The 51,433-nt window shown below is 40.0% G+C and overlaps 1 protein-coding gene and 1 pseudogene across 3 annotated transcripts; both read right to left on the bottom strand.

The window, feature by feature from the left end:
• Window positions 1–459: 459 nt before the first annotated feature.
• LOC101177667 lies at window positions 460–37,996 on the bottom strand (annotated as a pseudogene).
• ZNF334 (zinc finger protein 334) lies at window positions 37,157–51,046 on the bottom strand. Of its 3 annotated transcripts, none has more exons than XM_030825763.1 (7): window positions 50,971–51,013; window positions 50,014–50,040; window positions 49,556–49,614; window positions 46,758–46,954; window positions 41,807–41,933; window positions 41,404–41,549; window positions 37,157–40,286 (listed from the first exon to the last, which is right to left on the bottom strand). In XM_030825763.1, the coding sequence occupies exons 4-7, from the start codon at window positions 46,816–46,818 to the stop codon at window positions 38,485–38,487; spliced, it is 2,136 nt and encodes a 711-aa protein (XP_030681623.1). In that variant the 5' UTR covers window positions 46,819–46,954; window positions 49,556–49,614; window positions 50,014–50,040; window positions 50,971–51,013; the 3' UTR covers window positions 37,157–38,484. The 3 variants fall into 3 exon arrangements, with proteins under 3 accessions (XP_030681623.1, XP_030681624.1, XP_030681626.1); XM_030825764.1 differs by having other exon boundaries at window positions 41,404–41,496; XM_030825766.1 differs by lacking the exon at window positions 46,758–46,954 and having other exon boundaries at window positions 41,404–41,496; window positions 50,014–51,046.
• Between the last annotated feature and the right edge of the window lie 387 nt (window positions 51,047–51,433).

Genomic DNA, 51,433 nt, shown 5'->3' with positions numbered 1-51,433 from the left:
AGAATACTGCATCTATGCAGGGATGAGAGGCTTATCACATACTCACACTCACACACACCAAGCTCTTGGGAGTCAACTTGCAATTCTGCATTGATTTTATGCCCCTCTATCTTTTATTTGCATTCTTTCTCAATTTTCCTATCATTCAAAACATGGTAAGGCCGGGCATGGTGGCTCACGCTTGTAATCCCAGCACTCTGGGAGGTCGAGGTGGGAGGATCAGCTGAGGTCAGGAGTTCAAGACCAGCCTGGCCAACATGGCAAAACCCTGTCTCTACCAAAAATACAAAAATTAGCCAGGCATGGTGATGCATGCCTGTAGTCCTAGCTACTCGGGAGGCTGAGGCAGGAGAATTGCTTGAACCTAGGAGGGGGAGGTTGCAGTGAGCCGAGATCGTGTGACTGTACTCCAGCCTGGGAGCCTGGGTGGCAGAGTGAGACTCCATCTAAAACAAACAAACAACAAACAAAACACACAGTAGAAATCTCAACACATTCACACCTGGTTCTGATTACCCAGGAGTATTACTTGTGTACAATTAAGCAAGAGACCAAAACCACAGAGCAGGTGGACAGGGTGGGAATTACAGGGAAGGGAACAGATATAAAAACACAGATGTGCAGATTTCAGCAGAAACCTCAAGGATCCACATCCTGTGTTGGAGCAGAAGGCTCTTTAGAAGCGCACATCCCTTCACCCATCACTCCTCTCCTTGGACCCCAAAGCAGCACCACAGCTTTTACGTTCGAACCTAGGCTCCTCAAAATGAGCGTGCGAAGTCCATAAACACAGTCTGGTTGCAAACAGATGACACGACACACCTATATGAACTGTCTGTTAAATTCATGTTACAAAACACTAACTTCAGGATTTATTTTTGAAACTTTTTTCCACAGAGAAAATAATACACTCCTTGGGGAAAGGTCACAGATTGAGAAGACAGGTCCTGGGTAAAAATTATTAAGACAGCACCTGGAGTTGATAGGCCTGCCCAGGAGAGAAACACGGGCACTGTCACACCACCACAGGGGACTGCTGCTGTCTGAGGTCAGCAGGCCAGTTCACATGCCATGCAAGGTGGCTATTGAGCCAAGTCATAAAAATCTTCCAGATCACCATGGAACAAGTCCCACTCATTTTCAAAGTCTGTCATGGTACCCAACTGCCAAAAGCATAAGCAACATCTCACCCAGCTCAAAGGTGACAACCTCTTCTTCATTGTTGTTAAAGGGGTCATTTTTCTCTTTCCTCAATGAACTCCCAGATGTGGTTCCTTCACTGCGCCCAGTATCTGTTTGCCTGTCTCTGTGTATCCTTTCTATGGCCATCAGGGAATACCTGCTTGTAAAAACACATCCCCCAAGATGGGCAGCTCTCCTGTCCTTCATCAAAATCCCTGCACGCCTGGCTGCTCATCGCCTCCTTGACTTTCTGGATGAGTTTCTGCTTCTCTTCTTTCTCCCACTTGGTACTCACTGGGAATGACAAAGTTAGATGTGATCCGGCATTCTGGGTAGGACACTATGATCTTGCTCTCAAATAGCTTAGTGCCCTTCCACTTGTGAATACACTTGAGACAGTAGGCGTGGCTGCAGCTGGAGAGGATCCCAAAGCCACGCTCACTGGGGCTGGCTTTCTCACAGACCACCTCCCTGCAGATCCCACACACCGTATCCTTGCTGCACTGCACAGCAAGTGAGAGCTCCATTTCCTTCTCATGGGCCTCAGGGCAAGATTTTTATATGCTGTGGTCTCTGGGCAGCATCCATTGGAGGTAGGACCTGCGGCTTACATGATCACATGACTCTCTGTGGAGATACACATAGTTCTACCCATTTCCATCTCTCCCACTGCAGCCTAGGGGCAAAGCGGCTTCTTTGTTATCACAGCTGTTTGCTCTTTCTCTGATTCTCCCTTGGTCACTGCAGAAAGGGGAAGTACAGCTGCAGCAGAGTCGCCCAGGAACAAACTCAACAGCATCTACCTAGTCCTCTGAACCCACTCCTACAGTTGCAAAGTTTGAATCTGACTCAGCTTCGCCTGTATTCATTTCCACAAGCGGTCCAACTACGAATGAGAGACTTGAGGAAGCAGCAAGGGATGATTTTGTAGTTAGATCTGTAGCGGTTGCTTCTTCCCGTTTCAGTGGCTTGCTGTGTTCACATCTGCAGCGGCCTCCATAAACACAGTACCGTCGCTGAAAATACTTGCCCACTATGCCATGTGGACTGTCAGAGAGGGAATGCAAGTAGCGACAGTTATCTCCTTCCTTACAAATCCCATGCACAAAATACCAGCAGGTGACCTGTTTAGTTCAGCTGTTGCTGCAGCTACTGCCACTCCTTCTTCCCACCCCCAGGGATGGGGGTGGTGACTGTGGGATAGGGGTGGGATAGCTGCCGCTGCAGGTCCTGCTCCTGATATTGTGGCTGTTGTTCTGGGAGCTGCAGCCTCCACTGTTACTGTTTATCCCACACACCCACTTTTGGTAAAATTAACTTTGATCCCATGGTTAAGATGATATGTAGGCCAATATACTTTTATATCAATTGTTTCTTTTCTGCCAATGATGATATGATAATAATAACTTTAAAACAGTAAGCTCCAGCCAGGCATGGTGGCTCAGGCCTGTAATCCCAGTGCTTTGGGAAGCCAAGGCAGCAGGGTCACTTGAGACCAGGAGTTTGAGACCATCCTGGGCAACATAGTATAACCCCATCTCTAAAAAAAACAAAACAAAAAACACTAGAAAAAATTAGCTGGGCATGGTGGTGAACACCTGTAGTCCCATCTACTTGGGAAGCTGAGGTAGGAGGATCACGTGAGTCTGAGTGGTCAAGGCTGTAGTGAGCTATGATTGTGCCACTGCACTCCAGCCTGTCCCAGCACTTTGGGAGGCCAAGGTGGGTGGATCATGAGGTCAGGAGATTGAGACCATCCTGGCTAACACGGTGAAACCCCGTCTCTACTAAAATACAAAAAAAATTAGCTGGGCATGGTGGTGGGCACCTGTAGTCCCAGCTACTCAGGAGCCTGAGGCAGGAGAACAGCTTGAACCTGGGAGGTGGAGCTTGCAGTGAGCCAAGATCTTGCCACTGCACTTCTCTCTGAGCGACAGAGCGAGACTCTGTCTGAAAAAAAAAAAAAAAAAAAAAAAAGCCGGGCGCGGTGGCTCACACCTGTAATCCCAGCACTTTGGGAGGCCGAGGCAGGCGGATCATCTGAGGTCAGGAGTTCGAGACCAGCCTGACCAACATGGAGAAACCCCATCTCTACTAAAAATACAAAATTAGCCGGGCATGGTGGTGCATGCCTGTAATCCCAGCTACTCAGGAAGGCTGAGGCAGGAGAATTGCTTGAACCCAGGAGGTGCAGGTTGTGGTGAGCTGAGATTGCACCATTGCACTCCAGCCTGGGCAACAGGAGGAAAACTCCATCTCAAAAAAAAAAAAAAATTTAGAATATGAAAAAGATGCAATTTCTGGGGAAGAGGAGGAAATCATGTTAGGAAACTAGAGGTGTTGGTGGGAGAGAGGAAGATTATCTGTCTAGCACATACACCCTATAACACATAAATTTCATGCAGACTTTTGGCTCAACATTTTTAACAGTAAACCAGCAGGAATCTAGAGAAAATATAAAAAAATTTTCTTATCTAATCTCTAGGTAAGAATACTAAGCCATCAAAGGCAGTGGCCACAAAAGAAATGACTGCCAAATTTTACTCTAGACAAATGTAAAATCTTGCTTTTAGATAAAAACAAGTAAAAGCACACTTAGAAAATACATTTGTTAAGTATATGAAACGGTTTGTTGACTTCATTTAATTATCTCTTACACATTTGTAAGAAGATTACACTACCATAAAAATGATCTATGAATATGAAGGGTAAGTAATAAAAGGGAAATGCAAATGAAGAATAAATATGTGAAAACAGCCCATAAACTACAAATTAAAAATGCAAATGTTTATTTATTTATTTATTTATTTATTTATTTATTTATTTATTTTTTGAGACAGAGTCTCGCTCCGTCGCCCAGGCTTGAGTGCAGTGGCTCCATCTAAGCTCATTATAACCTCTGCCTCCTGGGTTCATGCAATTCTCCTGCCTCAGCCTCCCGAGTAGCTGAGATTACAGGTGCACGCCATCACACCTGGCTAATTTTTGTATTTTTAGTAGAAACAGGGTTTTGCCATTTTGCCCAAGCTGGTCTTGAACTCCTGACTTCAGGTGATCTGTCCACCTCAGCCTCCCAAAGTGCTGGGATTACAGGCGTGAGCCACCACACCTGGCCAAAAACGCAAATGTTTAAATACATTTTTTGGCCTTTATAGTTGGCAGATTATAAAGAAAAATGATATCTAGGATGCGTATCAGTTTGGGAAAATGTTAATTCTCATAATTTTTTGGAATATAATTTCTAAAACAAATTATATTTGTTAGAGGCCACTCCACACCAAGTTGGAGACCACTCCACACCAAGATTTAAAACGAGCATGCACTTTAATAGAGCAATTCTATTTCTATTAATGTGACCTAAGGAAATAGTTGTCCAAAATATGTGTGTAGGTATATTTCTCACAGTTCATGTTAACAGCAATACACTGTAAAAAATCTAAATGTGAAAAAAGGATAAAATAACTTTTAGGAATCTATAGGGTGAGATGCTAGGTACCCATTAAAAATTACAATGCAGGTGTCTTCCTGCTGGCAAGAATATAAAAGAAAAAATATATAATGTAGGGATATTCTAAGTGATATCGCTGGAGTTTACAATATTTTTAAATAAAATGTACTTTACACACAAAAATAAGGCTTTTTTTTGGAAAAATAACACATATTTCCTAAGGGTTTAAAATATATGTAAATACCAAATACAGGGAAAAAATTGAACCAAAAGAAAAATCAAAAATCGGATTCACCCTCACACATAACAATAGTGCAGTCTATGCCAGGATTGTGTTTACAAAAGGCCTAGGAAAATTCAAAACCTGCATCATTCAACACTAATATCCCCCTAGGAGTAGACATGGAATAGAGAGGAGGCATTCTCAGGGGCATAGATTTACATCCTTTGTGGAATATATGTACGCTAATGCTGCCTTTTTAATTTTCTCAGCTTTAGCTCTGATGTTGTATTGAGTGTTCTCCACTAAATTAACTGCACAGTGCATTGTGGTGTTTGTTTAAGCGTTTTTGTAGTATCTTATAACATCTAATTTCCACTTCAAAGTAATTGATCTTCATGAAGTTTTTTAAAACCCTCTAAAAGCTCTACTATTTAATGAATATTTGGATGAGACTGGTGTAGTAATTAAAATACTTAACATTTTAATAACAGCAAATGTGAACTATCCACGTTACAAAATCATTTAGAATATTCTAAAGCATTAGTAACAGTGTGTTCATCACAGGACACTAGCAGTCATGGATTTGATTGTTAAATGGGTCTATTTTAGTTTTTATGCTAAAGTGATATGGCCAAGTGTCACCGACATAACCAAAGTTCACAATTAGTGTTCTTTAATGCTTACAAGTGACATGACTCCTTACAAATTTTGGAAACTTTGGGAGATCTGTATGATATTGAAATTTGTACCTAATATCGATGTAGGGCAGGCAAGCCCCCAGATTAGGGCTTAGCCCGGGACGGTTTTTGGTGACCTGGTGGTGTTGGACAGCAACTTTTACTGAGGCGGTGGTGCGCAACAGCAGCAGAAATACTGCTTGTGGAGTGGGGCTCCCCGATAGCTGCTGCTCAGGGGCACTTCCACAGTCGTGTTTATACCCACATTTTTTTTTTTTTCGAGACGGAGTCTCGTTCTGTCGCCCAGGCTGGAGTGCAATGATGCAATCTCGGCTCACTGCAACCTCTGCCTCCCAGGTTCAAGTGATTCTCCCACTTCAGCCTCCCAAGTAGCTGAGATTACAGGCACTCGCCATCATGCCTGGCTAATTTTTTTTGTTTGTTTTGTATTTTTGTGGAGACGGGGTTTCACCATGTTGACCAGGCTGGTCTTGAACTCCTGACCTCAGGTGATTCACCCACCTCAGCCTCCCAAAGTGTTGGGATTACGGGCGTGAGCCACAGCCCCGGGCCTATACCCACTTTTAATTATATGCAAATTAACGGGCAGATTATGCAGAGATTTTTAGAAAAAGGGTGGTAATCTCCAGGTTGTCAGGCCGTTGCCATGGAAAGAGGCTGTAACTTCCAGTGTTGCCATGGCAACGGTAAACTGACATGGCACTCACGGGTGGGCATGTCTTATGGAGAGGGGCTTTTGCTTCTTCCCTGTTTTAGCTAGTCTTTAACCTGGTCTGCAGTCTGAGCCTGACTCTGGAGTCGAATCCCACCTCCTACCTCCATATGAGACATAATTATTAATATGATCATTCTTTGGTCTCATTTCAAATTTGTATAATTGAAATTCCTGTACTATAGGTGGCACTGTACTAGGTATTTTCTATAGTTTCATTTGAAATGTATAGATGTAAATACTTGGAAAGAAAGTCAAGAACAATACATGCTGCCCTGATGACAGTACTGATTTCTCTAGAGATGATCAACTTAAATGGGACTTATTGCTAATATTTTACTTTTTTAATCAACAAAAACATGTACTCATTTTATTTGATATATAATTAAAAACTGACCATGTGAAAATAATGGTATCAGTAGACAACACTATACCTGTAATGAGAAAAACCCAGAATTATAATTGAAAACTATCTCCCAAACTGGGAGGGAGCCAAGAGACCAAAAAATGAGTTAGAAAAGTCAAGTTTGGCAAGTAGATGAGTTTATTAGGACTTACATATGAGGCACTCCCGGATGGTAGCAGGACAGCGTTAGAGATCCACCCCACCTCCCAGCCCTAAGCTACTTTTTTTTTTTTTTTTTTTTTTGAGATGGAGTCTCCCTCTGTTGCCCAGGCTGGAGTGCAGTGGCGCGATCTTGGCTCACTGCAAGCTCCACCTCCCGGGTTCACGCCATTCTCCTGCCTCAGCCTCCCGAGTAGCTGAGACTACAGGTGCCCGCCACCACATCGGGCTAATTTTTTCGTATTTTTTAGTAGAGACAGGGTTTCACCATGTTAGCCAGGATGGTCTCGATCTCCTGACCTCGTGATCCGCCCACCTCGGCCTCCCAAAGTGCTGGGATTACAGATGTGAGCCACTGCGCCCCGCCCCTAAGCTACTTTATAGCAAATTTTCTGGCTCTTTGCTGACCGTGTGTGCAATGAGACTGTTTTCTTGTAGATTATCTTAGATACTCTCTGGGATGCTTGGGTTCACAGTGACACCTGCTTCTTGGCTGGGCACCATGACCTTGGCTCACTGGCTGGCCTTCAGGGTTCAGGCAGCAGACATACACTCTTAAGCAAACTGATTGTGGACCCATCACACTACAGTACCACACTTGCTTAGCCATATTATGAATGGGTTGGAGAATTCTAAGCTGTCTTTTCCCTTGGCTAGTGACTTCTCATATCTCATCCTCATAATCGCTACCCTTAAAATAGGGACAAGATTCACCCCACTCAGGCTTTTGTATTTAAAATAGTAGAGCTCCCAGAGCTCCTAGGACAATACCCATCTAATATAAAATAGGTGCTCCATAAAAGACAGTTAATTTCAACTTCTCTCATTTTACAGAGAAAGAAACTAGGGCCAAAGAGGGACAGTGAGTTTTTCAAGGCCCTACAATAATTTTTATGAGCTGAGGCTGAAGCCTAGGTCTCCTGGCTGGCTGCCAATTCCCTCCCACTAGGAGATCTCCCACCACCCCTTATTGGCTCCATCTTTCCTCCTCCTCCTTGCCTTCCACCCAAATGGCCCTTCAAGTGAAGCAAGCACTGATTCCAGTCTTGGTTGTCTCCTTCCTTTGTGTGCTCCATTGAGGTGACCAAACTGCATTAGTGATTTCAGCTGGAGGAAACTACCCTGCGATGTGAGGCTTTCTGTGGGAGGGGCAGGAGGGATGCCTTATGGCCAATGGAGCCTAGAACACGATCTCAAGGTATACTGCAGGTGGGAATCACTGTAGCCATTTTACCAGAGAGGAACCCGAGGACAGAGTGGGTTGAGACAGGTCCAAAGATAAACATTATCTTTTTATGCTAATTATATTCTACCTCTTCTTTACACTTTAACCACCCAAGCATGCATTCATAAACACTCTATTTTAGCTTTGCCTGTTACTTGAAGTCCAGATAAATGGAAAAACACTTTACATGTTCCCTTGTGTCTATGTTTGTGACATCTGTTCATGCTATCACGTTTTAGCATGTTATTTTTATTACTGTACAATATTTCAGTATATGAGTATACTGCCATGTAGTTATCCATTCTACTTCTAATGCATGTTTGAATGTTTCCAGGTTATAGACATTATAGTGCTGCTATGAACATTCTTGTACACAAATTCTGGTGAACAAAAGCATGAATTTCCGTAAGATATTACCTAGGACTGTAATTGCTAAGTTATAGGGTACAGATATCTTCAATTTTAGTAGATAATGCTAAAATGTTTTCTTTTTGGAAACTGTAAAAATACACTCTTCACCAACAATGTGTGTGATTCCAGTTGTTCCACATTCTTGCCAAAACTTGGTATTGTCAATCATTTTAGTTTTAGCCAATCCTTTTAATTTTAGGTGGTTGTGTGGTACTATGTCATTTTGGGATTAATTAGATTTCTCACAATTACTGATGAGGTTGATCACCTTTTCTATATCTATTGTCCATTTTGATATTGGGTGTGTGTGACATGCCTGTTCAAGTATTTTGCCCATTTTAAAAATTGGGTTGTCTGCTATCAATTCAAAAAGGTTTTGTGTATATACAGTACAAGAATACTGCATCAGGTATATTTATTGCCAATACCTTCTTCCATTCTTTGGCTTGCCTCTTTCACTCTTTTAATGGTGTCTTTTGAGGAACAGGAGTTCTTAATTTTAATGTAGTCAAATTTATCAATCTTTTCCTTTTTGGTTAATGTGGTTTTGTCCTATTTAAGACACCCTTTCCTACTTCAAATTCATGAAAATATTGTCCTATTATATCACCTAATGCTTTGTTTTACTTTTCACAATTAGACATAAATTCACATGGGATTTATTTAAGTATATGGTGAAAGGTAGATTTATTTTTTTCTCATATAATTTCCCACATGACTCAACACCATCTATTGAAAAGACCACTCCTTCCCCACTGCTCTGCAGTATGGCTTTTTTCATAAGCTATATAGGTTTATTTCTGGGTTCTATATTTTGTTTCTTTCCTTTAATTATCTGTTCTTATGCCAATACCATACTTAATTACTCTAATTTTAAAATAAGTCTTAATATCTGGTAGTATAAGCCTCTTAACTTTGTTCTTCAAGATTGGCTGGGCTATTCTTGGCCATTTGCATTTCTAGGTACATTGTAATGTTGGCTTATCAATTTCCACAAAAAACCTTGCTAGGATTTTGACAGGGATTGCAATGAATTTATCAATTAACTTGTCAAATCTTGACATCTTTACAATATTTAGTTTTCCAATTCATGGAAATAGTGATCGCTACATTTATTTAGGTCTACAGTTTTCCTAAGCCCTCCAAGTGTCCACTCATGTCTTTCTGGCATAATAGCCAAAGTCCTCACTTTGACTTACGAAGCCCTAAATGATCTGTTTCCTGTTAACTCTTTTGACCTTCTCCCCTGCTACTCCACCCCTTGCTGAATATAGTCCAGCTATGGTGGCCTCCTTGCTGTTCTAGACCCTGAGGAGACAGCAGTGAACATATGCAAAAAGCTCTCCCCTTATGAAGTTCCCCATTCTAATGAGGAAACAGATAATAAACCATATCAATAAATAAAATACATAGTAAGTTAAATGGTGATGTGTAGTAGAGAAAAACATATACAGTGGGGAGAAGAAATATGAAATGGCAGGAGGTTAACATTTTAGACTGAGTGGCCAAGGAAGGCCTGAGAAGATGGCTTTTAAGTCGGTATTTTAAGAAAGCGAGAAAAATAGCCATGTGGATTCCAGGAGGAAGGGTCTCCCAGGCAGAGAAATCACAAAGTGTAAAAACTCTAGGACAGCCTAAATAGCTTCTTGTGTTCAAGGATTGGTAAGAAGGCTACTGAATCTGAAAAAGAAGAGGGCTAAAGGGTTAACAGGAGAATAGGTCAAGTAGGTAGGGTCTCATAAGGAAGAGTGAAGATTTAGGCTTTTAATCTGGGTCATGTGGGGGCCACCAGAATGCTTAGAGCAGTGAGTGATTCTGTCTGAACTCTGTTTTAAAGGGATTGCCCTGACTGCATGGGGGCAAGGGTAGAAGCAGTAATCCAGATGAGAGACAATGGTGGCTTGGACCAGAGTTGTGTCAGTGAAATCATGGGAAAAGTTCAAATTCTTAATATATTTGGCAGGTAATCTGACAGGACTTGTTGATTACTAGATGTGGATATATTAGAAACAGAGAAGTCGGGGTTGACACCTCAGCCTAAGCAACTGATTTAATTCTTTTGGTAGTTGTAGACCTATTCATATTTTCTATTTCTTTCTGGATCAGTTAGTCAATTTTAGTAACTTTTATTTTCTAAAAGTTTATCTATTTGGTCCACTTTTATTGGCATAAATTGTTCATCCCTCTCTTTTATGATATTTTAAATGTATGCATCATTTGTAAATAAATCTTATTTTTATTTGAAAAGATTCATTTCTTCTGTTTATTAGGCTACCCTCGTATTCCACTATTCATCATTTGTACCTTTTCTGTTCTAAGTAAGTTTCACTAGTGTTAATTTTATTAGTCTTTTTAATAACTGAATTTTGACTTTGTTGCTTCCTTGCATTGTATGGTTTCTATTTCAGATTGCTATTTGGTATTTCTTTGTTTATACTTTGGTTTGCTGTTCCAACATCTTGAGATAAGTGCTTCATTATTAATTTTATCTTGTATTCTTTTCAGTTGCATGCATGTAAGATGATAAATTTCTCCCTAAGAACTGCTCTAACTATACCTTGATAGACAGTTCTTTCTTATGATTCAGTTCAAACTATCCTTTTATTTCCTTCAGTTTGATAACAATCCCATTCAAGATCATTTATTCTTCATCCCCTCCTTTCCTCACTTTCCCAGATTTTAATCATGCATTTAAAAATGGATGATTAAAAATATTATCTAAATACAGGCTCCTAGCTGCTAAGGATTCATTCGTCAATGAACAAGATAGACAAATCCTGCTCCCTCATGGAGTGTACATTCTAGTGAGGAAGACAAACCAATTACAAATGTATATGGTGGCTATAAAGTTGGGAAACACGAGTAAATATTTATTTTATGTAAGCATGTTTTATAATCAATTAATACCTGCACTTGACAGGGTAGGGGAAGGTCACCCAAAGTGAGATTGTATGTGATTGTATATTGGGATTGTATGTGACCCCATTATGCCAGAATGCAGAGGGACTGGTTTGATGATTAATTTTCAAAGATGGATTGGGTGATATGGCCACATGGAATTGGCTGTGCATTCTCCAGATCTTAAGCTCATCAATTACTTCTTCTGAGGGATGCTAAATGCACTGGTGAGTCTTGTGAAAATCAGAGTCAAGGCCTGGCACTGTGGCTCAAGCCTGTAATCCCAGCACTTTGGGAGGCTGAGGTGGATGGATCACAAGGTCAGGAATTCGAGACCAGCCTGGCCGACATGGTGAAACCCCGTCTCTACTAAAAATACAAAAATTAGCTGAGTGTGGTAGCATATGCCTGTAATCCCAGCTACTCGGGAGGCTGAGGCAGGAGAATCACTTGAACCCGGGAGGTGGGAGGTGGAGGTTGCAGTGAGCCAAGACCATGCCACTGCACTCCAGCCGGGGCAACAGAGTGAGACCCTATCTCAAAAAAAAAAAAAAAAAAAACGGAAATCAGAGTCAAAGAACACTGAACCACACATTGCTAACTAGGGAGAAGAATTTGAATATATTGTAACATCAGTAAACAATTATATATATATGTATATACTCACCTATATCTAGAATTTATGGCCACCATGTAGATTGATGAGGAGTCAATAGCCAGAATAATTAGATCATGCTGATCCAAATCCACATCTGTAGGAGTTTAAAGTCTTATATAGAGGCCTACCACCTCTGCAAGATGCCTTGAAGTCTTTTTGCTCAAATTCTCCCTTTGCATGTTGGGGCTAAAGCAAATCTAGAACAAAGAATTATTGTTAAGACTAAGTGTAAAGTATGTGAAGTATAAAGAGTAAAATGCTAAACAGACAAAGTCTTCAATAGATACAATGATTGCATAATGTATTGCTCTAACCAGGGCACCTTTGGGGGCAAATCAAGGTGCAAATAATTTCACCAATTGGCATAAGCTTCTATCACCTTGGTTAAATTAGGAGCTATGGTAACCCCCATCAATAAATGGTAGTTTAGTGAGAGAGACAGAGAGAAGAGAAGAGGGGGTGAAGGGACAGGAAGGAACAGAAACAGAGGCATAGATAGATTACCAAAGTTGACGGGAGCTTCCAGTATCATCCAGTACTTATTCTCACCCTGTGATTTACATGCCCTGAGGAAACTGTGGGTCTTTCCAACAAGTAAAGGAAACCACAGGATTTACTTGGCATACCTCCTTGGAGGATAAATTGTACTTAATGTCACATAATAGAAGCCATTACTATTCTATGAAAAATATAAATATGGAGTAAATCACAAAATCATTCATTTTAAAAATAAAAACTAACCTTTTCAACAAATGGTGCTGGAGCAATTGGACATCCATAGACATAAAAAACCAAACCTTGACTTAAACCTCAAATTTTATACAAAAATGAACTCAAAATGAATCATGGACATAAATGTAAAACTATAAAACTTTTAGGAAAAAATAAAAATCTTTAGACTGGAAACAAAAACATGATCCATAAAAGAAGATATTTATAAATTAGACCTGATCAAAATTAAAAACTTTTGCTCTGTGAAAGACAAGTGAAGAGAATGAAATGACAAACTACAAAGTGAGAGAACATATTTGCAAACTACACATTTGACGAAGGGTTGGTATCTAATATATACAAAGACCTCTCGAAACTCAACAGCAAAAAAAAAAAAAATACAATTAGAAAGTGGGAAAAAGACATGAAAGGACATTTCAATGACAAGGATATACAGATGGAAAATAAGCACATGAAAAATGTTCAACATCATTAGCCAGTAAGGAAATGCAAATTAAAACCACAGTGTGATATCACTACATGCCTATCAAAACGGCTAAAATAAAAAACAGTAACACCACTAAGTGCTGGCAAGGATGTGGTGAGACTGGATCACTCACACATTGCTGGTGGGAATGCAAAATGGTACAACCACTCTGGAAAATAGTTTGGCAGTTTCTTATGTGCAATTACTCTACAACCTGACAATTTTACTATTGGGCATTTATCCCAGAAAATGAAAACATATGTTAGCACAAGAACCTATACACTAATTTTCATAGTAGCTTCATTTGTAATAGCCCCAAACAGGAAGCAGCTCAGATGTCTTTCAAGGGTAAATCATTAAACAAATGGCATACATCCATACCACAGAATACTTCTCAGCAATAACAAGAAGCAAATTATCAATACATATAGTGACTTGGATGAATCTCCAGGGAATTATGCTGATGATAAAAACCAATCCCAGAAGTTATATACTGCATGATAATATTTATATAACATTCTTGAAACGATAATATTTTAGAAATGGAGAAGAGATTAGTAGTTACCTGGGACAGGAGGGAGGGTGGGGGGCAGTGGGTGTGGTTATTGAAGAAGTAAATGTGGGTAACACCAGAGATCCTGGAGGTGATGAAAGTGTTCTGTAACATGACAGTGGTGGTAAATCCTAGAACCTACACGTGATAAAATTGTATAGAATTAACACACACATAAAAATGAAGTAAAGCTAAGGAAATCTGAATAAGATTGGAGAATTTTATCAACCTCAATATCCTGGTTTTGATATTGTACTATAATTTTGCAAGATGTTACCATCAGGAAAAACTGTGTAAAGGGTATATGAGGTCTCTATTTTTTTCTTGCAACTGCATGTCAATCTACAATTATCTCAATACAAATGTCAATTATACAAAATAGAAGTTAGACTTAATGTCTTTCTTTTTTATATGTGCAGTCTCAGGTTATACCTGCAGAACCTCAGATATACTTGTATTATGCGGCTGACAAAAAAGTGTGAAAGAACCCAATGCCTTCATTTTAAAGATGAGTCACATAAAGGTTAGGTGACTATCCAAGCTGATAAAGCTTGCTTATATTAAGCATTTATCACGGTTTCTGCCTTTCTGTAGTTATAATGATGGAGAATTTTATGGCAATGTTAAGATGTCCAGTCCTGGGTTCAGACAACTTTGGGATATATCCTATCAGGACTCAAACGGTCTCACCATGTGATCTTAGAAAAATAATCTGTTTGTGTTTTCTACTCATTGAAATGAGATAATAAAATAATCCCATACATCGATGGGATTTCAAGATACTGAAATAAAATAATTCATGCTGGTACAGTGGATGGGTGATAGGAGACTCTCAAAATAATGCCTGTTTTCTGGCATATTAAGTGCCGGACACTAGAGCTAAAGGCTTTGAATACAAAGAGATAAAAGGTACAGTTTCTGCTTCCATAAACAGAGTCTAGGAGAGAGAATAAAATAATATAAAGGTAACTGCACAGAATAAAATGTGAAAAATAGGAGAGTACAGGGAATTGGTGGTTGATGAGGCTGGATAGGTAAATGCGGCAGGTGGGAAAGGCACCTTTTTAGGAATCCTCACTTTGGCTAGATTTATGTCATCAAAGAGTCTAACAGCCTGTTTTTTTGTTTTTTCTTCACGCGACAGGATCTTGCTCTGTTGCCCAGGCTGGAGTGCAGTGATGTGATCATAGCTCACTGCTGCCTTAAATGCTGGGGCTCAAGTGATCTTCTCACCTCAGCCTCCCAAGTAGCTTGGACTATAGGCACATGCCACCATAACTGGAATTTTAAAATTGTTTGTAGAGACAAGGTCTTGCTATGTTGCCCAGGATGGTCTCAGACTTCTGGCCTCAGGAAATCTTCCTGCCTCAACCCTGTAAAGTGCTAGGATTACAGGTATGAGCCACCACGGCTGGCCTAGAGCCTGGTCTTTTAGACTCAGATGGATTTGAGGATGGAGCTCAGTGCTGTCCCTCACCAGCTGTGTTACTGTGGGCAAAATTGCTTATTTTTCTAATCCTCCCTTTTCTCAACTCCAAAATAAGATTGCAATAGAATAATTCCCTCCAGGGTGCCTGTGTCAGTTAATGAGATCATGAATATGGACATGCTTAGCACTCGGTGTCTTCCTGCAGCTTGCTAAAATAGCCACAGTGTATGCAAAAATGTAAATATCTTTCTGTATAACTGGGCTACAAACGATGGTAAAAAACATAATCACACCACTCAAGGTCATTTCACATCTTCATGTTTAAAACAGACTATTCTGAAATAGTCATTTGATTGAAAAATTAAATTATCTGATTTCAACATTCACATGTGCTCTCTGGTACATTCTCTCCTCTCAAGCACTCTCTCTCCCTTTCCTCTGATTTTGCCTCAGAATTATAGTTGTCAATGAAAAGAGTCAAACCCTGTAAAATAATTGAAGAGATTTATTCTGAGCCAAATATGAGTGACCAATGGCCCACAACACAGCCTTCAGGAGATCCTAAACACATGTGCCTAAGGTGGTCAGGCTACAACTTGGTTTTATACATTTTAGGGACACAAAAGACATTAATCAATACAAAAAAGATGTACATTGGTTCAGTCTGGAAAGGTGGGACAACTGGAAGCCAGCGGCTTCCAGGTCATAAGCAGATTCAAATATTTTCTGATTGGCAATTGGTTGAAAGGATTAAGTTATTATCTAAAGACTTAGAATCAATGGAAACAAACGTCTGGGCTAAGATAAGTGGTTGTGAAGACCAAGTTTTTATCATGCAGGCAAAGTCTCCAGGTAGCTGGCTTCAGAGAGAATACATTATAAATGCTTCTTATCAGACTTAGTCTGTTCTCTCAGTAATTTCAAAAGGGAGGAGGGTATAATGAGGCATGTCTGACCCCACTTCCCATCATGGCCTGAACTAGTTTTTCAGGTTAACTTCGGAAATGTACTTTGCCGAGAGGAGGGGTCCATTCCGGTGGCTGGAGGGCTTAGAATTTTATTTTTGGTTTACATAGTCTTTGTGCAGGGGAACACTTAACAAAAAATGAAGGAGCAAGGGAATATGTGTCAGGTCTGGGTGCTGGGGGCTGGGCTCTGCTGGCTTCTGCAGGGGCATTTCACCCCGTTGTCTTTGGTTTAGGCTTCAGTCCTGCTGCATCCCCTGCTGGGGTCATTTGGCCCCCCTGGCCTTTGGATGCAAGTGAGCATCTGGGCCCACTGTCCTACTACAAGGCCTCTGGTCCAGATGTCCTCACCCTGTGCTCACCTCACCCCATCCCTGGCCACCCTCAGTCTCTGGCCCTCTGTATCAGTTATCTATTGCTGCTGGAACAAATGCCTGCAAACTTAGTGGCTCAAAATAAAAACTTTTCTTAGAGGTCTGGAGGTTAGAAGTCCAAAGCAGGTCCCATGGGGCTAAAATCAAGGTGCTGGAGAGACTGTGCTCTTTCTGAAGGCTCTAGGGGGGAACCTGTCTCCTTGCCTTTTCTTGCTTCTGGAGGCTCCTACCTGTCTTTTATTATCTGATTTTCTTGCCTCCCTCTTTTAAGGACCCTTTTGATTATATCAGACCCACCCAGATAATCCAGGATAATTGTCCCAACTCAGGATTCTGTAAGCCAAAACAAAAATCCCAGGCCCCCCAACAGACTGAACAGAGCCAAGAGAAACCTGAAAAATGAAATTCACAATCATGATGGGAAGGGAGGTTGGACACACCTCGTTATACCCTCTCCCTTTTGGAGTTCAAAACAACTGACCAGCATTAACACTAAAATAGAGATCACAAGACTGACAAAACAGACTCTGTGGCAATAAGAGATCAAATTCCATCCTGACTCTGGTGTAGCATCACATGACAGATATCAGACCCTGAAGGAAATCAAAGTATTTTACCCCAAAATACATTTCTCTGGCACTTTGAAATGGCCCTGAAAAGCTGTCTTGTGTAGGCAAAATTCTACATCTGTAGAGAACCTCCATTAATGCAGCCCAGTCTTTCTGGGATCTAGGAGATTAACTAAGAGTCTGACACCTTTAAGGTATGAAAAGAGACATTTACCATCTATTCCTGCTGAAGCCTGCTACCTGGAGGCTTCATCTACATAATAAGAACCTTGGCTTCCACAACTCCCCCCACCCACTTACCTTAACTAAAGCATTTCTTTCTACTGACTTCAAATTAGTTTAACTCTTTCAAACAATTGCCCATCAGATAATTTTTGAATCCATCTATGACCTGTAAGCTCCCTGACTCTTTGAGATGTCTCACCTTTCCAGGCCAAATCAATATATTCCTGACATGTATTGATCTATGTCTTTGCCTGTAACTTGTCTCCCTAAACTATGTAAAACCAAACTGTAATCTGACCTCTTTGGGCACCCTTTCTCAGGACCCCCTGAGACTCTTCCTGGAGCCATGGTCACTCATATTGGCTTAGAATAAACTCCTTTAAATATTTTACAGAGTTTGGGTTTTTTGTTCACAATTATTAATCACATGTTTGCCAAGTAAGGTCACATATTCACAGGTTCTGGGGGTTAGGATGTGGACATCTTTGAGGGGCAATTGTTCCGCTTTCCATACCCTCCTATCATTCCCAACCCCTTTCTGGGACAAGCAACACACACTGGACTCCCCCATGTCACTGATGGGTCATAGGAAAGTGGAGATGCTACTTTACACTGTCCTGCTGCTGAAAGTGCCAAACTGCCTCTCCTCCTCCATGCAGCTGCCTCATGGGGGTGGGAGGCACCAGGTGAGGCCCCTTATCTCAGAGATTGAAGTGGAAAGAGTGGCACAAGCCTATCTGGGTGTGTGTTATATGACATCATGCCTGGGGTACATAGGAGGCATGAATAAAGAGCACTGGGGAATTTTCAGCCTAAGCCTTGATGTGACAATCCTGCATTCCCCAATCCTTCCTGTTCCCACTATAATCAGGACCAAAAGAGCTGAATCCTGCAGGTAGTGAGCTGGGCTTGATTAGGAAATGAGAAGGTTCTGGGTGTGATGATCTAGGTTCTATATAGGTAGGCTCAGATGCACACTGGGCCTGCTAGCTGTATTGGAGTTGATCTTTCTGAGAAGGTGAGTTCAAGCTGTTTCACTGGGTGGCAGGGAAAGTTTTGTTCAAGGCAAATCTGGAAAGTAGAGTCTCACACTTTGACACATAGGGAGAGACCCCAGTATCCCAAATCCCAGCTGCTGCAGCATACCCGTGGGTTCTCCTGAGGGCCCAGGAGGAGAGAGAACCTGAAGGCCAAGGTTGGTATGCTGTTGTGGATTCCTGGTTTCCTCTGTGTGTGTGGTTGCAGGTAGGGGTTGGAGTACCTGGTCTCACACGCTTCTGTCCTCAATTTTAAGGTGTGGCTTCTCAGGAGTCTGTGTTCCCTGAGAACAGAAGGTGAAGAATGAACAGGAAAATGGCTCGGTCATTTCTAGAGGTGATATCACAGGTGAACTGCTTACTTCTGATTTCCTTCCTAAAATACCAATTTACAGGGCTAAATACATTTTGCATTTGTTCCAATGGGTGCAGTTCCCCATTCTGGTGATGAGGTGACAGTCAGAGAGGCAACAGAGAGGACCTAAATAACCCAGAAGCTTTCTTTAGTGACCCAAGATTTAGTATTCATTCAACAAACTGTTCAACGACTGCCCCAAGATTTAGGATTCATTCAACAAACTACTCAAGGCCTGACTGACCAAGAGGAGTCATTAGCGCAGGTCTTCTAGGCATGAATTTGTTTAAAAACTTTTAAGCTGAAGAATAGGAGTCCCTGGGGATAATGAGTTCAGTTTGAAGTTGGACAGCTTGCATGTGTTGGGGGTGCAGGGAGCAATGGCTTAACTTGTTCTCAAATCTATGGGAGAGCTGGAGCAGTGCACAGGCCGTCAGGTGGATGGGATGAAGGTGGAGGGATGCCGCCATATTTCTGGGTAACAAAAGGGCACTGGTCCTGACAGACTTAAAATCCAACACATCAAACTATGCTAATTAAAATAACATAGAAATGATAATACATTGATGGGTAAACAGAAGAAAATAGAAGGCCGGAAACACATTGTGATAGGATGAACAATCTCCCCCACCCATTGCAAGATGTCCCCATCCTAGTCCCTGGAAGCTGTGAATGTGTTACCCTACATGGTAAAAGGGACTTTGCAGGTGTCATTAAGTTGAGGATCTTCAGATGGGGGGTTTCTCCTGGGTTGTCTGGGTGGGCCTGAAATGTCATCACCGGGTCTTCGTAAGAAACAGGCAGGGGGATGCTATGCTGCTGGCTTTGAGGACAGGATAGGGCTGGCCACAAGCCAAGGAATGCAGGTGGTTTCTAGAAAGCTAGAAAAGTTGAGGAATCAGATTCTTCCTAGGGCCTGCAGCAGGGACACAGCCCTGCTAACCCATATTGTACTTCTGAACTCCAGAACTGTAAGATTATAAATTTGTGTTGTTTTAAGCCATGAAGTTGGTGGTAATTTGTTATGGCAGCAGTAAGAAACATTAATTTCCCACTAATCCACATATTTAGGACCCAATATTTAGAAGAACTGAGTAAATGACGGAGATCACGTTTACATTAGAGGACAGGCTGATTTAATCGTGGCATTAAATAACAATGTCCAAATATAACAGCTAGAATTCCATTGAATCATAAACGAATTTACCGAAACATCTTTTAAAATGAAGTCTGTGAAAACATTTTCATCCCTCAGTCGGGCAGACCTGAGTTAAATTTTACTTCTGTTATTTTTAATTTTTCAAATTATATAAGAAATCTATCAATGTATGATGTTCTTTTTAACAACGCAGATGAATAATTTTTTAAAAGGCCTTTTTAATCGTTAACCCTACTCAACCACTGTCTTTAGTTTTATACACAATAGATCTTTTTGTATATCAATAAAATGTCAGTAAAAAAAGATCTATTGTGTATAGATATGTGAAGTAGCATCTCCACTTTCCCATGGCCCATCAGTGACATGGGGGAATATAAGTCTATATTCTGTAACTTTTTAAGTTTTGTAATTTATTTTGGAGATGTTTCCCTAGCAGTACACATAGATGGCCCTTATTCTCAACATCTGCAACATGTTCTGCAGTGTGAATTGTCCTTTTTTTGGACCTTTCTCCTGTTTATAGATCTGTGTTTGCAGTATTTCAGTGGTAGACATAATGTTGCCATGAAATCTCTGCATATTCTTGAACTTTAAGAAAGTTATCTAGACTTAGAATTTCTGAGTCAAGGGCATGCACCTTTAACCATGTGAGATATTGTCAAGTCATGCTTCAAAAGTACTATGCTGACTTTGAAGTCCACAAATCAGTGTGATTGATGGCTTGGTTCCATCCCTTAAAAACACCGGATAGTATCCAGGCTTTAAATGTTGTGACCGTCTTGCCAAAACAAGCAAGACTTCCTGCTAATATACTGTGCATTTAATTGAGAACAGTTTGTCCACTTATTGATCATTTGTATGCTTTCTTCAGTGAACTTTTCATTCATATACTTTAGGCATTTGTCTAGTCTGCAGCTTCTATTTTTTTTCTTATTGATCTGTATAAATTCCAAATTAGTTCCTTGTTGGTTATACAACGTACTGATTTAAGTTTTTTCTGTGTCCCTTTTATTTTTTCAGAGATTTCTTTCTCCTTTATAAGGTCGATTTTATTATTTCCTTTTATCTGGCACTTGAGTCTTTAAGACATTTTTCTATTGTAAGTCTGAAAAATCCTCATTTCCTAACATTTTAATAGTTTTAATAATTACCTTTTATTTCATCTGGAACATATTCTCATAGTCAGAGAGGGATCTGGCTCTCCCCCTACCTACTAAGGGATATTCAGTTATTGCCTCAGTATTCATTGAATTGTTTCCCAACAGACTTGCAGGTCATCTTTTTTAGGTAGTAAACATTTCCATATTTGCATCTGTTTCTGGGCTCTCTTTCTCTGATCTCTTCATCTGTGCTGATGACATTCCTAACCCACTTGAATTACTACAACTTGACTCTGCACCCTGGCAAGAACAAGACCTTCATTAACTTTTCATGTAAAAAACTAGTCTGTCACATTTTTCCCTTGTGTGAAAATCACGTATCTGTTTATCACAGTTTATAAAAATAATGTTAATGGATTTTTTTAATGGAGATACTATTGAATTTATATATATATTTGGGAGACCTGACATGGTTCTAGTATTACTTGCGAAGAATTTTTGACTGTTCATATTGAGAGACTCTGTCAAATCTTTAGTTTTGACTGATTTATAATACTGGTCCAAAACCCAGTAGGTTCAAGACTCAAGAAGAGCTGATGCTCCAGTTTCAGTCTGAAGCAGAAAGAGACCAATGTCCCAGCTCATGCAGTCAGGCAGGATGAATTCCCTTATCATTCTGCTTGGGTGGGATTCTGACTTAGAGTTATTTGGTCATAATCCCACAGATGGTAGCTCTACCCCATCGACTCAGCCAAGCATGAACACCAAATGTATGTTTCCTTAGCTGTTACTTTATCTTGACGGTAAGTAATTTTGTCTTCCTAAGCTCTACAAGAGTAAATCATACTTTTATTGTTTGCACTTTCTATTACAGCTTTTGGTCACATATTCTAATGTATCCTTATATCCTGTGTGATTCCTTAGAATGCCCAATTTGAAAGATATCTACCAGGGGCCACGTGGAGGCATGTATACACATAAAGTATAAATTGTTATTTCAGGAGTTGGTGAAATTTAGAGATGTGGCCGTGGTCTTCTCACCAGATGAGTGGGATCATCTGAACCCTGAACAGAGAAACCTGTATAAAGATGTGATGCTGGATAACTGTAAATACCTTGCGTCTTTGGGTAAGGAAGGTCTTGTTAGTTCACAACTGCCCATGGGAGTATTTTTTCCTTCTGTGCAAATATCTGCAAAACTCCCTGAAAATGCTTAGTTGAATTTTCTGACTTCATATTCTTCAGTAAAGCATTGTAGCTCTGTGTTAAGGAAGACATTTTCATCCTGGGATGATACAAGCTTCCTATTCCCCACTGTCCTCAAAATCATGACACCATTCTCCAAAACTATAGTCTGAGGCTGTCATATGCCTAAGAAACAGCTGGGGAATGGTTTAAAATGAAGATGGTCTTTTATGCAAAAACACTGCTTTAGAGGTTCTGGGAAGATTGAGATGTTAATGAGATTCCTCGTCACTAAAAATGTGGGTCTAAATTCTGTAATAACCACAGCATGGTCAAGATCATTTATTTTTCTTAGGAAACTGGACTTATAAGGCACACGTGATGTCCTCTTTGAAGCAAGGGAAGGAGCCCTGGATGATAGAGAGAGAGGTGACAGGTGTTCCCTGCCCAGGTAAGAAGCAGATGGAAGTCATCACAGCTCACACCTCAACTCAGAGTAACCTGGACACTCCCCCTCCAGCCCCCACCAAGAGGTGACAGGAGAAGAGCTTTCCCCTGGGCTTCTGTCCGTGAGTTGCCAAAGGAATCTTTACCCCACATTTATCACTCTCCCTGTACCTTTTTTGTTATAATTCTAGTCTTAGGACAGTAAATGGTGTGCTGGTAAAAGTTTGGAATTTAAGTTACTACCCGAATGGATAAAAGGATGAATAGCTGAATTGGTCAAAAAACTTGTCAGTGATTACAATGAATGAATGGGTTAGCTCGGAAAAGTGTCACAGAAGGTATTTTTTTTTTTAAAGAAAATTCTGGAGAGAGACTGATTCTCTTTAGATTATTAGTTTAGAGAATGACAAATCAGAAAAACAAATTTACCATCTAGTTGGAAAGAGACGACTACCTTCATTAACAGAAGGTAGAAATTGCCAGAATGTAAGATGATCCAGAGATTTCAGAGAAACTTGTTTCTCGAGTTTCAGTGCTGACATCAGGGAAGGCAGCTCGTTTATAGGCTCCTGAAAGTCAAGGGATAAAAAGCTGGGTTAGACGATGATGAATTTCAGTCTGGAGTATCATTTGATCTAAAGAGTAAAATACCAAATGCATTTAAGCTATGAGCAATTTGGAAAGTGGACTGGAATCCACTTATTAAGGATTTTATAAGAATTGTTCACAAGAATTCCAAATAACCTTGTTTATTCTTTAAATATTTAATAACTTGGTCCAAACTCCTCTCCTACCCCCAAAATACTTTTCTCCTCCTTAAACTTTCATATTTATGCACCCCTGAACATTTTTCTATCAAGTTATAGTCACTTTCACATTTACTGCAAGATGTTTTTTGGATCTCTCCACTGCCGCCTTGTGGCTTTAGAACACAAATCTGTTTACTTTGTTTTGTGACATATTTGAATAAAACCATGTAAGCTGTTTAGGGCTGGCAATGTGGTAGTGGCAGGGTTGGAAATTGGATACAAAAATTGAGTCAATCAATTGTCACTGTTGCTCAAGACTCCATCGTCATTTTGTATAACCTTGATTTATAATTCATTATGTCATTATGTGCTAGACAGCTGGTCTAATATCTTTTCTATGTTGTTAACTAGCTGGGTGTGGTGGCACATGCCTGTAGTCCCAGCTACTTGGGAGGCTGAGGCAGGAGAATCGCTTGAACCTGGGAGGCAGAGGTTACAGTGAGCCAAGATCGTGTCACTGCACTCCAGCCTGGGCAACAGAGCGAAACTCTGTCTAAAAAAAATAAAAATGCATATATTAATTGTAAAATATGCACGATTTTATATATGGCTGCACTCTTATTTAAACAGCATGCTGCAAAAATCTCACTTCTTACCTTTCTACTTGGTTGTTTTCTGAAATCTTTACGTTATATCTACGTGTCTTACTTTTTAGTGCAATATAGTATTCTTTAATATGCATCCATCACACAGCCAGTTTTAGGGAAAAAAATTCCTAAGTCTCTACAATTCCTTCTGACCCAAATCTCACATGCTCCCTTTAGAATCTATAACAATTTTCTGGGTCACAGGGCATATTATAAATAGTTTGACAAAACGCACCCAGATTACTTTCTGGACATCTGTGAATTTTACACTCCACCCACATTCCTTCTCTTTCCTGCATCTCACCACCGCTTGCTAACATGTGCATTTTAGTTGGCTCCATTTTGGTAGTTTTGTCTCCTTGTTTTGATTCTCATTTCCCTAATAGTAGGATGAAGCTCACATGATATTCTTGTCATCCACTCACTATTCAGCTTTTTTGAATTGCTTCTTCATGTTCTTTGCTCATTTTCTAATTTTTTTTTCTTTTCTTTGTGGAATTGAAGAATTTTATGTTATATATAAGGTATTTTTTGGTTTAAAATGGACGATTACTCTGTCAATCTGTCATTTGCCTGTTGACTCTGGTGCTTCTCTTGATCAGAAATCCTTCATTTTTGATCACATCCATAACATTTTTGACTTACAGCGTTTGCTTATTGTCCTTTTTGTTGTTGTTTAAGAAGCCCACTGCATCCTAGACCACAAAGACATTCTACTATCAGCATTTTGGGTTTAAAATTCATATTTTAATCTGTCTATATTTGTATATGGCATAATGGACAACCAGCCCCATTTTCTCTGAACAATGAGCCAGTTTTTACAATACCACTCACCAAAGCACCCATCCTGTCCTCACTGACTTATGATGCCATCCTTACACACAAGCCATCAGTACTATACATCTATAGAAATCTTCTGAAATTTCTTTTATTCTATTCGTGTATTTTTCTGTTCTGGATGAGTATAATATTCTTTTTTATTATAGTAGTGTGGTTTTCTAGTTATCCATCATAGTGGGTTTATTTAAAATTAGTTTCCTATTCTTAAGAGGGTATTCTTTCACTAGTAATCTTGCTTCAAGTATTTTGAAGCTCTGTGGGTGCATAAATACCTAGAATTATGCTCTGTTGATTCCTTATCCTTATGAAATAAACTTCTTTATCCCTGGAAATACTTAATTACTCTAAAATGTATTTTGTCTGATATTAATAGAGCTACTCTAGCTTTCTTTTAACTGTTAGCATGGTATATATTTTCCATCTGTCTACTTTTTAACCAATTGTGTCTCTAAAGTGAGTTTCTTGTAGTTAGCAAATAATTTGGTTTTACTTTCTCATACAAGCTTGATAATCTCCACCTTTTCGTTGAGGTGCTTATACCACTGGGTCTCAATGGGGAGAAGGGAAGACCTTGCCCTCTAAGGGCACCTGGCAATGTCTGGGTGATTTTTTTGGTGGTAATAACTGGGTATGTAGGCATGCTGCTGGCATCTAGGGTGTAACAGCCAGGGATGCCAAGATCCTACATGCACACAACAGCCCCCATAACAAAGAACTCTCTGATACAAAGGTAAATAGTGCTCAGGTTGTGAAACCTTGTGTTTTTATTTTTACACTTACTGTGATTATTGATATGGTTAGGATTGAGCCTAAATCAAATGTATTTCTATTTGTCATATCTGTTCTTTCCCCTTTTCTCCTTTATTCTGCTTTATTATCCTTACCCTGTTTTGGATTGATTTTTTTTGGGGGGGATTCTATTTTATCACTTTTACTGGCTTATTAGCTGTAACTCTATTTTAGTGGTTGTGTGGGGATTTGAGTTTATGGTATCTGTCTTTAACTTATCACAATCTACTTGCAAGCGATAGTATACTCCTTCATGTACAGAATAAGAATTGTACTGTAGTTCTTATAATATATATATATACATATATATATATAATACTATAATTTATCTCCACCTGCCTTTATGGTGTTGCTGTCATACATTTTACTTTCACATGTTATAAGACCCATAATACATTATTTGTGTTTAATCAGTCAGTCTTTTAAAGAGATTTAAGTAATAGTAATAAACCCATACATATTTACAAGTTACATTTCGGTTGCTTTTCATTCCTCGGTGCAGGGCCAAATTCCCATCTGGCATCCCTTTTCTTCTGCCCTGCAGGACTTCCTTTAAAATTACTTGTAGTGCAGCTCTGCTAGTAATGAATTCTTTCCATCTCTGTATTTCTGAAAAGGCCTTTTGTTTGTCTTCATTTTTGAAAGCCATATGCTGGGCATGGAATTCTAGTTAATAGGTTTTTTTTTCTTCTTTTAGTACCTTAAATATTTTGTTCCATTATCTTTTTTGCTTGCAGTGTTTCCAGTGAGAAATCTGATGTCATCTTTGTCTCTGTGCCATGTACATAACGTCTTTTTCCCCCCTCTGGTTGCTTTTACAGTTTTCTCTTTATCACTGGCTTTGAACAATTTCTTTATAATATGCCTTAGTGTAATTCTCTTCATGTTTCTTATTGTGTGATTTGGGCTTCTTGGATCTGTGAGTTTATAGTTTTTACTGTGTTTGAGAATTTTTTGCCCATTATTTCTTCAAATATTTTTCTCATCCCTGCCCCCCACCCCTTTTCCCCCTCTATTTCAGAGACTCTAGTTGCCCAGATATTAGGCCACATGATGAAGTTGGTAAATCTTCTACACATTTTTAATAGGACTCACATTTAATGGATGGTAGTACTTTCTTTTAATCCTGACTTTTCTTTTATATGTTCTATTTCTCCAGTTCCTTCCCTCTAAAAGAATTCTCCAACCAGGTTTTCCATGCTGCTATTTCATCTTTGGCTATATAATTTTGCTATAAATGCCAACCACTAAGTTCATTTAAACATATCTTCAGAGTGGGCATGGTGACTCATACCTGTAACCCCACCACTTTGGGAGGCTGAGGCGGTCAGACCACTTGAGGTCAGAAGTTTGAGACCAGCCTGACCAACACAGCGAAACCCATCTCTACTAAAAATACAAAAATTAGCTGGATGTGATGGCATGGCCAGCTACTCGAGAGGCTGAGGCAGAGAATCACTTGAGCCTGGGAAGCGGGGCTTGAAATGAGCTGAGATCATGCCATTGCACTCCAGCCTGGGTGACAGAGACTCTCTCAAAAAAAAAAAAAAAATTAAAAACCATATCTTCAATTGTTCCCACTTTGTCCCTTTTATTACCACTGATTCTGTCCCATGTCGAAATATTTATGTTTTTGAAAATATTACTCATGTATATTTATAAATATTCCACTGTATCTATACATTTTTCTAAGCACTTCAGTAGCATCTCAGACTAGAATGAGGAAGATAACAGAAACCTGTGCTGGTTCTCCATCTTATCAGTGGCAGATTTTTTTGTCTGTATTAACATATCTACTATATTTTGTAGGTATATAGAAATGCTCAATCTATAATTCATATGTGTGTAGGAATGCTCAAATTTCTCTCTGCAGTTAACCAGTTTCTAGATGTTTTTATTACAAAAAAGTGCTAGAACTCATGATACCACAGTTTTATATAAAGGTAAGTTTGATAGTCGAGGGTTATCAAGATACTGGAAAATAATGGTGTGTTCACGCAATATAAGAACTTGAGTGCAGTGCATGTATATACCAAAAATATAATTGGGAACTCTCATTTTTAAGAATCGATACTAGAATATACTAGAATATATTTCAAATTAACAAAGACGTGGATTTAAGATTGTTCTTAATGTTCTTAGCAACAACAAAAGTAAGTACAACTCAAATATCCAAATAGAGCATTGGCCCAATCAATAATGACCCTGTCGCACAGTAAAGCATTAAATATCAGATTGATAAGACAGATGTGTATTTACTCATAAGGATGCCCAATTTTGATGTTCAAAGGAAAATATTTAAAGTGTAATCACTTTCACAAATTGCTATACCACACAGAAATATTTTAAAGGGCCTTAATGGAAACAAAACTTTAATCCATGCTTAGGATTTCACGTGATTCTTTTTAGGTTCTTTAAGCTTTTCTGTTTTGGTTATTAAAATTTCACTGAGCCATTTTTACAATCACAAGTATAATTATTTCAAGTTTAAAGAAATAGAAAAAAATTCAGTGGCCACTGTTGATCACTTAAATCATTCTTGTACATGGAGAAGCAATTCTCTGCCTCTCCACCTCCACAAACTCCTACTTCTCATCCTACCCCTCTGAAGTCTCCAGTCACTGCACTCTTCTTTCCCTCACTTTCCTAATTAACTTGATGTATGTTGCAGTGTCCAGTTCTGATTTTCTTTTTTTCTCATATTGTTTTCCTACTAGCATGTCAACCAGCATTGGCAACGTTTCGTGCCCTCAATGAATCTGGTAATGCCTTCAGACAAAGCTTTCACCATGGAGAATACCGAACACGTCATACTTTTGTCCAGCATTATGAATGTGATGACTGTGGCATGGCTTTTGGGCATATGTCACAACTTACTGGACATCAGAAAATCCATAAGGTAGGGGAAACCCACAAATATGGTGAAAATACAAAGGGCTTTAGGCATCGCTCATCATTTACAATGCTCCAGAGAATTTGTACACTATATAAACACTTTGAATGTAACCAATGTGGTGAAACTTTTAACAGACCTTCAAAGGTTATTCAACATCAGAGCATGCACAGTGGACTGAAGCCATACAAATGTGATGTATGTCAAAAGGCCTTTAGGTTTCTCTCATCCCTCTCTATACATCAGAGATTTCATGTTGGCAACAGAGTAAACCTGACTCGGCATCAAAAAACTCATACTCAAAGGAAGCCCTTTTCCTGTAACTTTTGTGGAAAAACCTTTCACCGTTTCTCAGAAAAAACTCAACATCTATTAATTCATACTAGAAAGAAATACTATACATGTAATTATTGTAAAAAGGAATTCAATCCATATTCCAAATTTATTCTACATCAAAGAACTCATACAGGAGAGAAACCCCACAAGTGTGATGTTTGTGAGAAATCCTTTAAAAGCATCTCAAATCTTAATAAACATCAGAAAACTCATACTGGAGAGAAGCCCTTTTCATGTAATGAATGTAAAAAAACCTTTGCCCAGCGCACGGATCTTGCTCGCCACCAACAAATCCATACCGGAAAGAAGTCTTTTATTTGCAGTAGTTGTAAAAAGACCTTTGTCCGTCTGTCAGATCTAACACAACATCAAAGAACTCATACAGGAGAGAGACCTTACCAATGTACAACTTGTGAAAAAGCCTTTAAATATCGGTCAAACTTTACTAAACATCAGAAAACCCATTCTATAGGGAGGCCCTTTGCATGTAATGAATGTGGAAAGACCTTTCGCCTTAACTGGGAACTTAACCAACATAAAAAAATTCATACTGGAGAGAAACCCTATGAATGTGAATGTGGAAAGCGTTTTAACAATAATTCAAATCTTAATAAACACAAGAAAATCCATACAGGAGACAAATACTTTGTATGTAATCAATGTGGAAAAGCTTTTAGCTTAAACTCAAAGCTTTCTCGACATCAGATAACTCACAATAAAAAGGAGAACTCCTTTAAAAGCGTCTCAAATCTTAATAAACATCAGAAAACTCATGATGGAGAGAAGCCCTTTTCATGTAATGAATGTAAAAAAACCTTTGCCCAGCGCATGGATCTTGCTCACCACCAACAAATCCATACTGGAAGGAAATCTTTTATTTGTAGTAATTGTAAAAAAACCTTTGTCCGTCTGTCAGATCTGACACAACATAAAGGAACTCATACAGGAGAGAGACTTTACCAATGTACAACTTGTGAAAAAGCCTTTAAATGTCGGTCAAACTTTACTAAACATCAGAAAACCCATTCTATAGGAAGGCCCTTTGCATGTAATGAATGTGGAAAGACCTTTCGCCTTAACTGGAAACTTAATCAACATAAAAAAATTCATACTGGAGAGAAACCCTATGAATGTGGTGAATGTGGAAAATGTTTTAACAATAATTCAAATCTTAGTAAACACAAGAAAATCCATACAGGAGAGAAACACTTTGTATGTAATCAATGTGGAAAAGCTTTTAGCTTAAACTCAAAGCTTTCTCGGCATCAGATAACTCACAATAAAAAGAAACCCTAAAAAAGGAGGAAAGTGAAGAAGGATATTTAGAGATGACTTACCCTTTGCTAAACTCAAGAGATCAATGTAGAAAGAATCTTAGTCGAAGCCTAATTCTTCATGGATTCATGCTGTATGGAATATCTTGGAAATGAAAATACGTAAATGTTGAAGAAATGGAGATGTGATCAGAAATGTACTTTTTTTATTGCACTAACTTGAATCTTTGGCCAAGGAGGTGGATAATGAGGTCAAGAGTTTGAGACCAGCCTGGTCAACATAGTGAAACCCCATCTCTCCTAAACATACAAAAAATAAAATAAAATTAGCAGGGCATGGTGGTGTGTACCTGTAATCCCAGCTACTTGGGAGGCTGAGGCAGGAGAATCACTTGAACCCAGGAGGCGGAAGTTGCAGTGAGCTGAGATCGTGCCATTGCACTCCAGCCTAGGTGACAGGGTGAGATTCTGTCTTTAGAAAAAAAAAAAAAGCTGTTAAATGTATTCAACTAAATTTGAAATTGGATAAGGCAGTTCCTGTGGGAAGCAGTGATAAGCTAAGAGGCAGCTAGAAGGCTGCAGTGAACATTCATTTTGCTGTTTGTCCATAATCTACTTTCACTGGATTAACAAATAGAGGTAGCTATCTAAAGATGCAAATATAGGCTAGATGATGCAACCCTAATTTAAGCATAAGTAAGGAAAACAAAAGCCATCTCTTCTGGATGAATTAGAAGTTTTGGAGAACTTTGCTAGTAGACAGTGAAAAGCAAAAAGGTGATCATGAATCTGAACTAAAGGGTAAAGAGTTAGGAGGGGTTACACGAGAAATCCAAAGGTCTTGGGTCTCTGGATAAGATGGTTTCTGCTGTCTTGTCTAAATGGCCAGACGTGGTGGCTCACGCCTATAATCCCAGCACTTTGGGAGACCGAGGTGGATGGATCACTTGAGGTCAGGAGTTTGAGACCAGCCTGGCCAACATGGTGAAACCCTGTCTGTCCCATTAAGAAATAGCTCATTTCAAAAAAGTGAAAGAAACTTGAATGAAGAGACTCTTTACAAAAGTGTGGGAAGGGTTGTGGGAAACCAACAAGGGATTTACCATCCCTAGCCCTGAAGGGAAAGTAGGACTGTGGTGCCTTTGTACTAAAAATACAAAAATTAGCATGGCATGGTGGTGTGCGCCTGTAATCCCAGCTACTAGGGAGGCTGAGGCATGAGAATCACTTGAACCCAGGAGGCAGAGGTTACAGTGAGCAGAGATCATGCCACTGCACTCCAGCCTGGGTGACAGAGTGAGGCTCTGTCTCAAAGCCAAAAAATAAGCGGATATAACTAAGACACCCAGCCTTCCTGAATAGTTTGCACTACTCTTACATGTTTCTAGAGAATCAAGAAGAAATGGAAAAATTGCAACAATTCTAGGCTTTAGATTCAGAATATGGAGAACCTATTGCTGGTAATATTATGTTATTTGAAATTGATTTCTTGTTGTATGTCTTAAATGCTAAGCTTTCTAGTATATGCTAACACTAGCATGTAATATTGAATACATTTCAGCCTTGTATAGAAGTCGAATTACTTTCCCAAATTTGTTCTCATAAATGTCGGTGGCAACTTGCCTGTGTTTAGCCAAGTGGGATGGGCATATTTAGGATTGGCCTCAATCCATAGACACTATTCAGTTTCTTCATGCTCTCATCTTTCTTTGCTTTCTCAGATATGACAGGAGCTGCCACAGAGCTCAAGTGTTGTATAATCCCCAGGTGTGCTTCCTTTTCATCTGCCTCATTACTTGTGTGTTGAGGCATCAGTACGTTTATATCTCTAAGGAAAGGTGTATGTGTATATATAGCTCAAGCTCACTTTTTACAAATAACAGACACATTAGTTTTATAGATCTCAAGTTATATATAAGCCAAAAATGAAACTGAAATAATTTAGCTCAGTACAAAGAAAATATTGTTACCAATATTATAAAAATGGGAATGGCTATTGGGATAAAGACAAAAATTATACACAGGACCTGTCATCCCTAATTTTGGCCCTTAAAATCCCGGGTTAAAGTTAAACAGCAACCATTTTATATGTTTCAAATATACGAAGACTTTCCAACACAGCTCCTATCAGGGTCAAACTGCTAACTCTAAAGTCTAGAGTGAGAGAAGTTTTCTAGGACACACCAGAACAACTTGTTCTGAAAAGCCTCGTATCCCAAATTCACCATCGCCAAACTCAAAAATTTTTCATTGACATCTAACATCTTCTTTGTATCTCTGCCATATTTCTTAGGTGCTGTCACTAATTCCTAACCCCAATGTCTCCAATTTTGTAAAAAAGATAAAAGAATAGCCATCATGTAAATGTTAGGCTATTCATAACATTCTCATTGGAAAGTTTCAGCAGAAAGTTTTATATTTTCATTGGGGTTTTAATATTAAAATCACATAACAGTTTTATTGTTTAAGCAAAAATAACAGACGGAGAGAGAAGTTAAATACTTCAACTTAGGCTTAAAATGTCATCTGCATACCAGTGTAAATGATGCATCTTTTGCATTTAATAATTCCTTATATTTTCATTCTCACATATTTGAGGAGATATAAATCTTACAGAGCGTTTGTGGATTGAACGGAATCCCTCCCTAAAGATATGTTGAGGTTTTAACTGCCGGTAGTCATTAATGTGACCCCATTTAAAACTAGGATCATTTTGAAGATGTAATCAAGATCAAATCATACTAGATTAGGGTGGGTCCTAAGTTCAATCACTGTCTTCATAAGGGGGGACACAAGATAACTGGCTGTTGAATAAATGCTTTAACCCTTTTAAATATTAAATTATCTCTGAAGATAACTTCCATAGAATGCAAAATTGGAGTCAGCACAGAATATGATCCATGTACCTCATATAAACAATGTTAGCCAGTGATTTGATGCAGAGACCTATCTCTTATTCCCCACCTTTTGACCTAAAACATATCTAGCCTGGATAACTTTTAAATTATCATGGGGTATAAGAGTATTTTCTCCATTGTCAGGGAACCAATATGAGGATTCTGCCACTAAGTCTGTCTCCACTATGCATTCTGGGACTGAGGAAATAACCATAGGATGTGCGTGTGTTTCCACTGGCAGAAGCAAACCCTCTGGGAGTTGGATTCAGGCCCAGACTCATCTATCTCCCGACCTTCATAAGTCTCCACTGTGATGATAGGCCACTGTAGTGTTTGGGAACAGCAAGAATTCATATAATCAAAGCCAATATCCAAATCCCCATGGAGGTCTGGGTATGTCCTTCTCCCTCATGCATGGCCATGGTGGTAAATGACCACAAGATACCCCTGGGAAGGTCTGGAGGAAGATCTGCATGATGCTTCTATGGCTACATTGCAGGAACCTTCTTAAAAGGTCTTCCTGAAGCCACTTCAGATCTAGGAATTGGCTTAAGTCTCGAAGTTGAGTAAGGTGCTACAAATTCCCAATATAATCCCTTAAGTCATACTTCTGCCTAGGAGACCCAGAAATTGTTCACCTATATGTCAAGCTGCTCCTTCGAAGGAAGCCCATTTTCATTATAGGGTCTCCACGATGCGCTAGCTGTACTGCCAGGCCAAAACCTGATTACCAGTCTTTCCTAAGGCATGTTGTAAGTGTCTGCTTTGTTTCCAAAGGTGAGGTGCTGCTGCATGGCCTCTTCCACTCCCCAGAATCTCATTTTCATTTTGAGGATCTGTTTCCTGGGGCCATTTCTGGTACCAGTTACAGAATCGGTCCCATTAAGAAATAGCTCATTTGAAAGGAGTGAAAGAAAATTGAATGAAGAGACTCTTTACAAAAGTGTGGGAAGGGTTGCGGGAATCCAACAAGGGATTTACCATCCCTAGCCCTGAAGGGAAAGCAGGAGTGTGGTGCCTTTGAAATGTGTCACTTTGGCTTAGCTGATACTGTTTCCTAGAACTCCCTTCCCTGTATGTTTCCAGCGAGGGTGGGTCACAGAGGACATTTTGGCGTGAGATCTGGAGGGTGATCACCGAGGAGCAATCATCTTTCTTTTATGCTTAGCAAGGCTTCTGCCCCCGACACATTTCTTACCTGCTGGTTCTTGTTGGCATGGCTCAGTAGATAAGCCTGTGGCTCCTCTCCTCTCCCCAGGATCTCCTCCAGCTCTTCCAGCTCCTGGGCTATGTGTGTGCTTAGCAACACCACAAACGGCACCAACCTCTGTAGGACACCCACATCGTTTAGGTAGAAGACAGTAAAAACTGCCACAGCTTTGTCTGTGGGTTCCAGCTTGTCTTTATTCTCTTAGTGTTCACTTTCACTACTTGCTTGGCCTGCAGAATTAAAGTACCAGCATCAGCCATGAGGACAGTCACATAACAGCCTTCCCGTAATAGCCTGGAGTCAAATCTTGATAACAAATTTGTCATCTACAGAACATACATATGGCTCTGCTGCTCTGATTGAACTCTAAGTGATGCAGGAAGGAAATGACTTTTGGGATCTGGGAATAGCTCTCGCTGTGGAAGAGAGCCACAAATAAGGTCTTAACCAGACACCTGATGGCAAGAAACCTCAGTTGATGCAGTTCATAGAGGTCTGCCCCAAGCATGAGGAGTGGGGTAGACAGTGGTTCTGGAGGGACAGAGTATCCAGGAGCATCAGGCTTCTGAAGAATGACACTTGGTCTAGATATGATGGAACAATGTGTTTTAGGATATGCAAAGAAAGTTAGCTGGGGATTTTCTAACCAGTCAGACTGATCTTCAAATATACATAAAGTCCATAGGCAAACTGTGAACATATAATAATTCAGAGACTGATATGTCCATCTTAAAGAATAAGCTATCTTTTAAATTAGATTCCAGGTGAACAGGAAGAGAAGAGGGAAGAAGAGATTACCAACTAATTTCATTATTGACTGACAGTAAGAAACTGATATACTATCTTGCCCTTATTCCCTGCAAATAACAGGGATATTAAGGCATTATATAAAGATATCAGTATATTAGTAACTGATAGAACAAAAATACAAATGCTCCACAACACTGTAGTGAAAGACAAATGGGAAGATAATCTGGCAAAACTGAAACTAAATGTGTCATATCAGTAATACCAATTTATAAAACTCTCTCATTCTCTCATATAATCTTATTTCCCATTTCATTGAAAAATAGAAACAATTCCAAAATAAATTCACAAACTTCTGTCACATCAACCCATATGTGTGAGCTGGCATGGCATGACCATTGCCTATTCTCTTAAAAAGGCTACCTTTCCCCCTTACACATAGATTCCGACCTATCTCACCTATGCAGAACATTACTCCAACATTGCCCCCTCTCTATGGAACATTTCCCGTAAGTGTATAAACATGCATTTATCTCTATCTCTATCTCTAGAAAGAAGCCTCCTTTGACTACACTTTACTCTCGAGCTACAATGCCATTTCTCTTGCCTTTAGTACGACTTCTTGAAAGGGTTGTTTGTATTAACTGTTTTCAGCACATCTCCTCTCACCTTTCTTGAAACCACTCCATTCTTATGGTGGTTGCCTCTGGTAGCTAGCCTGTGAGATGGCTCCAGAGGTCTCTACCTCCTGGTACTCAGGCTCCTGTGTGATACCCTTCCGCACCATATCAAGGTTGGTCTGTGTGACCAATTAAGTACAGTGAAAGTGATAGTTTTCCAAAGCTAGGTTATAAGGGAAACTGTGGCTTTGGATCACTCATTCTGAGGAATGAATGTCGGCTGCCACGTTGTGAGGAACTCAAGAAACCCTACGGAGAGGTCCATGTGATGAAGAACTGAGGTCTCCTGCTAACAGCTGTGGGAGAGAGCCATGGTAGAAGTGGATCCTTCAGCCCCGTCAAGTCTTTACATGACTGCATCCCTGGTCAACATCTTGACAGCAACCTCAAAGACCTTGAGCCTGAACCACCTAGCCAAGTTACTCTACAATTCCTAAACCACAAAAACAACGAGATAGTAAATGTTTATTAAGTTGCTAATTTTGGGGATAATTTGTTACACAACAATAAATAATACATTAACCTGTTATGGGTTGAACTGTCTCCCCAAAATGTGTGTTGAAGTCCTATACCCAAGTACCTCAGAATGTGCTTATTTGGAAATAGGATTGTTGCAGATGTAATTATTTAAGATGCAGTCATACTGGAGTAGGGCAGGCCCTTAATCCAATGACTGGTATCCTTATAAAAGGGGGAAATTTGGACACAAACATGCACACTTAGAATGCCATGTGAAGTTATGCTGCCACAAGCTACAGAATTATCAGAAGCTAGGGAAGAGGCCTGGAATAGATCCTTCAGAAGAGAGTATAGCCCTGCCAACACCCCAACCTGACTTCTGGCCTCCAGAACTATGAGATAGATCTGTTGTTCTAGAACATCCAGTTTGAGGTACTGTGTTAGGGCAGCCCTAGGAGATGAATATACTATATCATGTCTTTGTTCTTTGGCTACTTTTAAGATATTCTTTATTAAACTAGTTTTGATTTATTTATGTCTTGAAATTTGGTGTCTTATTGTGCTCTTCATTTTTATCCTGCTTGGGGTTCACTAAACTTCTTGGACTTGTGAATTTACATTTTCTATAAGATTTGAAAAAATTGTTCCAACATTAAGAGATAAATTTAGACAAATTTGGCACAAAAATTAGATATTTTTGTTTTTCTTTACTCTATTAGTTTCAAAGTGAAAGGTAACTTAATTCCTTTCACAATAGCAACCAAATCTTTGAAGTGACTATTAATACATTTCACTGGAAAAGAGCAAGATCAGTATACACATACACATACATTTAAACATATGTATATACTTACATATATTAACACATGTATATGTGTGTATACATACATTTATCTGTCCTGAAGGACGTAAAAACTGAATAGATAAATCATGTTCATATTGGGTTCTCTGAAGGGCCCCAAATAAATAGCACAATTTCCCCCCCATCTAAACAATAAAAAATTAAGTAGCAGACAGGGGGCAGGATGAAACTTTTATTACTGATCAAATTGAGTTGGAGGATGCAACTTAGTGTGACCATTCAGCTAATGGGCCAATTAGCTGAATGACAGAATTAGACCAATTTACCAATCACAGGCAATAACTGTGACAAGAAATTGTACTTGCAGGTCAGCCCACAATGAAGAGGGAGTTCAGGTGAGCAAACCCAGTTACCCATCACTATCTTACCAACTAGATAAGCCTACTTCCTCATCCCTGGGGCAGAATGCATAATGTGGCAGAGAGGCTAGGAACAGGTATAGGGAAAATCCCACTCATGGAAATCAGGACTTGAAAGGTAAACATTTCCCAATAACCCCATAAAAGTGGCAATCCTACCTCATCCCATATATCCATACAATGTAATCCTAATCAGCATCCCAGAGGCCTTTTGTTCTCAGAATTTGATCAGTGACTTCTAAAGAATACCTCTAATGTTGATTAGGAAATCCAAGAGATTTTTGAAAACATACTAATTGACAAAATCAAACCACTGGTAGATGGGGTTGAGTGGATATTAGAGAATACTAAAACCAGAGAAATAAACACTTTTTGGATTCAACCATCATCCAAATTCTCTTTGTTGTTCAAAAATGCTTATTTTCCCATGTTTTTCCTACTGCAATTGCTGTTTTCTTGACTTGGCTGAAAGCTTCAGGATCATGAACTAGTTATCCTGTGCCTAACTTCCATTAGAAAGGTCTTAGGAAGGGCTTTCATTGGCTCAGCTTTACAAAATGCTCACCTGGGGTATAACTACCATGGGTGCATAGAGTACAATGGTTAGTTCTCCTGAGTTGTCACCTTTGCAGATAAAGTCATATAGTCTGCTACTAGAAGACTATGGAGTTAGCAGACAACAGAAAATCTGCCAAATCTGAAAATACACCATAAATTGAGAAACTGTAAATTACTCAACTATCGAACAATGGTATTGATTTGAAATAATGGTCATACACTATCATACACTACATACACTATCAAGTAACACTGTGGGGAGGAACCAAGTAACAACTTAACTTAAACAATGTTTGTTTCATTATTTTAAAAGGGAGGCACATTTGGTATAACCTTTGAATTGCTGCTGAATATTTTCATTTTTCACAATGAATAATACATTTATTAAACAAATTATTTCTTTCCTACATGATTTCTCTGATGTTACATTGAGGGTTGACTTATGGCAGAAACATTTTCCATATTCATTACATTTATAAGATTTTACTCCTCTATACATACTCACAGTTTAGCATTGTGTAAGTTATTTGATTTGTTGCTTTGTTGGAATTTATTACTTTGTTGGAACTTATTCCTTGTGGGATTTCTGATGTAAAAGAAAGTTTGATTTGTGGCGAAATGTTTTCTCACATTTGTTACATTCATAAGGTTTCTCTCCTGTGTGTATTTTCTGATGTTCAGTGAGAGTCCACAGGCGACGGTAGGTTTTCCCACATTGATTACATTCATATGGTTTCTCTCCTGTGTGAATTCTTCTATGGACTCTGAAGGCTGACTTATGGCAGAAGGATTTCCCACATTCATTACATTCATATGGTTTCTCCCCAGTGTGAGTTCGCTGATGTTCAACAAAGGAGAACTTCTGACAGAAGGTTTTCCCACATTCATTACACTCATAGGGTCTCTCTCCTGTGTGTGTTCTCTGATGGTGAGTCAGGGCTGACTTCCTGCAGTAGGTTCTCCCACATTCATTGCATTCATATGGTCTCTCCCATATAGTTCTCTGATGTACAATGAGGTGTGAGTTTTTGCTGATGGCATGCCCATGTTCACTACACTCATAAAGATTCTCATTTGTGTTCATTCTCTTACACTGACTGCAGTTTGACTTCACAATGGATATTCTACCACATTTATTAAACACACCATGTTTCTCTCCTGTGTGTGTTCTCTGATGGATAGTGAGTGTTGACTTACGGCAGAAAAATTTCCCACATTCATTACATTCATAAGACTTCTTTCCTCTATGAGTTATCTGATGTGCAATGAGGGCTGATTTCGTACATAAAAATTTTCCACATTGACTGCATTCATAGGGCTTCTCTCCTGTATGACTTCTTCGATGCACATTGAGGGCAGATTGACAAAAGAAGGTTTTCTCACATTCACTACATTCATAGGGTTTTTCTCCTGTGTGAATTCTCTGATGCGCAGTAAGGGCTGACTGACAGAAGAAGGTTTTCCCACATTCCTTACATTCATTTGGCTTCTCTCCTCTGTGAGTTCTTTGATGTACAACAAGATATGATTTCTTGCTGAAGGCATTTCCACATTCCTTGCATTCATAAGGCTTCTCCCCTGTGTGTGACCTGAAATGTTCAGCCAGGGCTGACTTCCGAAAAAAGGTCTTTCCACATTCATTACACTCATAGGATTTCTCCCCTCCATGAATTTTCTGGTGTACAATGAGGGCAGATTTGTCAATGAAGGTTTTCCGGCATTCACTGCATTCATAGGGTCTCTCTCCAGTGTGAATTCTTTGGTGTCGAGTGAGGCTTGTCTTCACACGAAAAGTTTTTCTACAATCATTACAAACATATGGTTTCTCCCCTGTATGAATTCTCTGATGTACAACGAGGGTAGATCTCTTAGAAAAGGTTTTCCTACATTCATTACATTCATTTGGTTTCCTTTCAGTCTGTCTCCCCTTTTGTGTAATGAGAATTGCCCTCTTGAAGAAGGTTTTCCTACATTTATTATAGTCAAAAGGTTGTTTCAAAATCTGAATGTTCTGGTGCAGAATAAGATTTCCGTTTTGATTGCTGGCTTTCCTCATTGGATTGTATCTGTATTTTTTCATTCCCGAATGACTTTTTTCATGCTTCCCAAATCCACTGTATTCATCAGGAATCTTTCTGTTTTCTTTGCTTTTCTTTGCAACAATTACTTCTGAATTAGTTTTCAAACTGTTTCCTCCTGGATTACATTTATAGGGCATTTTTCTTAAGGGAACACTATTCATGCCCAGATTAAGTGTTTTCCCAAATACATTCTCTCTTTCTGTAATCAGTGTTTTGTTGCTGAAGAATACAGTTTGTATCAAATGTTTATCTTGGATTTCCTTGCTCTTCTCTAAGGCATCATCGACTTCTAGAAAAAGGAACACAATTAACAGTAATTGGTGAGTCTTTATATATTTGCTATGAAATGAGAATTCCTTAGAAATGCATTGTTTTAGCGGTTAGACTTCAGGCCCAGCCTTCCAAGATTAAACAAATTTCAAGTGCAAATATCTCTTACTTGGTTGATTTGAGGAAAAACAGAAACAAAAAATACAAAAAAGCAAATCCATCCATACCAGCCACTATTTAACAGGGGGAAAGGAAGAGGAAACTAGCAAAGAATACAAGTACCTTTGACACTTTACAAATACTACTAAACATTCAGTGGAAAAAGTAAATAGTCACAAAGAATAGTACAGAAAGTATGCTGGAAGTGTGGCTGATGGAGTGTTGAATAAAACAGACAAGAGTCAAGCAAGTACTTAGAGAAAGATAGTCATACAGTGAGACCAGGTAAAATAGATATCAGAAAGATGGTCAGTTATTATCAAAACACACAAGAAGGAAGGGGTAAATCTGAAATTTTTGCAGTGACATGAAACTCTCAAATTTGTACAATGCAAAGGGAAGTAAGACTGCGGGCTGAGCAGAGCTGGGAATAGAGGCAGGCAAGCAGGATACCCAGGGTACCCGCACAATCCTGAGAGTTGAGTGTTTTCCTAAATTTTGCATGTCAGGCACCTTGTTTGCCTCACCCTACTCCGGATCCTGGTGAAGCTTAGAATGGAAAGGGAAACCGTGTTATTTCTGTTAAGTGATGTAGAGAAAAATGGAAGACAATTAAAAAGATCATGACAGATCTCTGAATGTCTGAAATATAAACCAAGCCTATGACAATGGTGGGTGGGGCAAGGGAGGCAACAGAGAATGCTACAGAAATAAAGTTTAAGGTGTGATAAAAGAAGAACTTGAATTCTGGGGATAGGTAACTTAATGGCAAAAATCTTTATAAATTTCAATTATTTATTTGGGGAGAATGTTTCAGATGTCCATAGCATGACAGTTAATCAACCTCAATCACTTCTAAAGGTCTGGGGCCAACAAAAAGAAATTCATGAAAAACATTACCATGCCAACTGTTACCACTGACCACCATGGAACTCTGATTTCCATTGGTTCCACCTGCTCAGTTATCATTTATTTACCTGGGTAGTTCTGATTTGAGAATTTCTCCATTATCCATGGTTCTTCTCCTTGCTCCAATTTGAAAATCACATCTGGTTTGCTAACATGATACCCTGTTAATGGGAAATTACAGAACTTAGACCAAGATCTTTGGACATCAGGGACTCTGAAGAATGAAGAAAGTACAGCTTCAGAAGCTGTGCAATGAAGATGCCCAGCAATAGCTCAGTACAGCTAGAATATTTTGGTGAAGGGTAGGGGAAGGGCAGTGAATACATACGCAAACTTCTTCTGTCTAAAAGGGTTTAATCATCTTGCTCCCCTGATGCTCAAGGCTAAATAATTAAATTCTAGAAATCAACACATTTTTGTAACACAGAAGAAATGTATGCTCTTGGGAGTTGTACAGGAAATCGTCCTTACCCACGGAGACCAAGTTGCTGTAGTTCTCCAGCATCACATCCCTGTACAGGAGCCTCTGAGCAGGGTCCAGTTGCTGCCATTCCTCTTGGGTGAAGTTCACAGTCAGGTCCTGGAATGAAACTGGTCTCTGAAAGAAAATGTTTAATCTTGGGTGACCAGAATTGAGTTATATCAAATGTATGGTAACATAAACTATAAGCAGACCACTGCCATGGCTAATGGAAAGCTATAAAGAGATATAATTGTGGGAGGGCAGAAAATTAAAAATCTGTCACTGTGTTCATTTTTAAAATAAATTTTAAAAATGTGCTGAGCTTATACCATGTCCTGGAGCTATTCCAATTGCCTGGATTACTAATCACATAAAATACTAATCTTGCTCTCTAGGAGCATACATTCTAACAGGGTGACAAAAATAGAAATGTACATCTTTAAAGAGCAATGCTGGACATACACACAAGATGAAGGGTGATCACAAAAGAAGAAAGCTTGCTCCATTTTTGTTACCCCTTCTTTGAGGGCATAATAATTTTAGTCCTGAAATAAAAACAGTACGTTTTATAGGACTGTAGCCATTAAGAATATACACAGACACAAAACACATATGGGGAGTTCGAGAACTACAATCTCTCCATAGGAAAGGTTAGTGAGGAGCGGGACAGAGGTCGGAGAATAGAGGAACTCTTTTCTCTAATTAGTAGTCTTGAAATTTAGATAGTACAGCACATCAGCAAAACATTCTTGCATATATGCTAACATACATTTGCTTAGGAATTGTAGTATATTTCCAAGTTAGTTCCAGCTATACATTAATATCAATAAAACTTATTTTTTCATTATTTTGGCTGAAATACTAACAAGAACAGAAGTCCAGTGAATTGCTGGGGTGCTCCCTATCCTCCACCTTGGAGACCACTGTTGTAAATAATGGAAATCCATAAAGAGTTATTTGTAAGCAAGGACTGGAGATTTGTGACCAAATGTGTATTTTGAAACAATGCTCTAGAGCATAGGGGTTGGCAAACTACAGTCCGTGGGCAAAATCTAGGCCACTGGGAGCCAAATGTGGTCATGCTCATTTGTTACACACAGTCTAAGACTGCTTTCATGTCACAACAGCTGTGCCAAGGAAATCCAACAGAGACCACAGGGCCAGCAAAGCCAAAAATTTTGACCTTGTCCTCTAAAGAAAACATTTGCTGTCCCCTACTCTAGAAAAATGGAAACTGGCTTAAAGGTCAAATTACAGGGGAAGAAAACTAAGACACTACTACAGGACATGAGCACAGGTAGTTCCTGGGAAATGGGAAGGAGAGAATCAGTCCTACATAACGGGAGGCAAGGAGAGTTGACCACTACTTGATGTGCAGTAGATGTAATGTGCAGATTATTTCACATGATCAGCTGGGCTAACGCTAGTAGTATATGTGGAGATTAGGAAAACAAAACAAAAAAGAGAATTGAGCATAGGAAACGAAGGCACTGATCTTTACCATGCTGTGCTTGAAGTGTCTGTTGAGTAAAGAAGTACAGATATGTAGCTGGTAGTTTGATATATGGTTCTGGAGTTCACAGGAGAGATACCACAGTGATCAGACGCAATATTTGAAAGCATAAATAATAAGGAAGGTCTCCATGAACTGATATGAAGTGAAAAAAGCAAATTATTAAAGAATATCTATAATATATTACCTTTTATGTAAGAAAGGAGATGTAAGAAAACACACATGGCCAGGTGTGGCGGCTCACACCTATAATCCCAGCACTCTGAGCGGTTGAGGTAGGCGGATCGCTGGAGCTCAGAAGTTCAAGATCAGTCTGGGCAACACGGCGAAACCCCATCTCTACAAAAAATTAAAAAAAAAATTAGCTGGGCATAGTGGCATGTGCTACTCGGGTGGCTGGGGCAAGAGGATCACTTGAGTCTGGGAGTCAGAGGTTGCAGTGAGCTCAGACTGTGCCACTGTACTCCAGCAGCCTGGGTGACAGTGCAAGACCCCATCTCAAAAAAACAAAAAAACCCACCACATGTAACTACTACATGTGCAAAAAAAATTATGGAAAGGACACAACAGAAACTCATGAAACTGGTTACATTCAGGGGAGAGGTGGAAACAGATGGAAAGAATGGACGGATCGGAACAGAGTAGAAGAGATGAGAAGGAGTGACGCTTTTCTAAAATATCTTTCTATACGGTTTGGATTCTTAGAACTATGGTAGGCCAGGCGTGGTGCCTCATGCCTGTAATCACAGCACTTTGGGAGGCTGAGGTAGGAGGATCGCTTGAACTCAGGAGTTCAAGACCAGCCTAGGCAACATAGTGAGACCCCATCTCTCAAAAAAAAATTTTTTTTTTTTGCTAGGAGTGGTGGCACATGCCTGTAGTCCCAGCTACTTGGGAGGCTAAGGCAGGAGGACTGCTTACGCTGAGGAGGTCAAGGCTTTAGCGAGCTATGATTGCACCACCACACTCCAGCCTGGGTGACAGAGCAAAACTCAGTTTCAAAAATTAAGTAAGTTAAATAAGCTTAAGTAAGTAAAAAGGAAAGAAAGAAAAGAAAGAGGAAAGGAAAAGAAAGGAGAAATGAAAGGAGGGAGGAAAGAAAAGGAAAAGAAAACAAAGGAAAAACAAGGGAAAGGGAAGGGGAAGGGGAAAGGATAGAAAGAAAAGGCTATGATGAACCCTGCAAAATAACTAGCCAGCAAAGTGTCAAGGTTATAAGTGACAAAGAAGGACCATCGTGGGTTGCAAGAGGCTAAGGAGACAGGACATTTAACGCAACCTGGGTTCCTAGGTTGGATCCTTGAACTGAAAAAGGATATTATGGAAAATAATGAGCAGAATTTGAATAAGATAGATAATAGTACTGTATTCATGTGAATTTCGCGGTTCTGATCACTATAATATAGTTTTGAAAGATCAGGGGAAGCGAGGTGAAGGAAACACAGGTATTTTGTGTATGATTTTTCTCATTCTTCGTATTTAAAAATAAAGCAGTAAAAAATAGGCATGCTGCCTCCACCTCTGCAGACAACTGGGCTTTGGCCTGCTGTATGTCTCACCTCACCCACATGACCATCCTAGGTCACCTGTCTTTCTTTTCTTTGATCTGCTATACATCTTTCTACTGACACATTTTATTAGGTAATTTAATGAGGCCTTTCCCGCTATCACCACTTAACTGTCTCTTAAACTAGAAGTAGTTACATTATCCATTTTATTTCTTCCATGAATTACTTCCTCTAAAGGACTTATAAGCTTCCTGAAGATAAAGAGTATCTCATAATTATAGGCACAACAATAGACATATAAGGTCTTAATGACTAGAAAGAATGACTGGCAAAAATATTAGAAACAAAACGCCAGGGAGAAAGAGTGCCAAGGAAGAGCCCTCACTAGAAAGTTCTGTACTTGCTCAGGCAGACCCAGTGCACTTCATAGCAGAAAGTCCAAAGTAAGAACAGTGAATGTGTTCACTTTGTGAGAAACTGAAAGGCGCTTATGACAAAAGAAAAAGAAACTCGATTCTCCCGGTGACTCAGGTCCACTCTGCAAGCAATACTGTAAGTAGAATGATGATCCATTCAGAGCAGAGGAGAGTTCACCATTTCACACAAAACAAGATTACCCAAAAAAAGAAATGATGAGCACTACTATGAGCAGGGAAATGGCTACTGAGGACATGTGCCTACACCTTTAAAGGCTAATAGTCTTACTTGTGAGGTAGACAGATAATGACCAGACCCTACATGTAATGCAGAGATGAAGAGGGTCAGCATTGCTCTGTAAACACGTAGTCTGTGGACAAAGAATATGGGGACAGGAATGGGTCCTATGACGAGATGGCTCCTGGCTATGGTCACAATGTAGACAGAAAAGGGGTAGAAAGTCAAGGAGCAAACAGTAGAAACACGGTTAAAACCAAGAGTGTAAAATTTGGGGCATGTTCAGGAGACTAAATGCAGACCACCATCATTCTTCAGAGGGGCTCAGTGTGGGTGGTCCCTTCCACCGGGGGCATGTGGCACATCTGCGGAGACATTTTTCACTGTCAAGGTTCTGTGGGATGCTGTTGGCATTTGGTGGAAGGAGAGGGAATGATGGTAGAGACACTGCAACATGTAGGACCTTCTCCTACAGGAAAGAAATGCCCCAAGTCCTGTATAACTTTCTAATCTTAAATATTCATATAAACGAAAAATCCTGTTTATAATGATCTGAGCCTAGAACCTTATTCCATTTGGCACTTGAACACATAGTATTTTTATATATATTTTTATGTATATTAAATTTTCTTCAATGAAATAGTGGATACATCAAGCACAATTTGTATTTGATTTGAACTGGAACTTTAGGGATTTTCACTCTTGAAAAAATTACAAATGGCAATGCTATGTACAGTATTCGAATCACGACACATCAGTCCCATATCAGTGAGAACTTGTAATTATCATACTCATAGAAATTTAACCTAAAAGTAATCTGTATAAACATCAGACTCCTCTTCTGACTTTTACTATAGTTTTATCTGGGCAAGTCTATATTAAGATATGTATCATTTTTAATTACTTTGTTTTTATTTTTCTTCTATATTTGAGTTTTATTGATTTTTTAAAAAATTACACAAGTAGGTTATATTATCTATGATCTCCAAAACAGGATAAAGGGAGGATGGCTTTTAGTTGGGATTTCTAGAAAACAGATCCTAAGGCAAGGACTCAGTCTGCATCATTTCATCTGGGAACTCCAAGCTGGGGTAGTGAGGGTGAGGGAAGTAAGGAAGTGAGGAAAGAAAGGATGTAAACAATGAGATATGAGAGGCATTAGCATGCTGCCCACCACCTCACTACAAGCCCCAAAGACAGGCAAGTTTCCTCAGCAGGAGCATGGGGTCAGCACATGGGTCAGCACATGGGACATCTCTGGGAGGACCACCAGGAGAAACTAACCTTGAAATAGTGCACAGAATAGAGAAAGGATGGGGAATTCATCTGCCCACCTCCTTCTCATTTTCCATTTCCCTTCATTCAAGATTCACCCACGGTGAGTTAACTTGCCCACACTTCCAGGTTGCATCATCTGGCTCCACCATCTGGCCCCTCAGGAAGCTGGTACCACACTTTATGGTGTGTGGTTTCATCCAAGTCTAAAAGAGGAGGCAGCCTGGTGTGGGTGTGTGGCATTAACTAAGAGAGATAAAGGAGATGACTGAATATGGAAGGTTTGCATCCCAATATAGCTCATAAGAAAGTATGTTCTGTAAATAGATATGGGTCTGGCAGAGTTGAGAACCACCTCAGCACAGTTTGAACTGTTTGTGTAATATCTTTCTCTTTCACTAGCACGTGAGCTCCATGAGGACAGAGACAGTATCTCCTTCATTCAAGCTGAATGTAGACCATCTAGCATAGCATATGACACACAATTGTTTGATCAATATACAGTTGTTGAATGAAAGGTCCAGAGTGATAGGAACTAAGAAGAGGCAGGAAACGGTCATGACATAAATAGCCTTACAGGACATACCAAGGATGCTGAACTTGTATTCTATAAGTGGCGTGGAACCTCTTAAGTCATTTCTGTATTAAGACATGATCATGTTGGCATTTTGGAGGAATTGGTCAGTGTGAAGAACAGCCTTGAGGTGGGAAGAGGAAGGGGCCAAGCAGACTGCGGAGAAAGCTATTAATATTATGACAACCCACGAGAAACTGAGGCAGGAGAAGAGGAGATGGAAGTGAAAGGACAAATTCAAGAAATGTTTATGCGACAACATTAGCAAGCTCGACAAACAGGTATGGTAGGACGTGAGGAAAAGGAGAATTAAGATGGACTTCAGGCCGGGTGCGGTGGCTCACGCCTGTAATCCCTGCACTTTGTGACGCCGAGGCAGGAGGATCATGAGGTCAGGAGATTGAGACCATCCTGGCTAACACAGTGAAACCCCGTCTCTACTAAAAAATACAAAAAATTAGCTGGGTGTGGTGGCGGGTGCCTGTAGTCCCAGCTACTCGGGAGGCTGAGGCAGGAGAATGGTGTGAACCTGGGAGACAGAGTTTGCAGTGAGCCGAGATCATGCCACTGCACTCCAGTCTGGGTGACAGAGCAAAAGCCCGTCTCAAAAACAAAAAAAAACAAAAAAAAAACATGGACTTCATTTTCTGGCTTGCCTCACTGGTCAGATGGAAGCAGCACTGATAGGGAAAAAAGCAGCAGCAGCACATTGAGCAAGTTGTAAATATTATTTCCATGTTGGATATGAGGACTCCATGTGCCTTCTGGACATCCTTACAGAGATGTTCAGCAAGAATCTCAAGCTGAGGTTCTCAGAGGCAGAAATATCTCAGAGCATAAAGACTCACAAGTTAAAACCACAAAGGGCATGAAAAAAAATCAGAAAGAATAATGGGCTAACAATGGAATAGCAATGTTCATGAAACAAAAGAGAAGATTGTATAAAAGATATAAAGAAGACATGATTATAGGCTGGGTGTGGCAGCTCACACTTGTGATGACAACACTTTGGGAGGCCAAGGTGGGAGGATCACTTGAACCCAGGAGTTCGAGACCAGCCTGGGCAATATAGTGAGACCTCATCTCAAAAAAGACATGATTACAGAGCTACAAAGAGAATCATGTGAGTGATACCACAGACATTATCAGAGGTGCCTATTAGGGAGGGGGCAGTCATACTGTCAAATGCAACAAAGAGTCTGGTAAAGTATGAACTGAAAAATACTCATTGGGTTTGAAAATATTTAGGTTACTGCTAAATTTTTCCAGAACAGATGCATCAGAGTGGTGGGGGCAGACACCAGACTCTATCAAGTGGGTTGAAATGAGACAGGCACGTGAGGAAGTTTCACCTACAGAATATAATATTTAATTGTTCCCTCTAGAACTTGTTTTATAAGTATAGCTGAAATAAAGTTATGGGGCATTATTTGAGGAACATTATTCTATTTGTTATAGGTTTTATCCATTTATTCTAGGTCTTATCACTGGATCATGGACATCACAGAGAATCATCAGAATGCTGCCTGTTCGGATGACACTATATTGGTTCCCTGTCATTACTGTGCTCTGCCTGGGTATAGAAGTCACAGGAAACCCATAGCGCTTCTTTCCCAGCTGTTTTTGGCAGAGCTGCCTCTACTTCACTTACTCAAAGATCATCCAAGAAAATTTTTAGATATAAATGATGGGAAAACCACACAAAAATCCAGTGTAAGGGCTATCTCATACTGTCTGGGCCTTTCTGGAACCATCTGAGTAACTCTATAAGAATATATGATTTCTGGCCGGGCGCGGTGGCTCACACTTGTAATCCCAGCACTTTGGGAGGCCGAGGCGGGCGGATCACGAGGTCAGGAGATCGAGACCACGGTGAAACCCCGCCTCTACTAAAAAATACAAAAAATTAGCCGGGCGTGGTGGCGGGCGCCTGTAGTCCCAGCTACTCGGAGAGGCTGAGGCAGGAGAATGGCGTGAACCCAGGAGGCGGAGCTTGCAGTGAGCTGAGATTGCGCCACTGCACTCCAGCCTGGGCCTGGGCGACAGAGTGAGACTCCGTCTCAAAAAAAAAAAAGAATATATGATTTCCGTATATCTATGTCCACGTTTCCAGTATTGATCAAATACTCTTCTCTGATGCTGAATTTTATACATTTCAGTTTCATCTGCAAACTACTCTAAACCTCTTGAAATTCACTGTATAATGTGAGAAGTAAATCCCTGAGCAACTTACCTGAAATTTTTTCATTTTCAGGTTCTCTTGAGAAAGGGCCAAGAGTGTTGAAAGCAGAGCTGGGTAAGGAAGAATGGGGAATGGAATCATGAGCGATTTGGCTCACACAGCAGCTCTACAATTACCTACAAAGACAGCCACACACCCATTTAAAAACATGGCCCTTTGACCAGTCTGGTTCAGGAAGCAACAGCTTGAGGAAACATTCGCTTGTCCATTTATAGTTCCAGAATGGTCTCACAGAGCTTTTCTTACTGAGTGTCAACAAATGTTTTCTACTGAATTACTGTCAATTTATGCCTCCTTTGAAAAAAATTGAAAACGTCTGAGTCCAATTAATAGGAGACTAGGTCAACGAAAGTTAGTATATACAAAGCCTGGAACGCTATTTTGGCATTAAAATGGACTCTAGGATTAAAAGATTTCTTGGAATAGAAAAATGATATTATGTCACTTACCTGTTTTCCTACTAATGTGTTTAGCCACTTGAGATGACAGAATCCAGAGAGAATGAATGAAAGTGCTTTAAGGTGTTTGTCTTTTTGACAGTTTGGTCTCCCTTAGCTGCAGTTTCACAAGAGGACCTTTTACTAAGAAACTTCTTGTGGTAGGTAACTTAAATGTGGTAGATGACAAAAGCCCTGACCTGGTACTCAAAGGACCAGAATTCAGTTATTGGCTCTGTCAGTAGCAAACTGCATTACTGAATAAAATATTTACTAAGTCGTAATTTTAATATAAGATAAATTGGTTTTTAGTCTTTCCTTTACCACTATTGTGTAGCTCTGCAAGGGGTAAACTCAGTAAATCCCAGGTGAGGTGATGAACATGGTTGGTGCAGCTCGGAATAAACAGAGGGTGGAGATGGTAGGGAATGACATGTATGTGTTTAGGAAGTGATGAAGCGATCATTTCCTTATTCATAACCAGTACGCCTTCCCTCAAACCCAGGACTCTCACAGATACCTCCAGTGAAGTGTCTTTTCCTGTCAAATCTGGACCCTGCCCATTCCAGCTCACATCCTTCTTCCGAAAGTTGAACTGAACTTTGCTGAGCTATAGTAATCAATGGCTGCAGGACTAAGTGCATCAGCAGAAGTTCTGGAAAGAGGCTCTAGCTACTTGGATGCGTAAACCTTTCACCTTCACCAAGCGCCTTTTCGGGCAAATCAAGGCCCTAGAGAGAGCCCGCCCCGTGGCCTGCAGGTCAGGAGCCCAATCCTGCCCTGGCTGCCTCGCCTCCCGACCACAGGAAACCCTCCCTCCAAAGACAGGGAGAGCGCGAGTCCACCCTCCGCAGACCCGAGGCCAGCTCCACCCGGCCCCACCGTTCCCTCCTACGCCCGAGTGCTCGGAGCTCGCCGCCAACCCTTCCTATAGGCTGTGGGTGCACCCGCTTCGCCTCCAGTTCGCACCAAGTCCAAGTCACGGCGGGACCACGAATTCACAGGCTGCAGGACCCTCACCCGGAAGAGCCTGGCGAACCGGAAGGGCGTCCAGGTAAAAAACAGGAACAGCACATGCGCAGAAAGGGCCCCCGGGCTGCCTTTCCCGGGGCTTTCCCGGGGCTCTCCCGGGGCCGCGCCGGCTTTCGGGACCACAGTCCCCAGAAGGCGTCGCGGCCACCGCCCTACCCTGAGGGATCTTTGAGGAGCTTCTGCTTTAACTACAGAGCTTGGGTGACTGCTGTGAATCATCAATACGAAAAGTAAAGTTTCATATCCGTTTCACCGAAGTCTACAGATGAGAAAGGAAAATTCTGCGAAATGAAAATGACTGCTAAAGATATTCCAGCAGAATATTAAGGGAATAATACTAACGACCTGCAGAAAATTTCTCCCAAACAGGATACAAAATCATTGCTGGCTTTCAATACGT

This window comes from Nomascus leucogenys, chromosome 13 (assembly GCF_006542625.1).
Source record: "Nomascus leucogenys isolate Asia chromosome 13, Asia_NLE_v1, whole genome shotgun sequence".
Classification (NCBI taxonomy): domain Eukaryota; kingdom Metazoa; phylum Chordata; class Mammalia; order Primates; family Hylobatidae; genus Nomascus; species Nomascus leucogenys.
The sequence above is the reverse complement of the archived record's forward strand: the minus strand, read 5'-3'. Positions and strand labels throughout refer to the sequence as shown.

Bases quoted from the DNA above. Each gene is read 5' to 3' on its own strand.
- ZNF334 (XM_030825763.1), bottom strand. From the start codon at position 46,818: ATGAGAAGGAGGTGGGCAGATGAATTCCCCATCCTTTCTCTATTCTGT. The intron at 41,934-46,757 runs GTTAGTTTCTCC...ATTTTCTTTCAG, and splicing joins ATTCTGTGCACTATTTCAAG to AGACCAGTTTCATTCCAGGA. The intron at 40,287-41,403 runs GTAAATAAATGA...TCCTTTTTCTAG, and splicing joins CTCAAATCAGAACTACCCAG to AAGTCGATGATGCCTTAGAG.